At 34.5% G+C, this 72089-nt stretch overlaps 1 protein-coding gene across 1 annotated transcript; it reads left to right on the top strand.

The window, feature by feature from the left end:
- The first annotated feature begins 4232 nt into the window (after positions 1-4232).
- PPP1R3A (protein phosphatase 1 regulatory subunit 3A) lies at positions 4233-42994 on the top strand. Its single transcript, XM_036864115.1, has 4 exons — positions 4233-5044; positions 34726-34784; positions 34881-35005; positions 36922-42994. Exons 1-4 carry the CDS (start codon positions 4257-4259, stop codon positions 39301-39303), a joined length of 3354 nt encoding a protein of 1117 aa, XP_036720010.1. The 5' UTR covers positions 4233-4256; the 3' UTR covers positions 39304-42994.
- Positions 42995-72089: the final 29095 nt, after the last annotated feature.

Raw genomic sequence — 72089 nt, forward strand, 5'->3', positions numbered from 1 at the left:
CACGAGAGAGCTGAGTTCAAGTCCCAGCTCTGTTATCAAATGATGGGGTCCTTCATTGCTCTGGATTTCAGTTTCCTTATGTGAAAATGAAGGGACTAGACTAGATGATTGCTAAATGCCTTAAAGTTCTGATACTCTGAAACTCAACTAAATTTTTATGTCATTTTTTTGGTAAAAGTGTCTTATAGCCTCTGTATAAAAAAAAGCATGTGGTACTTGAGGTATGATAGCTACATCTCTTTCGAACTAGAACCTAAGTCCTGGACCCTATGGGGATCATGCCTTGTAACCAGTCTGTATACCAGAATCACTTGCGGGGCATCATCAGCCTGGAAGCTCACATTCAGTAGACCTGATAGTGCACCTGAGCCTGTGGAGTCTGAACATCTCACTCAGTGATTTTTACTATGTATCTCTTGTTAAGAATCACTGTTCCAGGTTCTCTTTTGACAAAATTTTCTTGAGTTTAGGTTGCAGACAAAGACATGCTAACAAGGGAAACAAATGCAACGTTATAGTTAATCTCAAAAATATCATTTCTTTCTTAGTCATCCATGGATAAGCTCAATATTTCTTATGTGGCTTCCACTGGATCAGAGCTTAAAGATCTTAGATATTTGAACATTTTTGCTAGGATAATAAAAGATCAGGTAATAGAAACTCAGTTGGCATTGAGATGGAATATGTATGAAGAAAGAGCAACACATACATATGCTTAAATATAGCACATAAGCACATAAAGATAAGTAAATACAAAATCTTAATCTCCAATATCTTTTGTTTGCTCTTCCAAACCCACTCACCACTTTTTTCACCCTTTTCCACCCTGCTCTCTGCTCTGGGAGACTGACCTGAATGAACTGTAATAGAACCCATAGCCTCTGGCCAATGGGTAGCCCAGGCAGGATAGTGTAGGAAAGGAGAAGAGTGAATTCAGTGTATTTTTGCCCATGGATCACTCCTGGCAAGGTCATCTTCAGCTGGCTGTGTCCCTTGACCAAAGATCACTGATCCCCTTCAGGCCGGTATATAGTTTATGGCACTCTGTGCTTTCAAGTTTTGATGATTGCCCCCTTTCCTCTTCCCTTGAGGAATGTAACAGCTCTGATGCGATTGGCACCAGTTTACTGCACTAACCCTTGTGGCTTTTCTGCATTTACACGTTATAAATAGACCCTTGTAAATAAGCCCTCCTGGGATTATCTTATTTTGAGCATGACATCTACTTCTTATTTACAGGGATCCTGATTGAAAGAGCCTTTTATGTTAAAGGTAACGTTGAGAATGTTTGATTAATACAAAGGAAGTGGAATGTGTGGAAACTTGAGCTGCCGTTTGGTAAATGAACAAATAAATAAATTTTTAAAAAAGTCATAACTCTGATAAAACCGGTATACCTAAGGTATTGAGGAAGAGTGTGGTAAAAGTCACGTTAAAATTGAGGTAGTAGTGAGTATGAGAAAATGAGATATTGGTCTGATCTATGATATGGAAAAAAAGCAAGGAGATGTGAATTTTAACTGATACAAACACCAAGTCACAAGGCTGAAATTGGTAGTTTCTTTACATGCCCCAGAGACACTCGATCTGTGCTACTGCATTCATCTGGGGGCAGCTCATTAACAGAATAATATAGGCAAGCTGGAAGGAGTTCACAGAGGAGTAACAAAACGATAAGAAGTGCCAAAGGACTGACATGTGAGAAGAGACTGAAAAGATGAAATCACTCTTCTTTAGCTAAGTGGTGACTAAGGCGGAACATGTCAACCGTCTACAATTACGCAAAGGTTATACACTCCAAAAGATAGGCAGTGATTATTACAAATCAAGGGAGTATTGCTCTGTGGGAAGAGAAATTAAGAACAGGAAAGTTAAGCTCAAATACAGGACCATTTTCTAATGTAGAGCTATTTTATGTCTTGTAAAGCTAAATGTTATATACTATATAGCCTTTAAAAAAAGACAAAAATGAAGCAAATTATAAACCATTACTTAATATTGTATAGGTAGATTCTCTATGTCTGTCTGTCTATCTATCTATCTGATCTATCGGTGTATCTTAAAATCAACCTTTCACAAACATACATAGAAATAAAAATAATGATTGCTTCTATTACTATAAGTTTTGTGCTAAACATTTTAGCAAGCATCTCATTTAATTGTTAACATTGCATTTTAGCAATCAGGGAAACTTAGGGTAAGAAAATTTGAGCAACGTTCTGAAGGTCACCCAGCTAGTAAGTGTCACAGCCAGTGTACAAACCAAGGGGTCTTTATCTCCATGTCTCTGCTTATAATCCCTGGATGTACTACTTTAGTACATTATTATATCTGCAAATTTTCATTATTCTATTGTTTATATGACTGTATGGATTATTTACAAATTCTATGGAGTATTTTGTTGTGAATTTCCTTGACTAGCTAATGACATATTTTAGGTACCTTGGAATATGGCTACTCATGGCTCATGGTCATTACATTTGCAAGGGATAGTCATTTCCACAGCCATTTTCCATTCTTGAACAATCCATGTGGTCATCACCCATTCTAGCTATGTGGTAAAGCCTAAATAATTTTATTCCCTTATCCTAGACACTATTTTTAATTTCAAAAATAATTTCTTGATCCACTATTGTATGCAATTCAAATTATTCAGTAAGTTATAATGTATTTATAAAGCTGTAATTTTAAAGAAATTATGCTATTGAGTTCTCTTTTTAAAAAAAATAATCACCTCTCATACTTATTAATTTGAGTTGAAGATATATTGAAAGAAAACCTTTCTCATGGCTAATATTTCAAACAGTACAGAGACCATAAACTGAAATGAATGAGTCCTTTTCCCTTAGAACCTTCAACCTCTGTGGTTAGAGATAACCACTGCTAATAGTTTCTTTTGTGTCTTTCCAGAAATTTTCTATGCACATATTTGTGCACACTTTCCTTTCTTCACTTAGCCATTTATTTTGGTTGCCTTTCCATATCAACACATAAAGTGGTACTTTATCCTTTGTAATGACTATAAAACATTCTATTGAATGGGTGTAACATTATTTGTCCATTTCCCTGTTGATGGATATTTAGATAGCTTCTAGAATTTTAAAAATAATCCAATCCTATTATGAACATATATCTATATTTATCTTTGCATACTTATCCCTACTGATAGGGCAAATGCATAGCTGGAGCATTTTCTGGGTCAAAGCATATGTATGTTTAAATTTTTTAAGGTTTTTCCCAATTGCCAATTCCAAAGTGGGTTTTACATTAATACAAAAAAATATGAGAGTCTAAACAGGCTGCTCACACTTTAAAACTCACATAGAACCCCAACATGTCATGGTGTTAACTTCTGCTCTGTGGGCATAAAATGGCAATTTGCCAAAGATGAACATTTTATTCTACATAAATATTTTACTCCTGGGCCAGGTTTACCATTGCCCACTTATATTTTCAAGTTAATAAAACATTACTTGTCTGTATTTTTCCATGGCTTAATTGAAAGAAACAATAATGTTTAAAATAACAGATTTGACTAATTATTTGTTCTAGTCCTTGGCTTAGGCTATTTCTTCCACCTGGAAAATCTACCTCATTCCAACCCTGCATGTATATATTCTACCTACCCTTCATGGTTTATTTCAAATGATACCTTCTCCATCTAAATCATGTTTCTTTCCTCAGAACTCCCAGCACCTCTATTTAACCCTTTAGAGTTCACGTTATATATAAGTCCATGATAAATGGTAGCTATCATTATTACTAGACACTGGATCTTTCCAGTTCTATAAATGTTCTCATTCTCTCCTGTCTTCCTTTGCCTGCTCCAATGGATGGATTTAGCTCAAACTACGTATTTAGTATTGTGATACTAATGTTATTGTCTTTTAAAATAAATGGTTCAAGTTTTCATTTTTAATATCAACTGGTTAAAATAATATTTTTATTCTAAAGTTTCAGATTGTTGAACCCAGCAGAAAATGATTTAAGATGTCTCTTTGGAACTCATAAACATATTCAACTTTAAAAACTGAGAGTTGAACCTGAAACATGCTGGTGAGAGTAACAAGGATGCTATCATATTAAAGGCCTTTGGAGGCAAGCGAGCATAGTTTACACGCCATCGGACCTATTTATAGAGCTGACTCCTTTCTGCAATGTCAACTGTAACCTTATACTTATTTTAAGCCTCAGTGTCTCAAGTATCAGCCTCTACTAGTTGTACAGTTCTCTCTTATTTGATATCAGAGAGCCCAATGGAGCCTTCTGAAGAACCTAGTCAGATTAGCAAAGATAACCATTTAGAAGTTCCTAATTTATCTGATTCTCTTTCTGAAGATGAAGAAGTTAAAGCTACCTTCAGACCTGGTTTTTCCCCTCAACCTAGCAGACGAGGTTCTGATTCATCTGAAGACATTTACCTGGACACTCCACCTTCAGGTGCAAGAAGAGTTTCATTTGCTGACAACTTTGGGTTCAATCTTGTGTCTGTTAAAGAATTTGATTCCTGGGAATTTCCGAGTGGTTCAACTGATTTTGACTTAATGAAGGACATTTTCCACACAGAAGAATATGTTTTATCTCCACTATTTGACTTGCCTTCTTCAAAAGAAGACCTTATGCAACAACTTCAAGTACAGAAAGCGATACTGGAATCAACTGAGTATCTTCCTGGATCTACAAGTGTGAAGGGCATTATTCGAGTTTTGAATATTTCTTTTGAGAAGTTAGTATATGTGAGAATGTCCTTAGATGACTGGCAGACATATTATGACATATTAGCAGAATATGTCCCAAATTCATGTGATGGTGAAACTGACCAATTCTCCTTTAAGATTTCATTGGTTCCCCCTTATCAAAAAGATGGCAGTAAAGTTGAGTTTTGTATACGTTATGAAACTTCTGTTGGTACATTTTGGTCAAATAATAATGGCACAAATTATATACTGGTTTGTCAAAAGAAAGAACAAGAGCTGGAGCCTGGAAAACTACAGGAAGAAGTTCCTAACAGACAAATAAAAGGCTGCTTAAAGGTAAAATCAAGGTGAGGATATATCTTACATTCCTTACTTTTTTATAATCTTAAGGTTATTTAAGGTCATTATTTCACTGGTTGTAAGAAATAGCCATTCTGTTTAAAAATATATTTTTGTTATGTATAAAACAATGGTGCTAGGCTTTAATAAGGTCAGTGCTATTCAAATAAAAGCACTGTGTTATCTCTCCTCCAAATGTAAGGAAAATATGGGTATAGTGTAACAGATGGCAGGGGGACTGCAATGTGTATATTGCCTACCTAGCGAGTTATAAATTGCTTAAATTCAAACCACGGAATCTAGATTCTTAACATATAAAACTATTTATTTTGTCATTTAATGTATATTTATTTTCAGTGGTTTTCAAATACTTTTGCCGTACTTCAAAACATTTCTGATTAACATAAAACTGTATTTCCATATGTATCTAGTGCTCAGAAATTCATAGACTTCCCCTCAAAGCTGTAACGAACTTCTTAACGACTGATTGAGTCATACAGGGATGTTTGGAGTGATACATATTAAGTTAAATCGGAAGAGCTATGACTTTAATTATAAGCTAAGAGAAAGACAGAAGTGTATGAGTGATGCATGAATTACACATAAAAATTTATAATTATAACCAAATGTAACATTATAGAACACAAAGTAGTATAATTTAGTAAAAGTAAATGGAGCAGAATAAAAAAATGACCCAAATAGAAATAAGGATATTAGCTTTATAGATTAGAGATTTGGGATATGACCCCTCATTAGTAACCTTGCTCTCCTGTTAATGTAAAAAATAAAGAAAACTGAGGATTCAATTCTCTCTCTTGTAGAGTTGGCTAATTTCCATGACAGTAGGTGAGTAGATAAAACATCCAAGAGGAGACGGATGTCTCCTGCTCCTCGGAGTGTCCCAAGGGAAAAATCCACATTGCTCTACCAGCCACAGGCAAATGTTTGATTATCCTCTGGATGGTCCACCATAACTGTCACTAGACCCAAGGATTCTAGTAACTGCACCAGAAATAGTGTAAGATGATGAAAAGGGAACTGTATTAAGAATCAAGACACCCAGATTCTAAGTGGAATTAAATAAAAACATAAAGAATTACATTGGGAAGTTTTTAACCTCTTATGCTTTAATGCCTTGATCTCATACGGCAATAAATAATAACTACTAAATGTGTTATTCTAATGCATTAACGAACTAAATATAATGTAGGTGAAGCAATTCAATCATATAAAATATTTCTGTTTTCATTATCCTTTAAAGTCATCTGAAAGATTGGTTTATCTGACTTTGTGAGATATGCTACATTTCTTAGTCCAAACAAAAGTTTCTCAGGTTTTAACTGATGCTATTGAGAGATAATATAATCATAATCTCTACGTGCTAAAGTAATAGTTTATTATTTTATGAAATTACTCAGCAACATGTTAGCTATATAGATAAAATAAGTTCTTTTAATAAACTAATTTATATACATAAATATACACATATTAAATACTTTACAAATAAGATCATCATCTGTGAATATCTAATATACATGCTGCAAGTTGCCCTATATATTAGAGAAAAGTGAAACTTAAAAAAGGCATAGCCTTATTGTCAAAGACCTCATAAAAGAAGCAGCGTTTAACTCTGGATTTTTCTGCAAGTTAAGAAAAGCAGCTTTAAAATTACAAGCATTACATGCTGAACTATGGTAAAGATAGAGGATTCCTTTGAGAGAGCAAACTTGACTTGATAGCAAGAACAAAAAAGGATAACTGCTAGGCCTAATCTATCCCAGTCATGATATTATTGAAACTTCTCCTAGTCTAAGATATGTATAACTGGATATATATCAATACCCACATTTGTATTCAGAACAGTAACCATTGGATTCATAGCCGACACCATTCAAGTTTTAATATTGCTTTGGGGAAAAACTTGAGAAGAGCTAAACCACAAAATGGTCTAAAGGCCTGTAAAGTTTCCTAATGAGTTATAAAAATGGAAAAAATCTCTCTCCTTCAAAACCACAAATACATTTTCTGTACTTCTATAACTTAAAAATGACCAACATAATTCAAACCACATTTTGAAAAAAAGCATTTGCCTCTGGAGGAGGCCTTTTGTGCTGAATTTCAGTCCAACATGAATTTTTACATCTGATTTATATACCACTCAAAATGGAGTGTATAAAGGAAATCCTGACAGATCCTTAGAACAGCATGTGCCATAACAGAATATTTATACAGCTTTTCCATGATATAATTTATATGCAATGGGGTTTCAAATATTCCTAAAACTCACACAAGAGAGCATTATCAAATTTCTAAATGAATATTGCAGTTGGATTTCATTGTGAAGAATTTGGTTAGGGAAAAACAGCACACCTTATTAGTGTTCTTTTACAAAATGTGTACTTGGCTAAAGCAAAAATGGACTAATACTTATTTGATCAAAAAAGTTATAGCTTCTAAAATATCTTCCTCCCTTCAAAAGTTACAGAATCTAAATGGGTCTGTTTTGAGCATTTCCACACTTCCTATGTAACTTAATTTGGAGGTCATTTCTTTGAGAAGATAAATGCAGAAGAGAAATGTATGTGAATTTTTACTTCATACATGCAAGTAGATTAATAATAGTATGTAACAAAAGTCAGAGTTAAACTGAAAATAAGTCTGTCTTAATGTAGAGAGTAACAACTAACTTGAATTCCTCTTGATACCAAAGTTAATTTGCTATCAGGGTCTCAGAAATTGTATCTTCTAAAAGTGTCAATAATCCCTTCTAATAAGTACAGAATGAATTGTGGGAACACATTGAGTGAGGTAGGATTTCTGTTATGTTTTCTCTATGGAGATTTTTTTCAGGTCAGAGTTTGCAAACCTCCACATCGATGTGGTTGTCTGTTTTCTTTGATTCTTATTAATCTATCCACTTTGGACAGAATGAAATATCTAGAGGGAGAGGGAAACAGAGTTTGTAACTCATAGGCATATGACTGAGAGTGACCCAAAGGTATTTAATTGCACTGAAAGGCATGCATCATGAAATACTTGGTAAGTGTCACCACATATGTGGCACTGGTGTATGTGTTAGCAAACAAACTAAGCAGATTTCTGATCTACATCTCAGGGGCATTATTTCAAAATAAATGACCAAAAGAATTAAATGACATTGATATAAATAATATTAAATGTACATAGATAAATAAACTAAAAATAGCATGCATAAGTAGTATAACTTCAAAGTTAAAATTTGGGGCTTCAGAGTTAAACATATCTGGGTGTGAGTCCAAGCTGCACCACATGCTAGCTGTGTGACCTTATGCAAGTTAAACTTGGTACCCCTTCTGTTAATTGTGAATAACAATAGTACTATCTCATAGACATTGTTAGAGATTTCCTTAAAATAATACATTCAAGTTTCGGCATAGTGTCTGGAACATAGTAAGTTATCAGTAAATAATAACTCCTGTAAAAAGACAAGGCTAACTCTAGCTTTAGGTGGATCTGAAAAACCCTAGAAAAGCCCAAACTGCCCAAAAGTTCCTTTCCTCTTTCCTTTCACGGGTTCTAAATTTTTAGCTTTAGAGAGCCATTTCTTTGTCTTTTGCAGGATTTTAATCAACAAGGGAAACTCATTGAATTCTAAATTTTCTTGAGATGTAGTCACCTGATATCTAGAACATCTTAAAGTTGGAAGAGATCTTAATGACTATTAAAATTTCCATGTTTAATAGATGAAAAAATGGAGGACCAGATCAAAAGGGTTAAAAAAGGCATTGATTATGGCATTCAACAGACACACATATTAATCCGAGTTAATATACACTTAACTATGTGGCCATGGACATACTACTTTACGTCTCAAAGCCTCAGTTTATTCATCTGTAAATAGGGGTAATAGTGCCTGCCCAATGTTGTGATGATTAGGCTAAAATAAAATGAGATTATATTTTTAAAACTTCTAGTAAAGTGTTGGGCACATATAAAGTAGTCATTAAAACCCAAATATAATTGCCGTCATTATTATCAAATTGTGTTCAGCTAACTAATTTCTTGGTTCTTGGACTTGTGTTTTTTCTCCTGACATCATAGTCTTCCTTGTTCAGGTTTCAAAATTCATTCCACAGGTGTTTATTAAGGGCCTGTGTGTTAGGTACTGTGTTGTTAGGCATAAGGCTGGAAACATGACCCCGTGAAGACCAGAGGCCCAGAGGGAACAGGCCTCACAGGAACTGAGAGCAGAGGGGGTGGGGGGGAAAGAACACCAAAACAAAGCTCAGATTCTTTAGGTATACCAGGCAAGCCATGGATGAAAAAGAACTACTTACATTTCAGGTTTTCTCGGATCTGTGATCTATAACTGATCTTGTGTTCTGGACAGCGGACTGACCTTTTCAGAATCTCTTTTTTCCTCCCAACAGCTGCTAAATGTTTCTAACCATTGGGTACACAGACTGACTTCATATGGTTTTGTATTTTGTTAAGTGAAACCAATTTATTATTTTAAGTAATGAAATGGCATGATATAGGTGTTGGATAGTATTTATAACTTGGCCAAGTGAATGCAAATAAATTCCCGAAAGATTTCAATGCCAAAGGAAAAAAACTGATCAGTCTTCAATTTTTGTCCTTGAGGAACAGAACCAGGTACATTCAAAAATGGGAAAGAGAGAGATACTTTCTAAAGCATGACTTTAAGATTAGAGAGAGTTTATCTTTCAGGGTGGGAAAATCATTAAAATGAAGCCAAGAAAAGCACTGGAAAATGGTGCCTAAGATATGGTCATGTTGCATGTTCCAGTCAGAGCTTTAGGATTGTGAGACTTCCTTAATTTACACTTACAGTATAACCTGGGTTCCTGGAAGTAGTGCAAAGAAGTGTCAATAGCCCCATGAGGCCTTTAGGACTTAATGTATTCCATAACTAACCTGTTTTGAGTGCACGCTAATTGTGGAAGCCAGGTCTGTTTAAGGGAGGGACCTCTGGCAGGGCCATATGGAAACCCAGAACACAGCTGCACAGGACCCGTCAGGAGGACTGTTTGGAAGCTGCCAGCTGGTTGACAGCAAGGAACCAACTAGTTTAGAGTTTCCTTGGAGATCTACCAGGGCTTTGTGGCTTCCTGGTCTTGTGGGAAATCCATACCCCTATAAGCCTAGACTTTCCCTAGAGTAGTTTCGAATCTTTTCTGAGAGACGAGGAAGAAGCGGGTCTCACCACTCAGGGTTTCTCTCAAGCCCTAGCTGAAGGGAATCACTATGGATGCCAGGCCTCAATGGATCCTCTGGGATCTCTACGAGCCTAACTTCCCACCTGAAGCTCATCTGCAGCCTGTAAAAATGGAACAGGGCCCAAGAACTCTGAGCCAATAAAGCTCCAGGCAAAAGATGATTGTGAAGTGGGACACAAGATTTTCACCTTCTTCCAGTTCTGCTCACTGTGACTCTTGTCCTTGTTCCAAGGGTTTACCCCAGCACCCCAACAGCAACAGTAGAAGAGAAGTAACCTCAGGGGCAGTCACCTGAGGTGGGCCTGATTGTCCACTGCGTTGTCAGACTTAAAAGATCATAAATATATAAGTGTGTGTGTGTGTGTGTTTATACATGTATGCACACATTTATATAATACACACATGCATGAAAATTCCTTTCCTTAAATGCAGACCTCTAGGCTGGCAGGGACTATCTCTGTCTTACACCCAATTAAGGTCAGCTGCACAAATGGGCTTTGAGTTTGGATTGAGACAGTGGAAATGGATAATTTTAGAGCAGGGAGCACTATGGGGTACAAGGCAGATTTGAATACAGAGTTTTGGTAGGGGCTCCACAGAAGCAGGAGGACCCTGGGGGTCTGGAGTGTGTGTGTGTATTTGGGAGGGAAGGAGGATTCCAAAAACAACAAGGTATATTGGAAACAGCATGGGCTTTAAAGTAGGGCAGATTTGGGCTTTCATTCTAACTAATTAGTAGCTGTATGAACTTGGATAAATTACGCTTTGTATCCATTTTATTCAGGTATAAAATAGGGATAATAATCTCCACTTGGAAGAGTTGCTATGACAAATACATTAGCTAACATATATAAACATCTATCCCAGTTGCTGACACTTTGTAGATACTCAAAATAGCATTGGTGATAAATTCCATATTTTAAAATCTTGTACATGGCTAGTCCTATGCCCAAGATTAATGGAGAGATGATTTTTCCCCTCAGTATCATTCCTGCTGCCTGGATCCAGGTTAGTATAAATACATAGTTTCAAAATTATGGGTTCAATAAGCTTTTGGGCACTAACCAGGGAAGCTAATATTTTATGGCATTGCTACTATGGGGAAAAATGATTCCCAAATTCCAGCAACTTCTGGGTTACAAAAGAATTTTGGAACATTGACTGGATTTTTTAGGTATTTTTTTATAGAAGTACAACATGTTTTTTCTTAAGGTAGTTCTTCTTAAGATGGTTCTTTTGGACTAAAAAACTGAGTTGGCTATACAGAGTTTCACCTTATCATCCCTGTATACATATGAATAGAAAATGAAATTGAATTTTTTTATTATATCTTTATTGGAGTATAACTGCTTTACAATGTTGTGTTAGTTTCTGCTGTACAACAAAGTGAATCAGCTGTAAGTATACATATATCCCCATATCCCCTCCCTCTTGAGCCTCCCTCCCACCCTCCATATCCCACCCCTCTAGGTCGTCACCAAGCATTGAGCTGATCTCCCTGTGCTATGCAGCAACTTCCCACTAGCCATCCATTTTACATTTGGTAGTGCATGTATGTCAATGCTACGCTCTTACTTCGTCTCAGCTTCCTCTTCCCCTTCTGTGTCCTCAAGTCTGTTCTCTACGTCTGTGTCTTTATTCCTGCCCTGCCACTAGGTTCATCAGTACTGTTTTTTATAGATTCCATATATGTGTGTTAGCATATGGTATTTGTTTTTCTCTTTCTGACTTCACTCTGTATGACAGACTCTAGGTCCATCTACCTCATTACAAATAACTCAGTTAATGAAACTGAATTTGATATATTTTTTTCCTCTAAGAAGATATATTATACACCATTGAATTTTGGTCATTTCTCTGCTTTGAAAGCATTTTCTGTACCCCACCACTACATAAAAAGAAAAAGCTCCTCAGGGCATAACTCTCAAATCTTTTCAGGTTTTTATTCTGCTTCTCTAATAGCTTTACTTGGGTAACTGGCATGGTAGTGTTATTATCTATTATATAAATAATAACTGGTTTTGAAACCTCAGTCATACTATCCTGCTGTTTAAAGATTTTATGACAAATAGAAATAGATTGCCAAATTGGACTGTTATACAGCATTGTTTAGTGACAGAGACCAACTGTACATTAAACAAACCTGTTTTAGGAAATTTTACTGTTCCCTCCCCCTCTAGTTATTCTGAAAATGGTCTGTCTGTGTTGTACATCAGTCTTATTCAAGTCACAACTATAAATGGGATTCTAACATCGTAAGACAATGATTGTCCTGGGTGTGGTTGTGGATTTGAATTTCATTCACCCCTTTTGAAGTTTGCAGTAGAAAAAAAGATCAAAATATCCCGCAAATTTAAATCTGTAAAGCATGCCAAATTGTAGATGCTTTTCCTAATTATGTGAAACAGATTTTATAGCCCATTTAACACTGATGGTACTCTGCTTGTTTTACAGAATTAAACCATGATACAAAGCTAACCTATTGACTCTAAAGCTGTGATAAAAACCCTAAGCTGATTTTCATTCTTAAAAATTACTGTGGATGTATTCACACAATTACAAATTACATAGAACTGCTCAGGTAACTTTCAGCTTCATAAGCCACATATGATATAAAGCTGAGTATTTTCACATTTTACTAATATCTCCTCCTGAGGATTAATGTTTATAAATAATTTTATAATAATATATTGTTACAACTTAAATCTCTTGAGTATTTGCCAATGGAAAAATCTCACCGAATTTTAAAATCACATTCAGGTACAAGCAGAAAAAAATATGATCTTCATATATAATCTTGAGTAAGTGTATAAGACTACTGTGCTTAGTGTAAATAAAGTGATAATCATTTTTTTCCAATGCTAATACAGCACTTGATTCCTGAACAGTCTTCCTTGAATTGTATTGTAGGAGAGACCATTCTAATTCTATCCTTTGCTTTCAGGCAGAATTATTCTGAAAACTACCCAAGCCAAATGCTTATAATATTCTCTTTTTAAACATCTCCTGGGAAGATTGTGTTCTTTAGTAAAGTATTCTATCAGGAAATTCTATGTTTTTCATGTAGCCATTCGTGTTCTATATCTTTAATCTTGTCATTTGTTTACTCTGATTCTCAACCGAATTAAATGTTGGAGTTCCTATCCTTATACTTTAAAATTAAAGTATTTAATTTCTATTTTCCATGTCAAATAAGCTCAACAACTTTAGATTTCCCCCCTGAGTTCCTAATGATTAAACTAATAAACTAGTTTGTAGTATTTCAAGCAAAAGTCAGAGAAGAAAAAAATCATCACCAACCAGTGAATGATAGCACTGTTACAAGGACCGTGCACTGCGGGAACCAAGGTATCGGGGCAGCTGGATAGGTTAATAGGCTAGCTAAGAAGCTTTCCCAATCCTGCCCTCTTTAGCTCTGAGTCCTGAGTATTGGACTCCTGTGGGAGTCAGAGAAGAGAAAGAGGCTTTATTTTACTAAATCACAAAATTAAAAGTACTTCAGAAGATCATGTCATTTATTTCTCAATCCTACCTAAAAAGATAGCTGTATTAGAACTGTTGAAACTCTCAGACAAATAATGAATAATTTTGAATAATGACCACACCCTTTTCTAGAAATCTGATTTTTAATACAATTTCATTCAATAATATAATTTTGTAAGTACATTGAAAAAAGAAATTTTGAATAGATTTGTAAAAACCAAATGTAACATTGACCAGCTGAAATTTAAACTGTTGTAAGTGTACCTTTTTGTAGAAAGGTTAATACTGTGTTCACAAGCAGAAGTCATTTGAATATATGTTAAAATTATTGATTCTGTTTATATGTGTATATGTGTGTGTACAATTCTGACTAAAAGGTATTGTTCGAAGCAATGAATATGTACAGAGGACTGGTACAGTCAATCCAGTTGATAATTTATTTAGTAAATTGAACATAGGGAGCAGTATAAGTAATTTTGCCCACCTACATTCAAGTTATCCTTGATGCATTGCTTTTTTGTGTGGAAAGCACACATGCATATGTGTATATGAGCTTTTCACTTTTCACAAAGATAGTTCATAATTTTCTAGTATTTTATACTGTTTGTATTAGTAATATCTCATTCAAAGTTACCTTTGGCAAACCAAGTTAAGCTTTAGACAATGGCAGTTATATGAACATTCAAGGCATTGGTTTACAAATCTCATAAAACTCATGTAGTTCACCAGGGCTACTCCTACTGTCGATTTATCCATGTTATGGAACTTGCTTTTGCCCTTACATAGATTTACTATACTGCCTTAAAATTACCAGCGCTTCCGGCAATATTTTCCCATGGAGTAGCTACTCCTATGATGCAAAATGAAACAACTTTCCTTAAATGAAAGGGTTGCTGTTTGCCATGTGTGCATCTGATGCAATTTATAGGCAAAGAAATTAACATTCAGTGAAACTTACTGTTTATCAGATATTTTTATTTGGAAGAAGAGGACTTTTGTCATATGTCCCTCTATATCTGTTTAGCCGGAATTCTTCCAATGGTGGCCTTTCAAATGGTGGCCTTTTCCTGCACTTTTAAAAACTTTAATGTGTGTGCCATCTTCTCAGCTGGACTGCAAGATCCTTGAGGTCAGCAGTGGTATATTAGTTTAAGCATTATTCCCCACTGTGACTAACAAAGGGTTTTGTGTGGAAAAGCTCTGAAAAAATATTGATTAAACCTGATAACCGTAGAGCCTGGTAAAATCCTAAAGTATCCATTCTGAGTACTTAAAGAATGAATTATGCTTTTTATAATTTTAATGATGAGTGCTTTTATTGTTTTCACAATCTTTAAAAATCAGGGTCCTACTGGTCATCTCTATCTGGATATCCATGTGGCAAATTAATTCCCTTACGTCCCAAACCAAAGTTACATTTCCCCTTCAATCCTAATCCTTCTTCCTCTATCCTATACTTTGTTTAAAGTCATAGTCATCATTTCAGTCATGCAAATAAGAAACATCAACATAAGAACTGATTTCTCTTTTGCCAACTCCTATTAATTCTACACTCATATTCGATTCCATTGCCACAAAAGTAATGATTGTTCATTTGATTAAAAATAAACATTGTTTTTGGGGCTTCCCTGCTGGTGCAGTGGTTAAGAATCCACCTGCCAATGCAGGGGACATGGGTTCGAGCCCTGGTCCAGGAAGATCCCACATGCCACAGAGCAACTGAGCCCGTGCGCCACAACTACTGAGCCCGCATGCCACAACTACTGAAGCTCGCGTGCCTACAGCCCATGTCCCGTAATAAGAGAAGCCACCACAATGAGAAGACCATGCACCGCAACTAAGAGTAGCCCCCGCTCACCGCAACTAGAGAAAGCCCGCACGTAGCAACGAAGACCCAATGCAGCCAAAAATAAATAAATTTATTTAAAAAAACACATTATTTTAAAAATAAAGAACAGAGTATACAAAAACCATATTTACACATTATAAAAACAACAGCTAAGAGGGAAATTTATTTCTTCAATAACCACATTTGTTGTCTAAATTGACTCAAAATTAAATATAGAATTGAACATATTAACCATATTAACATCTTGTAGTCAGTCTAAATTTACTTTCAGTTACCAGGGTATCAAAGAAAGATCAAATTGAGAAATAAGTTAATATAGTCTACTATAGGACACTTTATTTAGTCTTTCCTTCTTTCCTGTCTTCTAAAGAGCTGATTCATTGAGTCAGTACAACGTTACTATTCTGTAATGTCACGTAATCTTAACATCCCAAATAAAAGAAATACTCATTGGTCAGCTTTTGGCTTCCTTCATATCACAATCCAGACCAGTGGGACAAGAGAAAAATCCAACAGGCTGAATTATAAAAGACCAAAGGCAGATATTGTATGTCCACTGATCAGAACTGAGTCATTCATTCTTTCTCTTTGCCAGGGCCAGGACCTGGGCCAATACTCATGTTAGTTCTGCTGCTGCTGCTTGTGGCACTCACTGATTCTGACACCTGTGGATTCTGGGTCTGGCTGTTGTTCTGTCTGCTTTTCTTTACCTTAATGATTAATGACTTCCTTTGACTTGGCCTTTTGCCTCTACCAGATTCCTCCCCTGTTCCTAAACCTAAACACCTAAACCACGTCCTCTGTCTTGAGATTGCAGATTCTTGGTCTTTGCTTATATGAAACCATAAAACAAAAACAATTAAAGAGAAATAATGCAGTACATGTAAATGTTTAACCTTAAAACCTACAAAAAGGTAGTATGATGAATCTGCTACATTCTGTTGAGTACTTTTTAAAAAAAATATTTATTTATTTAGCTGTGCTTGGTCTTAGTTGTGGCATGTGGGATCTAGTTCCCTGACCAGGGATTGAACCTGGGCCCCCTGCATTGGGAGCACAGAGTCCTAGCCACTGCAGGGAAGTCCCTATTGAGTACTTTTTTAAAAAATTACTTTGATATAATTTTAGATTTTAAAAAAATTTATAGGAATAATATGAAGACTTCCCATATTCTTGTATATAAATGTTTTAAAACTATATGAGGAGTCCAGTTACATTGATTCTTATAGGCAAAAGCTTTTACCTTTGAAAAACATAAGCAATGTGACTTTCTAGTTTGTAGCTAATTGCTGATTTTTGCAGACTATAAACTACAATTAAAATGTTTTGTGAAAATATTAACAAACTCAGATGGAAATAGTACTGTTATTATATTATAATATTTAAATTTTAAAATTATATTATTTTTCTTTTTATGATATAAGAATTGGGAAACAAATATATGTTTTTAGGAAATTAGCATAAATAATTACATATTTTATATGGCAAAATAATAATATACCTCATGGATAATGACACATCAATTAACTCTTACATCATTACCCTCAACTATCATCTCATAGTTTTCATTAAGAGTTTTACTATAATTTTCCTAATATCCTAAAGAGCTTTATTGTATAAAACCTGAAGTTTCCACCCAAAGTATAAATGTATTATTGAGGTAGGTAATGCATGGCATTTGTAAATAGTTACGTTTCACTTTCTCGGAAGAAGTGTTTTAATGAAACTTGCTGAAAATTAAAGTTTTATCATTTACATTTTTTGTTGTCCAATTAACTTTTAGTATACAAATATGGATGGGTTCCTACTGAAAATGGCATTTGTGAGACTGAGTTAAACAGTATCTGGGGAAAGCTTAGCTATTGACTGAGCATTCTGGAGGGGTATTCTTATTAGTACAACAGAATACTCTTGTCTGTGACTAATTGTAAATTCTGAGGCAATTAATTTTTTTGAAAACCCTCAAAATTATGTTGGTGTGATTATAAGAGTCTTTCTTTTCTGTGTTATTCTTCAATTCCTGGGGAATTCCTTGACCACTTATGGTAATTTTGGACCAGTTTGCTTTCATTCTTTTAATTTTTATCTGAGCATCTGTAACATTTATTAGAACTTGTCTACAAAACCAGGTGGGACTCTCATCTTGTGCATGGACTGTAGTCCATCGACAACTTTAAATTTATGATATTTTACTACTTTAACAAGTTAGCTGTTCTTTTGTTTAGAAATTTCTAATTATATAAACTTAAGGAATACATACTTTAAATGCCTCTATTATTATTTCTTCAGTGATATAAAATTATCTCCCACTAGATCACTTTTTTACATTGTAGTCAACAGGCCAGTCCCATTTACATGAGAAGAAATTTAGGCAAAAGGGATTTATTTGATCAAGACCAGGAAATATATAAGAGGAAAAGCTCTTTTTGTGATTTAAGGTCTCTAATTCCCTGCGGCTTTGAACCATAGTGCCCCAATCAGCCAATTAACCAAAAAGAAATTACGGAGTCCTTAATTTATGTAGGATTCTTCTAGTTAGCTTCTATTTTCAAGCATTAATTTGATAAATGGATAATATTTATGCACATGAGAAGTTAGTTATCAACAAAAATGGAACGACACAGACTTAGAGGAGAGCATAGGAGGTGCAGAGCAACAGGCTTTAGAGAAATGATTTACTGCAGGTGGACCTGATCAGAAACAGCATCACAGAGGAATTGAACTTGATCTGGAAATGGTAAAACTTGGGTAGGTGGAGAAGAGTTATGAGACTGTTTACACAGAATAAAAAATACTTGTGGACATGGCAGCAAAAAAGATAAGTCGGAGGTTTTGTTAGTCAATTTGACTGCCTGGAATGGAAAGAATTGTGAGAATCAAACTTGAAGAAAAAGGTTGAAAAAGAATTGCACAGTCTTGCTAGACCAAGGATTTTGAACTTTAGTTCCTATGCTCAAGGATAAAGTATTATTTTACTTATATCAATCCAGAAAGCGTATGCAGAATAGAGTGAAAAGTATGAACAAGGTCACTGTCCATAAAAAGGGATATTGGTTTTCTATGTTCATAACTGTTTTTTACTTACTGGTTCTGTATGTTAGAATGTTTAAAACATAGGTTTTATCCTTTTCTCATTATCAATATTAACTGAATTCTGCTATAGGTCATCTTTAACGTAAATAAACACATATATATATTATGGCACTAATTTTTAGGTATTTCTATACTATTTTATGGGTGATTTATTTTACTACTCTGGCGACACTTAGGGGAAATTTATTTCTATAATTGTTTTTCGCCCAAATCCTTCCTCAAAATCTAAGGTTTACATTTTAATTTAGTGAAAAATATTAGTCCAGGCATCTCAGTCTTTATCCTCTTGGATGGATACATGGAAATTACACTAGTATATTTTTTTCTATAGTACCAATGACCTCAAGATTAAGAGGGTATGAATCTTGGTTCACATGAAAAAAAAAATCAAAATATTAGTAGCAAAGTTCTTACTATGCTTTTCAGCTTGTGTATTAAAAGAAAGTAAAAAAAAGATCGATGACTAGAAGAAATGAATACAGGATAATAAACATAAAGAATAAGTAAGTTATTTTAGAAGATGACATATGCAATTGAGAATATAAAAAACAGAGCAGCATAAGAAGAATAAGGAATAAAGATTACTTCATTGAGAAGATGACAATTGATCAGAGACTTGAAGAAAGTCAGTCATGAAGAAATCTGGGAGAAGAGAGTTCCATTCAGAACAAAGCAACCAGTGCAAATATTCTAAGAAAGTTCAAGTGATGGATCTCCCCTTCTGTTTACATTAGGTTCTCGTGCTCCTTAGGTCGCCTCTACATTCTTGGGCTTATTTCCCACAGGACCCATCACTACCCACAGGGTCTCTGAGAGAAAGGGGCAGTGTAGCAAAGGTACAGATGAAAATATGTCATCAGCAGTTTGCCTTTGACTCTAAAGTCTTTTAGGGTCCCTTTCTGCTTTCTCTGGCTGCCCAAATCCCTATATCCAATCTTTTAGATTCATCTTTGCAATTGAAGGACTGAGTTGCAATTTTGTCTTGGTGAAGGTGCAGTTGTGTTACAGTTACTCTAATCAAAGAAGAAATTCCACATTTGAGTTATCTTAAAAAGCACTGAATAATTCTATCTATTATTATTTTATTTCAAAATTTTTCGATTATCCTGACAACAGACTATGAGTATTGTAGATACTGGATAAGTTTATGTAAATTGATACCTGTAAGAAGAAAATATTTTTCATAAATTAACACTGTATACATATAATAAATCAAGCAAACCACCGTAAAATGATTTGCAAAGATAGCAAGTGTAATCTTGCAAGTGCCTTTACTTATGTAGCAAATGAGGAAAAAAGAAGACCAGAATATAAGCAGTTTTGATCTTTTTATATGAAACATTATTTTACATATTATAAACTCCAAACACATTAAACTATCAGCATTATCCACAACTTACATTTAAGCCATTACATTGCATGTTCTGCTTTTTTAATAACTGTCACCTCATCTCTATCATTTTCATCTCAAGACTAATTGTCTCTTTTATGGGATCTAACCAACTAGTGTCCTTGGCAATACACTTTACGGTGCTTGCATTTACAATAATTGTTTGGGCAATTTGCCATAGTACAACTGGAAAACATTTTACCATCCCAGGTCTAAATCTTAACAAACACGATCAGTGTTAGGGTAGAAAAGATTAATGTCTCTTACCCTAAACAGCATCTAGATTTCCTTTCAGTTAAAAGAATCAGTAAATTTAAATTCACTGATGTATGGACTGGTAATCCCCATGATGAATAAAAATTAATTGTTTAATAGACCTAACAGTAGCAGAAGTAAAATCCCTATAAAATTTACATTATTGCTAACCTGCTTGATTATGTATACCCTCTCCTCCCACCCCATAGAAAAACTTAAGAGCAGAGTATTTTCACTGAAGGATTTATTTTCCCACTAACCACACTTTGATATAGTAAAAGCCAGTGTAGAATAGTAGTGTAAACCAGTGTTTCTTAAACTTGGGTGCGCATAGGAAGGGGAAAAATAGGCACCCACGCCTAGATCCTCCTATAAGACCCCAATTTCATTGGGTGGGGGCAGGTTGCAGGCACTGGTATTTTTAAAAAGCTACCCAGCTGATTCTGATATGCACCAGGGTTGAGAATGATATAAACAAAAGACTAAACACATGTGTTTTGAGTTGTAACTTTTTTTGTAATTTGAAAATCAGTTAGTCTCAGTATCCACCAAAAGAATAATGCTATTAAACAAAGAAAAATTAGCAAATAAAATAATGCTTTTGCAAATATGGCCTGAGGGATTTTTAAGCATTAATAGAAACATTTAGTACTGTGGGAATTAAGATACAAAAGATAAGCTTTTTAAATAAGGCATCTATTACAGAAATTTTGCCCCATCATTTGTGATGACTTGGGGAAGGCGAAAAAGGCACTTTAAATAGCATGGTAAAGTTAATTTCCATTTAGAATGAAGTAAACTTTCAGAAAGTATTTACTTTTCTTTTTGAAAAGTATATATTTTACAGTTCAGAAAAATCAAACTTTTAAATATGATTTGTAAGCATATTAAAGGATATGATCTTCTTTCAGTCTGCTCTTTTTACAAGCCCATGTATATACACAGTTGCTACTGCCTTCCCTGAGTTTGACTTATGGATATTACAGTTGACCCTGTATGGATCCTGTATGGACCCTGTTATGGATCTTATTACAATGGGGATATCAGGGGTGCTGACCCTCTTTGTAGTTGAAAATCTGAGTATAACTTATAGTTGGTCCTCCATATACTCAGTTCCTCTGTATCCATGGTTCTGCATCGTCAGATTTAACCAACTGCAGACCACGTAGTACTGTAGTATTTACTATTGAAAAAAAACTGCATATAAGTGGACCCACGCAGTTCAAACCTGTGTTTTTCAAGAGTCGACTGTATTTTCTTCTATAGCACTCCATGCTTCCCCAATCATGAAATGTATAGCTGTGATTTTATACTGCTAGTTTTCATTTATCATTCTTTAAACTGTAAGCTCTATGAAGTTAGAGTTGGTTCAATCTCAGCTTGTGCTAGTAGTTTAACGTTTAGCATGATGCCTAGCACAGATTAACTACTTGCTGAATGAATACACATTAAATTTTGTCCAACATTATTCTGACTTAGCATGATGTCCAGTAGAAGGACTGAATCCTTTTAAAGCCACTTGATAGCTGTATTCTTCAGAATGTTGACTGTAAAGTCTTGTGCTGCCTTGTTAAAAGTGTGGCAGAGATCCCCATCTTTGGCAACATAACTGCATCCCTTCAGGATTCAGCCCTTGCATTTGACTCCTTCAGCAATCCCAGCCTGTGGCCCAACTTCTTCAGTCACCTGTTCCTTGCCTTTTAGTTCATACTGGTTCTCAACTTGTCCTTCCCAAGCACCATATTGCTCTTCTATTAATCTCTAACCATAGTCCGTCTTAGTGAGACCTTCACACTTCATCTTCTTAGGTTTGCTGGCAATGAATTTTGCTTTACTTAATCAGGGATCCAAAAGCCTTCAACTGGGAGAGCCATCTTGGCACTGATGAGCTCCTCCTGCCTATTCCATCTCTTCCAGTGAAAGGCACCAACCAGAGGAGTAAGGTGGTGTTTGTACTGTAAGCTTCTTAAATCAGTTGGACTTCTTTTCTTGACTCTATAGGTTCATTTGCATCATCCCTGAATCTGCTTACATCTACTCCAGTCTAGAACTTGGCTAGGACCAATAACTGGTGGACATTTTCTAGCATTGAAATTAACATGAGCAAGAATATGAAATGTAGTTGGTTGCATGTGATAACTACACTAATAAAGATTATTTATGTTAAAAATAATATTGCCTCTTATTTAAAGAGTTTTAATCAAATAGATTCTATGAAGGATCTCTGCAAGTTAGCAAAGATCTTAAAGCTAATTTAAAAATTCTATTACTTGGACATCATCCAAATTAAGAACTCCTGCACCCAAAGACACAGTCAAGACAGTGAAAATGGGAGAAAACATTTACAAATATATCTAATAAGTGACTTATCCAGAAGAACTCTTACAACTCAATAATAAAAAGACAGCCTAATTTTAAAATGAGCAAAGGATTTAAATAGATATTTCTCCAGAGAAGATATATTAATGACAAATAAGCACATGAAAAAGTATTCAATATCATCAGTTACTATGAAAATGCTAATCAAAACCACAATGAGATGTCACTTCACGCCCACTATAATGACAACAATCAATAAAACAGATAATAACAAGTGTCGGTGAGGATGTGGAGAAACAAATTATAGAATTATCATAAACCAGCAATTTCACTTCTAGGTATCTACCCAGGGGAAATGAAAACATATGTCCATGCAAACACTGGTATGTAAATGTTCATAGAAGCACTGTCCACAAGAGCCAAAAGGTGGAAACAACTCAAATACCCATCAGCTGGAAAATGAGTAAAGTGAGTGTATCTATACAATGGAACACTATTCATCAATAAAAATGAAACATTGATACATCCTACAACACTGATGAACCTCAGAAACATTTTCCTCCATGAAAGAGGCCAGACACAAAGAACACATATTGTATGATTCTCCTTATATGAAATATCTAGAATAGGCAAATATCTCAAAACAGAAAGAAGATTAGTGGTTGCCTAGGACTGGGTATGGGAGTAAAGAGTGACTCTAACAGGCTTATTCTTTTGGGGGTGCTGGAAATGTTCTAAAATTAGATTTGGTGATAATTGCACAACTCTGTAAATATATTAAATATAATAAATGTCACTGAATTGAACACTTAAAATGGGTGAATTTTGTGGTATGTAAATGATACCTCAGTAAAGCTGTTAACTTAAAAAATTATATTACTAATTTTGTATGGGGATACTAATATTTTATGATAAACAGATATAGATTTCTATAGACAGACTGCAGAATTTAGGGTTTATCAGTTTAGAAATAAGGGTCTGTTTCTCCTGAAATTTAGTAGAGAAATAGTAGTAAAAGATTGTATTGTATTTTAGATGAGGCTAGAATAAAATGGCAAGAAAATGAATATAGGTTGCATACATAGTCCCAGATGAAAAATTATATTTCCCATACCTGGTATGTGTATAAGCTTTGAAAGATACTTGAGTACCTTTCTATGAATTCTGTAGATAATTCTGCTGCAGGAATAAGGACTATAAGTTTGATCCCCTTCTTCAGAGTATGTTAATTCAAGGACTGAACAACTTTCACTCCATAACATTTTTCTTATTGTTTCAACAGGGAATGTGGATATCAATTTTATCTTTTTGCAAAGTGCAAAGTGTTGATGTAATAATAGCTAATGTTTATTGATTGCTTGCTGTATGCCAGACACTGAGCAGTTTAAATCCATTTCCTCATTTAATGTGTTACATTGGTACGAACACTTACTCTTCTTAGTTTAATTGCACTTTTCTTTCTTGTGTCCTCTTTCATGGCCTTTCTCTGCTCTCTTTTTCTTTTTTCTATTCCACTACTCTTTCCCTACCTACCTTCAGAGCAAATTATTCAACTGCTGGTTACACTATTCATGTTTCAGAGTCTCATTTTTTAAAAACAAGTGCTTCGTTCACATTGTTCTGCCTTTAGCCAAAAACCAATTTGACATTGCAGAAAAATATCAGATCAGATTTTGTGCTGAATTTTGACTGATTTAGTCAAAATGTTCAAGTGGTTTGTATATATAAACCTGCCTTAAATCAAAGAAATGTGGGCTGAAGGGGAGGAGGTCTTTGAATATGAAGTGGTAGATTCCACAGGAGTGCAGAATCTTTTGTGAAGAAATCCGCAAGAGGACAGAAAGAAAATACTAATTCACAAAAGGTGTGGGTGAAGGGCTGGCAAAGAAAACCTGTAACACAAGATGTGGACATTTGTGAGTATGCCTCAGTGCATTGCATTAATAATTTGCATATTAAGAAGTCACGAGTGTTCACGTTAATGAATCCCTAACTAGTCTCTGACACAATAGAATGAGTGTCCCTGGAGGAGTCATTATGGCCTATCATGTCAATGATCCGCATATTAATGACTCTCTTACAGGCTCATCAACAGGTAGCCTAATAGGCTTCCATTGAGTTCTTTTTCATTTGCTTTTTAAATGTATCCTCTCCTCCCTTCCTTTTGTAATCTTATTGTGAAGATTTGACAAAAAGGTGCATTAAGATGATTTTAATGTGTGACGTAAGTTCACAAAAGCATTAAATTTAGAAATAATGCGTTAAGACTTCCTGAGTCTGCCTAGAAAACTTTTCAAATGCAGTTAAATACAAATCCAGTTTGATAATAGGGTTCTTATTTGGAATTTAACACAAACCATCCAACCTAATTTACCATATTTCTCTTTTCCCTGATATATCAATTTATGCTGTGATTAGCATAAGTAGAGTAGCTACTTTAAAAATGTTTGTGAAACTGAATTTCTTGAAAATGGAAATGAATTCCAATGGATTTCATATGATAGAGGTTATTAAACACTTATTAAAACTAAAAAGCAGTAGCTGATAATATAAAAAAAAATTAAATATAAAAGAATTTTAAATTTAGAGAAAATACAAGACGTTTATTAATTGCATAGCCATAAATAAAAGGTCCTAGGATTTTAAAAAATGATTTCATAACTTTTAAATTTAACATTTAATTAAAAGCAATAACAGGAAGGCAGTACTTTAACATTTCTAACTTGATTTGGCATGCCCTGACTTTTGTTGGCCCTATTATTATATTTAAGATATTTGGTGATTTTTCTTACGAACATAAAACCTACCATCTCCTATATGAAATACTGAAGAACTGTTTTACCAATATTTTACTGAATTATACATCATTTCACCTGATTTACTCTCCAGATAAAGGGAAGAGTATTGATACACGCTTGAAATTCTCTGTCAAGAGCCAGGAATAGGAGAAAAGCTGGGGAAAGAGTTGGAGAAGTTTGGCACTTTGTTCCCCACTAAAGAAAAAACAAAACGAACAACCCCATGTAAACTTTACTACCTTGGGGAACAATAGCGGGCACAGATGCTCAGGGGAGTGGCTGCCACCCTCAGCTGGGCAACAGATCCTTTTGAGAAGTGTCACTTCCAAATGATTTGATTTCAGTCTGGAAGTCTCATGCTCCTTTGTTTTCCTTCTCGCCCCTAGCCCTTCCAAATACAACCTTTCCACACATACACTGGGAATATCAATTTACATTTTAAATTACCTTTTCTTAAAACAATTTTCAAAACAATATTTAATACAAATTCTGTAGAGCTTGGATGTCAAATCTCAGTATTTAACAGACCAAATATCTTAGGTGATACTTATATGTAGATTTCACAGAGCAAACATGTTTAATACGGATTTCCTTAATTGCATTAGTTAGCTCATAGTCATGATTTTGTGATAATGACTTTTTACACAAACACAAACAAATCAATATCTTTATGAAGGAAATAATGCCTGAAAATTAGTATCCTTAGGAAAAAATAGATATTAACAATACTCTGATAATTTTCAAAAGATGGATGCTGTATAAAGTTCTTAGAAATCACTTTGTAGGGCAATTGTGGAGAATCAGAATGTCAGAATTCTGAAGTAGTAAGAGTCTCAGCCAGACAATGACTAATTTTTCTGTTACCCACATGCTCCACTGGTAACAATTACTTCCATTAAGAACTCAGGTAAAATAAGGACTTTAGACCAATAAAGTTAAGAATTTTTTTCTGATATCTGTCTGATGTATATTCTTTAGTTTTTCCAGTATCCATCACTTAAAAACATTTACATTTCTCTCTTGGTAGAATATAATTGGCAGATTGTGGCAGAGAAGTCCCTTGGGCCAGGTTTACCTATAACTCTTCTTCCACTGAAAATTCATGGATTCTGCTGGTAATTACATCTCTCCCAAAGCAACCTACAATTTTTGTTGTTGTTGTTCACATGTGAACCTCCAAGGTTTGACTTAATTAAGCACTAGATTCTCGCAATTTAGTACTCCTTTAGAAGACACTCTAAGGAGATCCCATCTCTACAAAATTGCACATGATGCCTAGATTCAATCACAGAATTAAATCCAAATAATTTTTTCTCCCTGATTTCTGTGGGGTGGGTGAGCAAGAAAAAATAGCACCCACTGATTTAACATGACAAAGCAGATTTGAAAACAGCAATCCTTGGCAGAAGACAAAGAGTTAGGAAATGAAGCAACTTTGGAAAAGAAACTTACCAAAGAATTCTTCAACAAGGTTATGCTTTTTAGTTGCTTCTTTCTCTGCTATTGAAATTTCCTGCATCAAGAAGGCATCGTACCATCGTTTTCAATATATTTTCAAGATCAAGCACTGAGGCAATAGGCAATGTTCTAATTTAGTAAAAGAAATAGAGAAGATTTTTAGGAACATAGCAATTCAGGTTTGTGGAAAACAGGAAAGTGACTTGATAAAACCATCTGGTCACTAATGTGGTGATATGTTCTTAGTTACTTGAATACTTGAGCAGTTCACTAGACTTTACTCAAGGGGCTGTGGTTTGCCGTGGTTTATGCTTACATTTTAAAAGTAATAAATTAGCTTATATCATATGTATTATCCAACATGTTCGTTTATCCCAATCATTTGTAGATATTGATAATGTTCCACTATTTGAAAAGTTTTACCTGGACATAGTAAAATAATTTGGGAATAAATCATTGTATAATCTGCATTATAAATAATGTAAGTCTAGCTCACAAACTGTGTGGGTAGGATTTCTGTAGGTATTAAATTTGAAATGCTAACCATAAGATTCAATTGAGAATTTATCTTTGTATTGCAAAGTTAATGGTTATTTCTATTGATCCTACTAGCATTTATATCTTTTGAAAACAAATTTAAGAAATTTCCAAATTACATTTCAAAATTATATTTATGGAATACTATTAGCTACATAAATATGGAACTCCTAAAACTGGAAAGCATGTTATTTAATGTCAAAATTGAGAAAGGCTAATTGTTTCCATTTTGAGCAATAAAGGGGTTGAGAAATAAAGGGGTAGTGGCTGCCTGGTTGTATAGAGAAGGATCACGGGGCTCAATCTGGTCTCAGCTAGGAAGTCCCTTGACCTGTTACCAGTGCTTGCCATGGGTGCGAGAGAAGGAGGCCAGCATGAGAGTATTGTATTTGATATCCCTAATCTAATCTAGAGCTTTCACTTTGAAGATGAGGAATCCCACAAAAACCATGTTCTTTACCATATTAGTTATTAGTCTCCAGATTCGGCATCTAAAGGAAATAGAAGCCATTTAAAATTTTTGGTGTTTTTTCTTTGAGATTATTTCTTGCTTCTTTCAATCCCCATTATTAATGCAGAACTGTCTTCATTTTGTTTTCCTCTGTGGAATTATCATCAAGGAACTGAATTTTAATTCATCTTTTCATCCTAAATTCCTTCTTGCATTATGCCTTTAAACTTTTTCCTGAGACACTTCTGTTCACAATTAGACATTTATTGCTCTAATTGTCTCTCTTTTGATCAAATATTTCTCTTCTGTTCTGGTTTTATTCCTGATCAAAAGAAGACTATCGGTACTGTAACACCAAAGGAATAGATACTAAGCCCCAGTAGTTGGTTAATGTATTATGAACTTTACCTCTCATTAAGTACAAGTTTCTGCTTTCCTCACTCCTCCAATTCATGGCTATAAAATGTCAGAATACTAGAAAGTCAATTTTTAGAGAAATATCACCATAAAATTATGAAAATAAACAGTACACAATATGTAATTATTTATTCCAGGAAAACCTTTTCAGTATTTCTGTAAGTATCCACTTATCAATGCCAATCCTGATATATTCTTCTTAAGTGTCTTTAAAAAAATTTCAAGTGAGGTACATAATGTTTCTAACTTAAAATCTCTCCATTCATTTAGGGAGAGTGGGTAGAGAAAATCAAATGAGAGCACAAACTTCGAACAAAGAAGGCACACTTACGTCTTCTTGAAGAGTTCAATATTGACTTTTTAGCTGTTTATCAGAGTGAGAGTTGATGCCTAAGAATTCCAAGTTGGTTTTCTTTAGGCATTGCTGAGTACTTTCAAGCACAGTGTTAAAGAGACACAAATGCAACATTCATGACTCATTTTGGAAATGATCCTTTTTTTATGCCAACTTTTTGATTCCTCTTGGAACAGAGTTACATTTCTGCTGCCTACAACCTAATCCTGACATTTACCCTGACCGGTTGGGTAATTCCATCACTTCAGACTTAGACTGGGTGGAACAGGTTTTACTCATATTTTAAGAGACATATGGGCTTTTAGCACAATAGCATTACAGAAACTCAGGAAAAATGTTATTATTACTTATACTAAAACTACTACATTTTGAGAGTGTTAAAATTAACCATAACTGCAAAAGAATAAGTGCCACATACCCAGAAACTGCAGGAATATTAACAGGGTGACTAAATTCTGACAGTGAATAAATCAATTGGCTAATAGCAGAAAGTGTGAATTAGCATTCCCATGCACACTGTATTTGTATTTTAAATAAAAAGTTACTTTCACTGATGATCTAGTGATCTTTCTTTGGAGGGTGGTCCTCTGATAGTAAGAGTATACTTTAGAAAGACTAAGCGAGTATGTCATCATGGGCTGCAAATTTTACTCTTGAAAGTAACTTCTGGAAAAAAAAGTAACTTGTGAATTAAAGATATGAGAGAATGGAGTAAACTTTAAAAAATATACATAATTCCAAGTAAAAGGAGAAGCACGGGAATCGGGTACTGTGGCAGTATAGAACTAATGATCAGTGTGGTATTTACTACATGTCACTAATAATAATGGTAATAACAGTAGTGATAATACATTTATTAAATACTTCCGCATATTGAGAATTATGATAAATAATTGCCCTGTGTAAGGACTAGGCAATATTTTGGAGAAAAACGAGATACAGAGAGGTTAAGTATCTTGTTGGAGGTTGCATGGCCAGTAAGTGACTTAGTAAGGTAAATAACAGGAAAGACTGTGATTTGAATCCAGGTCTTTCTGCTCTTTTTCGCTATGAATTGACTAGAATAAAAGCCAGGAAACTAGGCATAACTTGTTGATGCACTGTCCAGGCACACGTACCAGAGATTAGAGAAAAAGGCTGAAAGGTGTCTACATGGGCACCTGAGAAGCAGATTACCCAGTGTGCAAGACATCAGAAATCAGTCAGCAGACTAATTCAAGACCTTACCGACTTAACAGTGCAGGAGCCCCTGTTAACCACCAGACTTAACTCTCCCTTGCTTAGGTCTTGGAAAGAGCAATACTTGACTTCTAAATCTCATGAACACAGCCAAGGTCAGGCAGAAAGAAGGCATTTTTAAAATCTACATTCAGGGAATTGATCAACAAATCGCATTGATGCTACATCAAAAGTTTAACTCAAATTGGATTCCTTTTCTCTTTCCTCATTGCCATCACCTTTAACAGTCATAATTTGTGCCTGAAATATTGAAGGAGCCTCCTGACTTGTCTTCCTGCTTCACTATGGCTCATCCCATCCAGGATCTCCTAAGATAGATCCTTAAATGTACTTCCAGAGATTGGTCCCTAAATGTAAATCTGATGGTGTCTCTCTCCCATTTAACTCCTCCACTCCCCTCCCCAGAAACCGGAGCACTGGTTTAAAAGTACAGAAAAAATTCAGTCCCACATTTCCTGGCATGTTAAGCCATTTAAACCTGGCTCAAACCAACCCCAGTTCTATTCCTTGGCATTCTTTCCTCAAAACACAGTCCAAACCCTCTGAACATCTCATTGTTCCTGGATGGTTCTCTTCTTTTTGTGCTTTCTTACCTGTACTTCTTTGACCACTTCTTATTCTCTCTGCCTGAAATGACCTTACCATTTTTCTCTATTTGAGGAACTCCTACTTTCCCTAAAACCTAATTAGAATGTCACTTCCTATGTGAAAAATTCCCTGATTCTTCCAACTGAGTGCTCTCATTTCTGTTTTTTTTTCTCTAGAGAATATCATATCCCATTATTTATTATAATATTTATCACATTATAATAATTGCCTGTTGATGTGTCTATTTCCATCATTACATTATAGCTTCCTTGAGGTAAGAGGCTACATATATATTATTCATCTTTGATTTCCCAGTGTTTATTAGAACTTATGGCATATAGTGGATATTCAAAATATCTATTAGAAGAATGAATGACCCCTCTTATGATTAAATAATACTAGTGACTATATTATATGATTTAAGGTGCACTAGAAATGAACTATCCCTCTACAAACTACATACCTTTTTGATCTTTCAATTTCTAAATTTATATTAGAAGGTTTTAAAATTTTTGTTTAGCTATTTAAACCCATAATTAAAAGCATTGTTTTTAACTTTGGAGTGGGAGGTAAACATTACAAGACACACAAAAATATGCACGTTTTAATTTATTAGAATCTTTTATGAAAATAAATTTTAATGAGGAAAGAAAAGAAGAATAATGTTATGATAATTTTGACAAGAGGTGGACAGAAGGGAAGAGTAGAAAGGACACTGTGCATTTATTCAGCAGCATTTATTATGCCACTATTATGTGTCAGGTAATGTATTAGCCACTGGGAATACAGATCAATAAGAAACTCCCCTGCTCCAAAAGGACTCAGGGAATATAAAGGGGAGACTAGAAATATTCACTAACATATTTCACTTATACCACAATTGTATATAGTTGTGGGTCCTATCTTCATCAACCATCAAGTTCTTTGCCTTTTTCCTCAAATTTTTTGAAGTGGTTTTAATTAAATGTAATTGGTCATATAACAGACACTTTGGATTTTGGAGTGGGATTTTATCTATAAACATCCTGTAATTTTGGCCAGACAGCAACCCATTTGTCTTAATAAATTATCTAAAACTAGAATTTAACCATTTAGATACTTTAAATAATATAATAAACACCTGCAAAACTACCACTCAAAACAATCGACTTCTCACCATTTCCTTTGCTCATTCCTTTCCTCTGACTCACCCCACTTGATGTAACCATAATCTTGAAAATCAACCTTTCTTGTTATATTCTATGTATTATATTATATGTATTCCTTGATAAATATATTTAAATTATTTTAGTAGGTTTTAGCTCAATAAAAAAGAACCTCCTCTGATGTAATGTTTTAGCACTGTTCATTCAATATTATGTTGCTAAGATTTATCCATATTGTTGTATGTTTCTGTAGTTTATTAATTTTGAGTGCTTTATAATATTTCTTTTGTGGTATTCCAAGTTTTGTATCTACTCTTCTGTTGATAGGCATTTGGATTGGTTCAATTTATGCAATTGACAGCAATTTTTACCAATTAAATAAGTATAAAATAGCATCTCCTTGTGGTCTTGATTTGCATTTCTCTGTTTTCTAATAATGCTGACCATCCTTTATGTGCTTATGGACCATATGTATTTTCTCTTCTGTGAAATGTCTGCTCCTCTCCCCTGATTCTATTGAAATGTTTGTGCTTTCTTATTGATTTGTAGAAATTCTTTATATATTCTTGATATTTATTTTGTGTTGATTTTGTATAACATAAGCATCTTCTCCCAGTTTATTTATATTTTTCTATTATAAAGATGTCTTTCAATGAACAAAAATTTTGAATTTTAATAAAGCTAAACTGACAATCTTTTTTTATAGTCACTTTTTTTTTCTTATTTAAGAAAACATTTTCTACTCTGACGTCTGAAAGATATTTACATATTCTACTAAGAATTTCAAGGTTTTTGACATTTAAGACCTTAATCCATGTGGAATTGATTATCGAATATATGTTTTGCCTATTTCATCTTTTTTTCCATGAGGGTAGCCACTTTCCCCATCTCCATTTACTGAAAAGTCCCTTATTTCCCTGCTTGGTGACATGCTATATTTGTCATATACCAAAGTTCTAGATAAGTAGGGATCTGTTACTAAGCTCTCAATACTTGCCTGTCTCTGTACCAATATAACTGTCTTAATAACTATATCCTCATAAGAACTATTGAAACTAGGTAGAGCAGGTTCCTCTACCCTGCTATTTCTCAGTAGTCTAGCTATTTTCAGTCCTTTATTCTTCTCTTTAGAATTATATTTTCAAATTTTGTGAAAACCTGTTTTGAAATTTTGATTAGAATTGAATTGAATCTGTAGATCAAATTGGGAGATAATATCTTCACAATCTTCTTCCTATCTATGAACATGGTATATCTCTCAATAATTTCTAGGTCTTTAATATTTATTGACAAAATTTTATTCTTTTCCCTGTAGAAGTCTTACACATTTTCTATTCATTTTTTAATAGATATTTGATATAACATTTAAATTTCATCTATTTCAGGTTCTCTTTCTTGTATTTACCCCTGAATCTAAGATTTCCTTCCTATATTTCTGTATTTATATGTTTTTGTAAGAAGTCAATATAATAATACACGGTTTGACACCTAATTATTTGTCCTCAAAGTGAGCTAAAAGCAGGTTTCTTTCCTTTTGATGCAATCATTTAAAAAATTAAAGCATTTTAGAGAATTTAATAAGAAAAATGATTAATAGCATTTTGCTTAGGCAAAAACAAAAAGCTTTAAATGGTTACGATCTTTCCCTCTACAAATGAGATTTTCAGCATTGTTATGGGACTAAAGATAAAGAAGGGATAATTAAATGCTGTTCAATGGTTTATATATTTTTAAGAGTACATAGATTTTCTATGCACTCTATGAAAGAAAAATGTGTCAGCTTGCAGTTGGATTCCACAAAAATCGAATCTTTGCATAATTATAGGCCTCATTAAACAATATAGATTTATAGATTAAAGCAGTATCACTTATTGGAAATACAATATTTTTCTAATAAAATTATACTTAGGTAAAAACATTATTTTCATTTCTGGGCCCACTTCAAGGTACCAAATAGTTTTGGTAAATCTAAAATTAAGTATCATAAAATGTATACAAAGCTGAATTACTTCTTACATGGTCAAGATGGAAGAATTTGCAATTTTCTTGTGATTTGTTGAAACAAGATTAGCCTTCCGGGGATTTGAATCAACATTGTCCATGCAACGAAAACTGGTCTCTGTTACACAAATTTATCAGCCATTGTGAACTCTCTGTATTTCTTTTATTGCAGAAAAAAGTCATTGAGAAAAGTCACTAGGAGAAAATTCAGCTGAGACAGTACAAGAAAATGTGGAGACTGGGCCAATCATTTCTGATAGACTGACTTGTGACATAATTATACACAAAGTGAGCTTTTCACTAACTCTTTTCTTGCTGAGTGTCATGGACAAATCTAAATTCTTATAATTCCACAAATACACCTACAAACAGATTACATTTGAAAGAAAAAAGTATTTATCTTTCTCAATAAGCATGCAGAATATGAGAGAAAAGCTAGTATAACCTGAATTATTTTAAAGAAAGAAAATGTATGCTTCCATATGAATGATCTAAAGTCTTGGTTGTAAAATTGGCCTTTGGCAATACACACATGAAGTCTTTAAACTGGGTATAAATTTAGCTGCCTTTCACTTTCTAGTTTGTTTTTTTTTCTCCTTTTCTAGAGAGAGAGAGTTAATAATATGTCAGTTCAACTGGAAGAATTTTGAGTAAAATGGAACACAAAAAAATAATTGGAACGTTAGAAAGTAATTTCAGTGACCACAAATGGACTGTCAGTTCATAAAACTTCATCATTTAAAACAAGAGAAAAATGTTTTCACTTGCAAAGATTAAATTCATGAATGATGGAATAATCTACACTTACATATATTTTTCCTTTGGTTATGTGTTTTAATATGAGTAAAATAATTTTATTTAGAATTATGGAATTGTGTAAATAATTTTTACATTTTTCTACAACTAATATATATTATTGCATCATTCTAAGAGATCAATTTAATTTAAAAATATACAAAGTAATGCAAGAAAATGTGAAAGGTTATATAATATTTGTTTGGCTTGTAATTGGTTTGAATTTCCTCCTCTATAAAAATACTTAGAAATATAGTCCCAGAAAAAAAGTATAACATTTTGTTTTAAACTTAACAGTAAAGAAGAATCACTGGTAACATCAGATGAGAATAACTCTGAGAATTCAAAGATTACAGGTAATATTTCTTTAATTTTTAAACCGAATATATTTATTTTGTTAAAGCCTACAATTATAACAATCTTACATAGGTGCAATTATCTTAACTTTTCAGATACCTATATCCCAACAATTGTGTTTTCTCATGAGGACAAGGAAGACTTGGAAACCAGTAATCAGAATGTAAAAGATGTAAACACGGAACATGATGAACATAATGAAAAAGAATTAGATTTGATGGTAAGTGTTCTGGTTGCCTCGGTATTAGAGAAGATGAATCCATTTATGCTTCAAAGATGCTGCAATGCCTGCCTTTCAATAGCTTCAACTAATAAATAATTTGCAAATGTGAAAGCGCAGCCTATTCTGTCCTTGCATCTCTAGCTTGATCAACAAGGCACTTTGATTTCAGTATGTTGCTTCTGGTCTCTGCATTGGTAAATTAATGACATTCATTTCTTACCTATGTACCAGTGGCTCTGACTAATAGTTTGTGGGAATTACAGAAGAGGTAGTACTATCCTGATGTGCATTTCTAATCTTTGTGACAAGTGTACACTTATCATAAACTCATCTGTAAAATGAGAGGGCTGGACTAGATGATTGTTAGGGTTCTGTCCAGCTCTACAAGTCTGATTCTTGCATTTAGCAGCATTTTTTTTTTTTTACTTACTTCCATCTGTGAGAATCTCTAAGTTCTATATCATTGGAAAGTATTAAATTACCAAATGAGGATAAAATAGCCTGTGCCATATTTTTCAAACAGGAAACAAATTCAGAACTGTACAATTTAGTATTACATTTGTTATCATAAATTTCACACTTGGTGAACATTCAATCTATTTGGGATTTTTAGGGGGATGGTTTAGATAGCATTTTTATCACAAAGGAAGAAATAGGAGTAAATGAGTCACATAATGCAATTTATCCTTTACTGTATTTGGTTGGAGCTCATATCATTAGGATACATGGATTCATAATCATCTAAGATTAAAATGACATTTGCCTCTTCAAGTGTCAGTGCTGAAACAGAAAAGAAATGGAGCTCACCTCTTTCCCCACACATTCCACCCTTTCTATAGTGATATGGAAGCTGCATCACTAAAGTATGCAATTTACTTTGCTCCAACTTTAAGAAACTACAAAGTTGTCACCCATTGTGAGAATTCTCACCAGCTGAAAGTTAACATCGCCATCTTTTTCAAACCACAGAATATAATGAAAGGGCCCTGAAAAATCACATACTTCACCAATATACCTCATTACAATCAGCAGACTCAAATATAAAAGTTTGTTTAGAAGTTACTGAGATTGTACATCCAATAAATGAATAGGGAGCTGTAATTTAGATGCTAATTTGCTCCATGCTGATGTTAATGCATAAAACAATGAAGCTCTATAATAGATGGAAATACAACCAAATCTGTGGAACCCACAGGCATTGGCTTACAAGACAGCTGTGCAGTTGACAAGTAACATGAGCCTTATGTGAGAAGAAGGGGAAAATGTAAGATTTGCATATAATTATTGAGATCATGCAAATGTCAGTTATGAGGAAAAAAAAAAAAAACACAGGCATCTCACTGTTAAATCCTGACAGTTGGCATCACTGAAGAGCTCAAATACATTTGAGTACTAGTTGGCAGAGGGTCATTAAAACAGAATTTGCAGAGACATTAACTCCCTCACTTTTCTTTGAGTGACGTTTTGCTATTAATAGTTTGCAGAGGCTTTGCAGAAAACATATTAATAAGAGAAACTGCAATAGGCGCACCTACAGCAAGTGTAAATGCAGAAAGGGGCATCTAGGAAGCTGCTCTCTAATTGATTAGCATGGAGCTATCAATGTGTATATCCTAAGTGAGGAGAAAGTGCAATGACAAGCAAGAATAGTTGAATAATACAATGTGATATTTGGAAGCTAGGAAAGAGAGTGATTAATTTTGGCCCCTTTTCTTATTAATCTCATTCCCAAGTCATAGCCTACAAGTATCCCCCCAAAACATCCAGCTTCCACAATTTGTGCAAAATCCACAAATGAAATGAATCAAGGAAATATACCAGATAATTACTAGCCAAGTTAATGAAACCTATCTAATTTGCTTTGTATATTTAAAATCATTTGATCATTATTTTTTGTGTTTTTATCCCTTAAGATAAATCAACATTTAATAAGAAGTACTGCTTCCAGAGATGAAAAGAATACAGTCAATTTTCCAAATAAAGCTGAGGGGTTACAGAAGAAGCAAATCCATGATGAAGTATACACTGACTTGTTTAAAAGGCCTTTGTCTTCAAGTTCATCAGCAGAAAGATCCTTGAAGGGAGAGTTTTACCACAATGAAAAATCTTCCTCAGGAAATAAGTGTAGTTATCAACCTTCAGAGGAAATTACTTCAGATATGGGAGAAATCAAGCCATCATTGGGAAATACTAGTAGTGATGAATTAGTGCAAGTACATATTGGTAGCAAAGAAGTACTGGATAACAATGCTAATCCAGCCCAAGGGAGGGGCAGAGTGCAAATATCTTGTCCCTCTGCAGATCAACTAATGGCAGACAACCTTAATCAAAAATGTGAAGGAGAAGCTAAAAAAACTGAAGTAAAAGATTGGGAATGTTTAAGAAGTGATTTCCGTTCGGATTTCCATTCAGAAGAATCTATAGAAAAAGGATCTTCCAAGAAAGCTTATGGCAATGGTAAGAATGAGGAGGAGGAGCAAAGAATATGTTTAGGTGTTAATGAAAAACACAGCAAAAATTTTCAGTCAATCTTACATGACCAAGAAAGGAAGATGAGCCACTCTGAAATAAGTGTGGAAGGGATGGGAGCCAGTAACAGAGACCTAACTGCTCTGCCGAGTAAGGATACCCCAATTCATGACCAGTCAATCAGAGCAGATACATTTCATTCACCAAGGACAAATCTAAGCTGCGAGGAAGCTGCGTTAACAACCTCAGACCTTGATCTCTCGACTAGTGAAGGCACTATTTTAGGAGGGATGCCTGGTCAAGCTTGTTTACCAAGAAATAGAAATGTTTTGAGGAATGAGTATCTTTTCCAAGTTGAAGAAGAAAAATCAGCTTGGATTAATCCCGAAGATCAAAATAAGAACATCCAGCATAAACAAAGTTGGAATGTTCTGGAAAGTCAGGGAAGAGCAAGAGAGAGTAAGACAAATATAACAGAGCAGACCAAAGAACAAGCAGATTGTGGAGACGTGTGGGAAAAAAGAGATAATGCAAGGAGTTTGAAAGCTAATCCTACAGAAGAATTGTTTACCTGCCAAGAAACAGCGAGCTGTGAACTGTCTTCTCTAGCTGATCATGGTATTACTGAGAAAGCAGAAACAGGTACAGCTTATATAATTAAGACAACATCAGAAAGTACTCTAGAAAGCATGTCTGCTAGAGAAAAAGCAATAATTGCTAAGCTACCTCAAGAGACAGCAGGAAGTGACAGGCCCATCGAGGTAAAGGAAACAGCGTTTGATCCACATGAAGGGAGAAATGATGATTCACATGATACCCTTTGTCAACGAGAGACAGTAGGTGTAATCTATGACAATGATTTTGAAAAGGAATCACGTTTAGGTATTTGTAATGTACATGTAGATGAAATGGAGAAGGAAGAAACCATATCTATTTACAATCCTGGGAAGACACATGACAGGAAGATATGTGTCACTGGAAATACAACATCTGTAGAAGAATCCTCACAGGTCATTACAGACTATCAAAAAGCAGCCTCAAAACTAGATTTACATTTGGGAATGTTACCAACAGACAAAAAAATATTTCCAGAAAATAGAGATCATGGGCAGATCCAAGAATTATCACAGAAAACGAATATAGATGCCATTATTCATTCTGCTTTAAACTCAGACACTAATAGAGCTTCTCAGAATGGCTCTCACATTTCTAATCATCATGTTAAAACTTCAGTGCCATCTCATGAACAGGCCACTGCTATAGAGAATGCAATTACTACCATGACTCTCCAATCTATTTCTTCTAAATCAAAATATAATTGTAATCCAACAAGTGAAATCCAGGGTGCTGAGAATCACCATCATCCTGCGTCTACACCTGAAGAAGTTTCCAAAAGTTCAAGAATAGTGACATCAGGTAGTAGGAGGGAAAGATGTATAGGCCAGATTGTCCAACAAGGAGAATGCAGTGTGGAGAAATCTCTAGGGTCAACAATTTTAATCAGTGAAGCTTTTGAGAACATGAAAGAGGCAAGGAATGAAAAAGAAGGATTAATAAACTCTGGACAATCACTGTGCTCTTCAGGAGACAAGGAATCTGAGAGCCCTGCTTCTGACAGTCTCCCTGCCCAGGAAAGTCAAGCTCAAAGGGAATCTCTGCTTTCGAAATACACCAACTCTAAAATGCCTTATTTCCTTTTGTTCCTGATATTTCTTGTAACCATCTATCAGTATGACTTAATGACCGGCTTGGCATTCTACGTTTTTTCATTGTACTGGCTGTGCTGGGAAGGGGGAAGACAAAAAGAGTCTGTCAAAAAGAAGTAACCTCAGCACTATTATTATTCTCTCTTAAAAGATAAGCTATTTAGCCCCAAACATTTGGATTGGTGAAAGAGACTATTCGTTGTTCAAAGAGCCAGCGCAGTTTTTCTCTTGAAGGATCATTTAGAAAGGAATGCGTATGAAGTTTGCTCCTTCATATAAGTAATTATTCTATATAGGACCATTATGTTTGGATCATTAAATACCTATATGAATATGAGATCTGAAGCACGTCAAGTTGAAATTAGGTACAGCTGTTGCTCCTTAGCAGGCTATGAAGTTTCAATGCTTCTTCACTACTTAAAGTGCCATTTCTTGAATTCATTTTTGCAGTAAAGCTTCATTTTTTTTTTCCTGAGTGTATTTTTCCCTCTACTGTTTTTAAAAATAGATAAGACATGGACAATGGCAGAGGACTTTTTTTTTGGTCTTTTAATACTGACCATGAAATTTGCATTTACCACTGTATCATTTATCAGCACATTTTGATAAATGGAATCTTTCAACTTTGATTGCATATTTTTAAGAACAACACCCATGCATATTGAAATGTATAGATTTAACCTGAAGAAACACATTGTGTACTTGAATAACACTTAATACACATACACATGTTTTATATCCTGCATACCTACAAAGCCAGGGCATTCATAAGCCAAATTTGACAAAGACTGAAACAATCAAGAGATGATCTTTCAGTTCTACAAAATTTGGGGGATGGCCTGTCTTTAAGCAATATTTTTCTCTTTTAAAGGGAGACTGTAGAACACAGCTGAACAATTTTGACGTCAACTATTATTCAGAGTTGGAAATTTAAAAGTTCCAGAAGCATTGCTTCAGAATGAATTTGTACCTATAAAGCATAAAGCATTAAATGATAACAATAATTTAAAAAAGATTTCCTAATGAACTATTTTACTTGGTAGTATTTTTTGTCTTCAAACAAATTTTTAACTTTTCTCATTATAAAACAATAAATTATTCCCCAAGGTGCATTTAGAGAACAAACAACTAATCATTGGTGATATTTATTATATAGTTATCAGGTTGTTAAATGATAACTCAAATTTTAAGGAGACAAATAAGTAGATATGGAGATCTACTGAGAGAGAAATGAATATCCAGTAGAGCAGTGACTTCAGTTACTGTTATTATCTATGGCTAAGTATGTGAAATAATGGAACTAATCATTTTAGCCACATAGTGGTAATGCAAATAGGCTTATACAATTGATTTCAACAACTATTTATTGAATGACTAATATATGCAAAACCTTGTGCTCTGTTCTATGGCAGAGCACTTCCTTTGATACCCCGAATGGCTAGTCCTCAGGGAGGAGGCATCGATATGTATTTTGATGCTTTTGATTTGGCCAGAAATATGGGAGAAAGTCACACTGAGGGAGCCCACTTGGGTGATTTCTTTTTAACTGGAACTTCTTTTATGGAGAATATAACATTGATCTTCAGAGAGAAAAAGTAATCTGTTTATTAACCTGTAAAGGTAAATTCAATGACTAACACTTGTATATATCATCCTACACTCCTAAGAAACATGCATGCATGGGAAGACAACATGAGAATGAAGCATTTAAACTGACTTTCATGTGGTAGTAAATGATTTCCTTAATTTTCATTAGGTACACAACTATTTCCAAATCCCCTAATTGCATGCTTGTCTTAAGTCCCATTGAAATTGAATGCTTGACTTTAACTTTTTAGTTGAACAAATACAAACATCCTGAAGTAGAACTTAGGGCAAATATTTGATTGTTTGAGAGAGCATATTTTCATTAAATACAAGTGGGATACTGTAGGCTGTACCTAGAATATTATCTCTAAAATTGCTGTCTTGATAATTTTGTTGACAGGTCTAGATTACAACGAAGTTAGGGTTAGCATTTCTTCAGTTCCTAATGGCTTGGTTTTTGCATTCTACCTCTAAGAGTTTCAGTCAATATGCCATATCTTATTAATGCAAAGAACACTATATTACTTTATGAACACAGGTGCCCAAACTGTAATTGTTCCCTTATATATAAAAGAATGTAACTTTTTTTATCTCTTCTATTTGACTTTTGGTAACATTAACTTACTATACCTTCTCATGCATATTTGTAATATGACAATAGAAGTTTCAAAGGATTTAAAATACTCCATTGTGTACTTCTCTGCAGGCAAAGAAGAAATAATTGGTGATTTAACTGACTTTCCAAACATTACTTATGAAGAATTAGAAATAAAGTCATAAGAACTATGAAACTATTGCCAGGTGGAGAGGTAGATTTTTGCAACCTGTTTTGGTCACATCACTATGTTGAACAAGAAAAGTGGATCTCAGGAAGAACTGGCAGCCCCTGGTTAATAAAGATTTGACTGTGAATCATCATGACAAGGGTCAACTTTATAAGCATAGCTGCCTTCATCGTGTCCCCCCAAGTATTGGTTAAGGGCCAAAAGGGTGTGGCATGAGAATAAACAAAAAGAGTATATTGTACATCTGCTTCTATAGTGGGTAAGAAATGTGATGTAATAACCATCACCTTTTTATCTTGCTGGGCTTCTGACTATTAGAAACAAAGTTCTAAAAATTAATTGGCGAGTCAAGCAAGTGTAGGTAGTAAAATCAACTATCTCAGAAAATCACATCTGTGTAAGCCACCAATATCTCAATAGATTTTTCAATGTAAGAGTAAATAGGTCAATGAGATGACATTCACCTCTCAATATTCAAGAACATTGGCTTAATGCAATTGTGTTTCCCTGCTGAGTTCCAATATTTTGCTAGTGAATTTTTTCAAAGAATATATATATATTCTGCACCATTTTGTGAGAGAAACAGGATCATCTTTTATTTGTCATCTTAAACCAGTCTTCTGGTTAAATGGAAAACTTAAAAATATCCAGACCAAATTTGGGGAAATAAGTATTTTTCCCAAATAGCATTCATGATACTTTCTTAATAGTTTTTTTCAGTCATGAATATTATTTTATCTCACCAGACCTGTTGTCTTCTTTATTAGTCTCAATTTTTGCATATAAATTTTTGCAAAAAAGCAAACAAAGCAAAACAAAAAACTAGCAGGAAAACTAGTAAAGATGCAGGCAGGAAAGCTGTCATCCCCAGGGCCAGTTCATCTACTGATTTCTGATGTCATGATCTCTGACCTTTTAAAATTTCACTGAGTGAATACAGAAATTGAACGATGCAATAAAGATCGTGGTTTGTTAATTTAAGTCCTGTCTTAGCCAATTCCGTGGAACTGAGGAATAGGACTGACTCTGATCCTGCAACAAGGTATGAAAGGACTATGACAGGCCATGCTCCTCCAGCATCTCCACAGTTGTACTCCTACATAAAGAGAACAACTAAAAAAGTTACTTTTATTTATTGGATTAAATTAATTTGCTTAATTTTTTTCTACTTAATTTTTTTCTACTTAATTTTTTTTTACTTAATTTTTTTCTACTTTCAGAAATAATTCATAATAAAACTCATGGCAACATAAGTTACTTTTCATCTTTTAAAAATAGATTCAGTCATTAATACAATACATTTCCATAATTTTACCCAAACCTCTTTAAATAGCTAATCAAATTTTCACTAGACTTTCAGCCTAGCTTGAACATGTTTTACAAGAAATATTATTACAGTGTGTTAAAACCTTAATAAACAAACAACTCTTTAAAAAGTTCAGCATTTTTATTTTGTGTCATTTCTATATTTGTTAGATGCATACATACTACCTTCATTCGTCAAATATGAAGCAATGTAGTATGTGAAAATTTAGGGAAAAAATCCCTAAGTCTTTTCCTAATATATTCAGCTCTTTATATTCATAATAATAAAGTAAAGAGTATCATGGGTAAATCAATAGTGGATTACCAAGGAATCACTTTTATTTTTCTGAGATGATGCAAAGATCTGATTTTGCAGCATATTTCAATGCCTAATTAAGTTACTGGTCTTGGTTGGAATCAGTGCATCGTCCTTCTTATCACCCCGTCTGAACCACGCAGCCCTAATTCCCACTGCTCTTTGCTTCAAGTCCTCTGTCAGTCAAGCAAGTCACGCTGTCCCTAGAACATGCCATGCTCATCCGTTCATCTGTGACTGCTCGTGTATGCCCCTCTGTCTAGAAATGGCTTTCAGTTATCTTTCCTCCTCTCTTCCTACACAACTCTGTACATTTTTCTATGTACTGTTTTAGTCCCCATCCTTTTGAAGTCTCCTAATATTTCTGTTGGTGAGATCTCTCCGTTTTCAGGTCTCTTATGACACTAACCGTCTTGCATGCGCTAGGTATTTGACATTATACTAACTGGACCATCTGCTTGTTCAAGACAGGAACGTGGCTTCTTCCCTCCAGTCACCTCACAAGGTCTAGTTTATAGGAATCCTCAGTCAATACTTGTGGATAGAATTGAATTGCAGTGATGTCTCCTTCCTATCTTGTCCCTGAAACGTGGACAGGATACTTTGAGGTCTGATTTTAAAATGAATAAACTTAATCAAAGCAAAGCTGGAATGTTTTCATAAACTACGAAAGACAATGTAGAAAAAGACAAAGAGAATGTAGCTACAAGACAGAGTGATGCAGTGGATCTGGGATGTGGGAAAGAAAGAAAAAAATCCTTTCTCTCCATTCTTCTTAACAATTAAATTAGTTTTCTATATTTATTAATCCTTCCTAGCACAGGAAACATTCCCTTCATTCTATTTCATGGGAAATACTATGGAGATTATATATTAAAAGAATAATAACGCATAACTTAATTTGCTGGCTAATGTGAAAATTAAGAGAAAAAGGCATGTCTTCAGATAAAGAAGCTTAGTAGATTAACAACCAACAAACATCACAAGATATCAAGTGTAAGAAATTCAATCTTCCCAACTGCTGCCATGCCCTTTGAAAATGGCTGATCTCTGAATTTCACACCTGTTCTGCATGTCAACTTTTAGGATAAGCAAACAGAACAACTAGCAAAAATAGTAAGTGGATTTTTAAAAAGGAAACAATTGCCTGATTAGCATATGAGAGTACCTATATATACTGAAACACACACACATATACATGCACACGTACACACAAAGGCACACACATACATACATGTATTCCAAGATCTGATAAATGACAATATGGCAGTAAACAGTCTACTAATACTATGCATAGTGAATATATATAATATAATATATAAAGGGTTTATCCTTTCTTTGAAGAGATTCATTTTATCATATTTAGATATGAAATTAAAATGATAACACAAAGATACGCCTGTTTGGGGGGCAGAGTCTAAAGGAAAGCAGTATATGGCCTAGAAATGTAGTAGCATGCCATATAACAGCTTAAGACCATTAGCAATTAGTCTCTTAAGACTTAAAGAAAAGCCAGATACATGTCTAGTCTATTGTAGAATTCATCAGTATCATGCATCGGTTGAGCTGGTTCTGAGTGGAAACATTTAAAATTTCCTAAAGACACACTCTATAAAACATAATAGCAGAGAGAGAGTTTAAAAATCACTATACAAGGTTAGAAATTCTCTTTGTAAACACTTAAATAACCCATAACCTACTTTTAATAATTCTATGTAGGTTTTAACGTACAGTTTATAAAATTTTTTAGTGTGGGGTATTTATGAATATATCACACATGTAAATCATTTTTACACATACATTCTACAAATGATATTGATATTTTGTTACTATACATTAAGTGACTCTTCCCAGTTAATCCATAAATCTTTGGGAAAATTCAATTTTCATTATGCACATAAACTTTCCCCGTGTTTCTCAATTCTCAGTTCTGCCTAAGAAAGAGAATAAAGCTTAAAGAAAAGATAATTTATTTCCTACCTTCACAGATATGAGTGGGTATATTTTAAATACATTTCTACACTTTGAAAGTTGGAAAGGAAAATGAGATAAGAGATTATAAATGTCCTTCATATTTATTTCATAGTCTTTAATATTTGCGATCAGGAATATAGACTTTAATTTAAGTCAGTTGTCTTCTCCCATATGAATTCTTTGGCCTACATGATCTTACTCCCATGCTTAAATTAATATTTAAGTGCAACATGTTGATTTTTCATTATGTGAATAAGTAAGGAAACCAGTTGCAGCCTGAATCTTTGAGTATAACATCTACATCTGTATCTTTATTGATCTATGCATGTGAGGTTCAACCTTTAATAATAATAATAGTAGTTGTAATAATTATTATTATTATAATAACACAATAGCCAACTTTTGAGTGTTTACAATAATTGGGCACTGTTTTAAACTCTTTATGTGAAAAACTCATTTATGTTTTATGACTTCATGAGAGAAGTGTTATTACTTTCCCATTTTACAGATAGATGCACAAAGGCTGGTTTTCCCAAGGTCACATGCTAGTCTAGATTCAGACTCCACCAGTCTTTCCCCAGAGCTGATCCTCTTAAACATTGTACCATGTTGTTCCTTCAGTTCAGATATACTAAGTTATCTTACAAATTGCAGTTATATGTTAGCATGCTGCATGGTGCTATACTAATATATAAGTACATTACATACTATGAGATATGAGTATACCATATATCTTGCACAGATAATCCTATCTTTATTAATGCTCCTAAAAAAAGAAAGTTCCTAAAAGTATTCTGTTCTTTTCAATTTATTCAAATGATCTCAAAAAATATACTTTGACTTCCTTCCAGGACACAAACATTGCACTAGTCCCAAATCTTGCCTAGCTTGAGTATAGCGAAGGAGTTAGAGACCAGTAATTGCAATATCTTGTGACCAGTTCAACAATAGAAGTAAGATCTAAGCACAGAAGTGGCACAAAGAAAGGAATGTTTGGTCCTGTAAGCACTTTGCTTCTTATATTTCATAAATGTGCCATCTTTTTAACACAATAATTTTAGGTATCAAGGAAATCAGAATAAAACCCTCCAAATGCCTCATTACAACTGGTGTTTTACAAAATAATAACTACAATGAGAATACATCTTGATGTGACTGGTATAGTGTTTATGCCTGATGTCCCAGTGTAATTATTAATAGCACTCCTTTCACTTTCAAAAGTAAAATGATTTGGATGAAAAATGCTAAGGTCAGCCTAAAAGTCCAAGAAAATATCTTAGCCAGCAGGTGTATATCACTCTGTGTCACAAGAATAAAAGGGGAAACTTCCAGTGTGAATGCCATCTATAACCTACCCGCAGAATTCTTGTCCTTAGGGTTGTAGAATATAACTCAGATGTACCAGTCCCTGGTCAGCCTAAGTAAAGAAGAGCAACATTTTTGCAGATTCAGTATTGCAGAGGGCAATCATTTTTTAAAAAGTAGGGACATTTTGTAAAGAATGTGCTGGTCAAAATCCATTAGGAAGAAGTCATTTACATTACTGACACTGGATAACCATAACTTTGTGGAACCTGATACTATAGCCTATAGCCTATTCAGAGGGCACAGGACATGATACTTCCACCATCCAGGATAGTCAAAGTGGAACAAGATGGAAGAAACTTTAGCAAAAGTTGTGGAAGCCACTGTGTGTTACTCAAAATTATAATGGCGTTATGTTGCTGGAAGCTGTGTTATGAGTGTACATGCTGCTCATCATTTGTAAGAGAAACAAAAGTTTTTGGAAATTAAGCTACATATTACTGGCATTTAACAATCATGAGACAAGCTAGTAGTATTTCAGGAGCAAACATAAATTAAAATATAAACAAATGACCCAAGATATTCAATAAGAGACAAGGACATTTTAAGGCAGAACCAGTGTCACTCCATCTAGTTTTGGCCTTTGCAATAACCATCGCTTTTGGCCTCACTTCACACAGGTGTGCTGTGCTGACACTGTGAGTGACGATGGATCAGCGTTCCCTTCATTTCTGCTTAAGGGATATGTGCATTGGAGCCTTCTCCAGAGAACTACTACCATAATTTAAGACCACAAAATATGTTCATACTGAATGAATGGCAAAAGGCTAGCATAGTTGCCCTAAAAGCGTTGTGCCTCTGGTGACTTCAACCCAGCCTTACACTTTTACAGGGCGTAGAGGAACTATTTTTAAATAGTGGTCTTTATGTACTCTTTGTTCATTTTTAAAATGTCACTGGGGTCACTTTTATGTATCTATAAAGCTGTTCTATCACTGAAGGTGTAGATCTCATGATATTTTATAAAGTTGGATATTATCATTTTTAATTGTTAGGGACAAGGGAATTTTGATAATAGTCAATGTGCATTACTCAAAGCCCTTTGGTTGGAAATAACCAAAACCTTTCAAAGTAGTTTAAGCAAAACAAAACAAAACACACAGAAAAAAACATATCTTAAGGAAACAAGACCACTACCCCAGGGCTAGATGTGAAAACAGGCATCAGTAGGGACAGAAGCCGGGGCATGAAAAGCCATCAGAAATGGAATCTCTCCTGACTTTCCTGTTTTCCCATCTTTTTTTCCCTTTTCTGAGTCTTTATTTTATTTACTTTATTTTTCTGTTTTTTGCCAGTGGATTTTCTCTTTCAGCTTGCTCTTCAAGATGCATGGTCCCTAAAGTAGAATTTTCCAATGGTAATCTTGCATCCTGATTATGTATGTCCAAAGGTTAACTGCTTAGAGTTACCTGGATCTCAGTTCTAAACTCCTAGAAGAGAGAAATTTATTCAGTTGTTTGTTCTACATGCAATCCATTGTTTCCCAGTAACTGGAGGCACAGGGTGATAGAGGGACTCACTGTAAAGGAAATGTTTGTAGGTTCTCGAAGGGTAGGTGGGAATATGGAATTTGTAATGTGTATCTCTAACGTGCCAATTGTCATATATTTATGGATATATTTCTGCTTCTCTTTTTCCTCCTGTAGATCTACATGGCCCAAATTTCTATAGATTTATAGTAGATCTTGATATTAGGTGAGTCAAGTTCCTATAAATTTTTCTTTAAAACTCTGTAACTCTTGGCCCCTTGCTGTTCCATATGAATTGTAGGATCAGCTTACCAAGTTTCATGAAAAACTTGATTTTTAATGGAATTTTACTGAATGTGTACATTAATTTGAGGAGAATTGACATTTAAAAATATTGAGTCTTTCCACCCATGAGAATAGTATATTTCTTATTCATTTTTTGTTCCTTCAATTATGATTTATAACATTCTCCATGAATACACTGCATATTTACTATCAGATATACTCCTAAGTACCTCATGGATTTTGTTACTATTTTGAATGAATCACTTTTTCCTATTATTTTTTCTTTAGGGAAATTATTGATATTTTGTAACACTTGATTTTTATTTGTCACTTATTCAACTATTTTGCCAAAGTTTCTCATTAGTCCTACCAGTTATTAGTTTGATATTTTGGTCATTATGCCAATAATGTACAAGAACAATATTCATTTTTGTATGTTCTTTTATGCATCTTGCCAAATTCTATCATTACTACAACTAGTTGGTATTATTTTTAATTCACTTGCTTCTATTTTCTTTTTCTTGTCTTCTTGAGGTAAATGTGTCTTATTTATTTTTAATCCTTTCCCTTAAAAAAGTTCATATAATACTATAAAATAAACCAAATATTTTTAACTGCATTGAATTGATTTTGAGATAATTACCTATATCTCAAAAATATATGTGTGAATACATATATATAACATTTTAAACATTTTTATTCCCTTTTATTTCCTGTTTCCCTCTATAATTCCCACTGTAATTTAACACATGAGTTATTTAACAGGACATTTAATTTTTTGTGATCTTTAATAATTGGTACAAATTACATTAGACTGTTGTCATAGAATGTGGTTGACTGCCAATTATTCGAAATGTGATAATACTTCCTCTGTGATCTACTGCATTGTCAATGTAATTATTATTCTATGTACACATTCTTTTTGGGGGTACAGAGTTCTTTATATATTTATTAGGTCATGCTTCATAAGTTTGCTGTTCAAAACCATATTCTAAGTCCAGAGATAATCCCACGCACCTGTGGTCACCTACTCTACGACAAAGGAGGCAAGAATATACGATAGAGGAAAGACAGTCTCTTCAATAAGTGGTGCTGGGAAAACTAGACAGCTACATTTAGAAGAATGAAATTAGAACATTCTCTAACACTATACACAAAAATAAACTCAAAATGGATTATAGACCTAAATGTAAGACCAGATACTATAAAACTCTTAGAGGAAAACATAGGCAGAACACTCTATGACATAAATCACAGCAAGATCCTTTTTGACCCACCTCCTAGAGAAATGGAAATAAAAACAAAAATAAACAAATGGCACCTAACTAAAAGTAAAAGCTTTTGCACAGCAAAGGAAACCATAAACAGAATGAAAAGACAACCGACAGAATGGGAGAAAATATTTGCAAAAGAAGCGACCGACAAGGGATTAATCTCCAAAATATACAAACAGCTCATGCAGCTCAATAAGAAAAAAGCAAACAACCCAATCCAAAAATGGGCGGAAGACCTAAATAGACATTTCTCCAAAAAAGACATATAGATGGACAACAGGCACATGAAAAGCTACTCAACATCCCTAATTATTAGAGAAATGCAAATCAAAACTACAACAAGGTATCACCTCACATCAGTCAGAATGGCCATCATCAAAATATCTACAAACAATAAATGCTGGAGAGGGTGTGGAGAAAGAGAACCCTCCTGCACTGTTGGTGGGAATGTAAATTGGTACAGCCACTATGGAAAACAGTATGGAGTTTCCTCAAAAACCTAAAAATAGAGCTACCATATGATCCAACAACCCCACTCCTGGGCATATATCCAGAGAAAACCATAATTCGAAAAGATACATGTACCCCAATGTTCATTGTAGCATTATTTACAATAGCCAGGACATGGAAGCAAACTAAATGTCCATCGACAGAGGAATGGATAAAGAAGATGTGGTACATATATATGATGGAATATTACTCAGCCATAAAAAGAACGAAATAATGCCATTTGCAGCGACATGGATGAACCTAGAAATTGTCATACTGAGTGAAGTAAGTTAGACAGAGAGAGACAAATATCATATGATATTGCTTACATGTGGAATCTAAAAAAATACGTTCATTTAACCTATTTACAAAACAGAAATGGAGTCACAGATGTAGAAAACAAACTTATGGTTACCAAGGGGGAAAAGGGGGGGAGGAATAAATTGGGAGATTGGGATTGACATATACACACTACTATATATAAAATAGATAACTAATAAGAACCTACTTTATAGCACAGGGAATTCTACTCAATACTCTGTAACGATCTAAATGGGAATAGAATCTAAAAAAGAGTGGATATATGTATATGTATAACAGATTCACTTTGCTGTTCAGCAGAAACTAACACAACACTGTAAATCAACTATACTCCAATAAAAATTAATTAATAAAAAAACCTGTATTCTAACTAATATTTAGTGTGCTTTGACTACCATTACTTGAAATCTCCTAATATTATGAAAGTATCCATTTCTTCTTGTAATTGTGTCAGTTTTGCTTTAAATATTTAAGACTCTTAATCCTTAGTTGCAAATAAGCTCATTATTGTTACCATTTGTTAGTGAATTTATCCTTTATTATTGTACATGATATTCTTATTAATATTCACCTTAAATTATATGCCATCAGATATTAATATTGCTGCACTAGTTTTCTTATGATTAATATTGACATAACATAGCTTTCCTCATAACTTTATCGTATCTCTTGCCAGAAACTTATAGCTATATTTAAAAAAATTCAACCTATAATTTGTCCTTTAATAGAGGAGTTTGAGCCATTCATGATATTTCGATAAGCTAATACATTTGGACTTATTTTTACCATGTTATTTTGAGTTTCTATTTTACATTTTTCTCTCCTTGTTCTCTGTCCTTCATTCTTAATTTCTTGAATTATCTTTCCAATTTACTAGTTCTCTCTTCTACTTTGTCTAATATAGAATTATTTTTCATTTCAATAACCATGACTTTTATTTAAATATATAGAATTTGTTCTTTTTCATACCTAGCCATTTTTATTTTTTCTTCTTTAAAAAAATAATTCTGTACACCTGAAACTAACACAATATTGTAAATCAAGTATACTTCAATAAAAAAATAATTCCTTCCCATTTAAAAAATAAAAGTTATTCCTCCATTTATCACTTTGAGTATCTTAAATGTAGATATTTAAAATCTTTAGTGGAATATTCCATTAGTTTGAAGTGAATATGCCAATTCTTGATTTGGTTTTAGCTGTATTTGGTATTTGATTCCTTCACGTGTTTTAGAATTTTTGATTATAAATTCATTGTCTCTCTCCTTCTCTGAGTTTATTTCTCCCTGTCTCAACTCTGTTTGTCATTGTCTTCACCTGACTTCTTGATCCTCAAATGTGGAGCCTAATAATATTACCAGAAGTGGAGGCTTCTGTACTATGGGGAAAATAGGAATACTGCAAATTCTGTCAATTGCAAAGTCAGCCGGTTGTTTTGTGCTATTCTTAGTAGGGAGGATATGATATGTCTGTATTCTCCTCTGGCCTGGAGCTTGTTAAAGTTACATTTTAGGTTTTAGTTTGTGTTTATTCATGAAAAGGAGAGACCACTTCAATCCATGGTTTCAAATTGAACATGATTTCTGTACAGTAGAAACTAACACAACACTGTAAAGCAAATATACTCCAATAAAAATTAATTTAAAAAAAATAACATGCCTTGAGTCACATTGTCAAATGTTGTTTTTAGTTATTGTAATTTTGTATGTGTCATATCCTAGGAAATGGCAGGAGTGAGAAAAATTCAGCCCTGTGTATAAGCTAAAAAGAATGTTAAAGGGATATGAAGACATTAGGTGCACTGCCTGTCTCTGTTTCAATACTGTATATTTAGGATTACCTTATAGCCCAGTTTACTTCAGAGAAAGAATCTGTTTAGAAGGCTTAATTGATCAATGCCAATTTTAACAGTAGTAAGAGATAGTGGTTGAGTGTGTTGTCTCTTATTCTCTTTGACGGGTGCTAAGAGTATACTAAAATTAATAAGAATTTAGAATTAGATCAAAGATGATATGTGAAATTAATTTCTCAAATATTTATGATGTATCCATAAATCATACCACTACATGTCCTTTTATGGATTTCAAAATATGTAGAGCTTATATTTGAAAATCATTATGTTTGAAAGAGAAGGAAATGACCTATTATTAGAGGCTCTTAGACACTTGATAAAATGCTTGTTTCATTGTGATTCAAGGATTCTCTAGGGATTGAAAGGTATATGTCTGAATTACTGGTGGAATCAAACACCCTTTTGTCATGAAATCCAGGTACATGAATTTGAAGTAATTGAGATTATTTTTCTCGTATTCCTCACACTTGTAGCAGGGAAACTGAAAGTGGCCTGTGCAAGAGAAAACAATTTCATTGAGAAACCTGAGAGAAAACTCAGCTTTTGGATTTTTAGGCTTTATCTTTTCCACTTTCATTTTACATCCAACTCTCCTCTTTTTTCTTTCTATCTTTGCCACTATGAGTATTTTACAAGTCAGGATGATCTCAGACATTAAATATATATATGTGTATATGTATACACACATACATATATATACACACATACAATGTCACAAGATTTAGGACTGGGTCAAGGCAGATTTGTGTTTGCTATGGTGCAACTAAAGTATGATCTCACTAAAATATGAAATAATACCTAACATTATACAGATTATTCTCATTAAATAACTAGAGAAAAGAGATGAAAAATTATTTCAGTGCTAAAAGCCACATTAGCCAATGATTGACTTAGATTACTCTTATGTTTCAGTTTCAAAAGGCATCACCAAATTCGGCAACATCAAAATACTTCATTGCAACCTCACTGCTGATTATTTGTGCCACTCTCCTGAACCACATCATGGAGTATGGCTGGGCTAACAAGCTATCAAGTCCTGACAACTGTAAAATCCCTTTCATCTTATTCAGGGAAAATGCCTGGTATATATTTACTTTTCATTATAGGAAAATACATTTTTATGGATTACCTCATCAAAAACATGCCTTAATATTACCTAGAAAATTGAGTATGGTTCCTCAGATACCAAAACAATTCCTGCATGGGAAAAGATTGAATTAAACTGGGATTTTACTAGCGTATTGAGTAAACACTTCATCTTTGATATGTTAATACTACCCGGGTACCTTGAGAGATTTTTTTCCTTCCAATTTATAAATTAAAATTCTGCTGTAGTTGTGACCAAGTATAGAGTTTTGTATATTCCCACTCAGGTTTTTCAGAGTATCCTACCTACCACAAGAACAGTTTTTAGAATAACTTAGGCAAGTCAGTAGAAAGATTGAATTCAAAACACAAGAGTTTAGACAACCATGTTTTTTATCATGAGAAAAAGTTGATAACTCTATAGCAATTTCTTACATTATTGCAACTATAGTTGACCATAGCTATTTCCTGAAGTAACTTTATAGTCAGCTGCTATATAAGGTTACAAGTGTACAACTCTGTGAAAATAATAATCCTGGTGGCATTGGGAATGACTTCACAGAGGAGTTAGCTCACGGGCAGGTTCTTAAAGCTAGAATAGGATTTTGATAGGAGGTGAGAAAGTAAGAAGTGTTTTACCCAAGAGGGTTGAATTAATTTAACTCAACAAATACTTAGAACAAACTATAATAAATATAGTTAACTCCTAATCAGCACTGCTATGTGCTTGGTACTACTCTAAATATTTAACATGAATTATCTAATTTAATCTATTAAAAAACCCATGAGTTAGATGTTATCAATATTTTCATTTTATAGATAAATCCCTGAGGCACACAGAGATCACTCAGCCGTTAAGTGGTAGAATCAGGATTCAATCCCGAGCAGCTGACCCCAGAGCCCACATTGCTAAAAACAAGGATCAACTGCCTGCCTTCAAATTCTGACTTCATCTATAACACTTAGGTTAGTGCCTACCACCACTGGGTAAGTGCCTAATAAATGTTAACTATTTTCAATATGTTTATTGTTATTACTAATGAACTGCTCTGTCATTGCTACTTCTCTGTGGCTATGTGTAAGTTACCCAATGTATTGCAGATGATGCAAATATGCTAGATTTAAGGTGTCCGTCTTCAATGAACTTTCAGTTTTTCGGGAGCAATAGATATATACCCCAGAGGTATAATAGGCTAAATATGGGGGAGATTAATTTCAACAGGAAGAGATTAAGGAAGACCCCAGAGGTGGTTTTTGAGCTGAACATAGGATGGATATGCTTGCAGTTGAAGAGATAAGAGGGAAGGCTTACAGGGTGAAAGGACCATGTGCACAAAGGCACAATGTTCAGAATGTGTTTGGAGAATAGGTTAGCTTATATTTACTTTGTATAAGAGAGGGAAGAGCAGTGAGAGGAAAGGCAGGAAGGCAGCCTTAAGTTCATATCTCATGGAGCCTTGAAGAGGTCTTTAAACAAATCAGTGACAGTTCAAAGGCATTTTTGGAACACATTTGAGTAACAAGGCACAGAGTGGAGGAAAGGAGGGCAGGGCTATTACTATAGACATGAAAACCAATTCAGGTTTGCTGCCACCGTTTTCTTCCACCTTCATAATTCTAACAGCACACTCTATTATTAATTTTTTGTGTGTGCTGGACAAGTCACCTACTATTTTGGTCCTCTGTTTCCTCACTTACAGAATATGGGAGCTGAATTGATAAGTATATGATCATCAGCTTTGAGAAGTCATGGACTCTCTGTGGCTTGACTTTGTGCCTAAATATTTTCACATGTAATTTTTGTTCATGATGGCGGTCACAAATATGAATATCTTCCCTCTTTTAGTAAATACCTATTTTTATTTAATATTTCTATTCATTTAGCACATAATACTATATTATTATTATTTTTGCCTTATGTTCATTTCTTCTCAACTGTTAGTTCATTGAGAAAAAGACCATATTTTATACTTTTATATATGCTTTATGTTCCTTTACCAGTGAGGTGAAAAATTTACCAAATCCAGCTTTTAGAACAAATTTTATATGTGAAATTAAAAGGATAATTTATTTTACCATCACTGCTTATGTAAACTAAAAAATTGATATTAATTTGCATTGTGTGTATTTTTATATCTCATATCCAAAACCAGAAGGCATACTACAAAAAAGAGTGGATGAGGATATGTTTTCTTTTTCTCAAAATAAATATACAAATCCATAGAGTAAGAAACAATTATACAAAGATTACTTTTAAGATTATGAAAAGTCTAAATATATTATCTATTCCAAGTAAGGAGAAGTAACCTCAAGTTAAATGGCTTCTATTTGGGAACTTTTTCTATGATTTTTACAGTATGACCATATTTTCACATAGCTTTTTGGACTAGAGTAAGACATAATATCCCTTGATATTTGAAGCCTGAATGTCCCCTAGATACTTTAAGATGTTATAGCAAACAAAGTCCTGTTGGTCTGAGAAGCCGCTAGAAGTAAATCTTAAAACTAATTATGGTTCTCCTGCTGAGAGTTTCTTCAAGAGCCACTTTCCAATTTCTGTCAAACATTTGCAGTTCTAGTACAAATACATTTATTTTTTTTTCAGAATTAATTCACTTGCATTTCAACTTCAAGATAGTGTTTGCCTTTCATTGTGAAACAGAGAAAGGTTATGAAGAAATTTCCAAGGAATTAAAAAATTAACTCTTAAAATCCTATTTTAATTTTTCAAAAACCTAATAGGCCCAGTCCTAACCATAATAGTTACACAAATATCTGATAGATTTAGAATGGTCTCATTGCCAATCTGGGCTTTGAAGAAAACAAAATCAGGTTCATAAAAAATTCTCTGAACTGACTGTATTGCCAATCTAAACTTTAGTGGAAAATTACTAAACATCCTTTATTCTTTTGGTTACATTTATTATTTTTCCCCACAGAAGACAAACATAGCAGCAATGGATTCCCTGTACTGTTCTCTGACCAACACAGCTGAGATAGAATTGCCTGTGAATGACACATCTCCCCAGTCAGGGGTTGGGTGGAGACCTTCTACATGTAAGGTGTCTCTGGCTGACATCATTTTTATGTTCTAGAAAAGGAAGAAAATTGGACTTAGTTCAATTTGTCTCTAACGTCAGTATCTTAACATTTGGTCAAAGAGAAGAAGCAGAAGCAATAATAAGTCTAATTGGGCCATTTTCACCAACTAGAAACTTGTTATTCAAAAACCAACAGTTGAGGGCTTCCCTGATGGCGCAGTGGTTGAGAATCTGCCTGCCAATGCAGGGGACACGGGTTTGAGCCCTGGTCTGGGAAGATCCCACATGCCACGGAGCAACTGGGCCCGTGAGCCACAACTACTGAGCCTGCGCGTCTGGAGCCTGTGCTCCGCAACAAGAGAGGCCGCGATAGTGAGAGGCCCGTGCACCGCGATGAAGAGTGGCCCCCGCTTGCCACAACTAGAGAAAGCCCTCGCACAGAAACCAAGACCCAACACAGCCATAAATAAATAAATAAATAAATAAATAAATAAAAATTTAAAAATAAAATAAAAAATCAACATTTGATACTTAGGTAAATACCATATATATAAGAATTATATGAATACAAAAATTGACTTTGTGTTAGACTGTGAAATGCAAAGGTTTATTGTCACCATCTCAACTAAATAATTCATGGAAAGCATCTCTTGTGGTCTCTAATATATTAACTACCTGAATGAAATGAAGGCTACTATTTAGAATTTACTAACATATCCAGTAAAATGTGTAAAGTTAGTTCTATTACCTAGGTTTACATAATGCATTTTTCTTATGACAATCATACCTCTTATGACATTCAAAGATATATGTGTTTAATAAATTTTAAATGAATGACTCATTTTTTCTTGGTTCATTGTCATTTGACTGAACCCCACAATTATATCCAATAAGAACTAAGCTAAAAATGAAGTTTCTGTCAACTATTTTCCACTAGCAAACATAGTGACTCACCTTCCAAATAAAAGCATACCAACATGAAAGTTTCCCAAGGGTATATTCTAGGTCATAATCTTTATGTTAATGAATTCCTTACTGAATAGTAAATTGTAAGAATATATTACCTTATTCCTCTAACACATTACCTGTCAGCAGGTAATTACCCATCAAAACCTAAACAGAGAGGAAGATTGCCCTGTGACACCAGTGACCCCTACAGGTAAAATTAAGGAAAAAAAGTACACTGTAATTGGACAAAAGATACCACTGCATATCTGAATGTAGCTAGATAATGCCAAAGCATAACATTTATCAGTAACTCCCCATAAGACTTATTATTATTTTCTAATTGCCATTGGAGATTTTGTAAACTGTGGAATACACCAAGCATACCTTTTTGGATTTTATTAGCTATTATTGAACTCATTTACATTTTGCATATCACTATAGTTTCTAGAGAACCTTGTCCGGATAGGGCCTTTAAAAAGCTGTTTAGAGTTACTTGATTAAGGTTTTGGAAGAGATCACAAATGACCACCTGGTTTATCAGCATGCCTGATAATTAGTTTCAGTAACCAGCTAACTGGGTGCTTATGATACAAAGTATTGCATATGCAGTCTGAAGAATTCCCAGTGAGATAAATAATATTATTCACACGTTATAGAAAAAGATGGTTAAGTGGCAATAAGTTGCAAAGCTGGAAAACATCCCCGAAGTATCTGCTCCTGAGCATTATACTATAGGGACAGGGTGAAGGTCAGGTTTAGGAAAGGTCAAACAACTACTACGTATACTTCAATTCTCAACTTAATAGCATACATTCAATGGCCACTCATTTATTTAACATGTAGGGAACGCTTACTTAATATGTCATTATGGGCTGTGTCCTGAAGAGGTATGAAAAATAGCCAAAATTAAGCATGGGGGATTTTTTTAAAACAATAATCTATCATACTCATAGTTTAAATAAATTCAGTTTGATACTCTAACTGATGGTAATATAGAGAGTAGACACCAATTCAACCATTTCGTATATATAATTGAGTCATTATTTGTAGTACGTATATCAACATTAAAATTCCCCAGCAACCTATGAAAGGTATGAACAATTTTTATAGCTACACATTTTTTTCACCTGATTTCTTGTATTATTTTCAGAAAATATAAAGAGTTATCTTTTTTAAAAAATATGTGCTTTGGAGTTTACTATTAAGTATATTTTTCTCTTTTAGGTTCCCAATTACTTCATGTAAAATGTAATGCACACACAGAAGAATGATGATTTTTGTTACTTTTAGAATATAATGATGGAGGGATGTGGTCAAATATTGTTTTTAAAAGAGCTATCAATCAACTATAAAACTCCTAAAATCTTAATGTTGTTACTTAACCACATAACAAGAAATGAAAGCAGAACATTCAGTATCTTGGTATTTCTTTGACTTCTGTCACACAGTAGTAAGCAGATTGACAAAAACATAAACAGTATTAAAAATGCACCAGGGTTTCACAAGGAAACCAAGTATTATATATCTATTTATTTTTTCCACAAATATTTAATAAACACCTAATATATGCCAGCCAATGATTGAGAAACTGGGTGTATTGTGGTAAAAAAAACAGACGTATTCTCTATATTCACAGAGCTTACAGTCTAAAGGGGGAACTGATAATAACAGGTAAACAAATAGTAAAAGGTGTTAAGTGTTCTTAAGGAAGTAAACAGTGCAAAATGTTAGAGAATGACATGGCTGGAATCTATATACAAAGAGTAAGCCAGGAGGGCATCCGTGAAGAAGTGTTGCAATTTGAGCTGAGGCCTGTAAATAGAAGGAACAGCCCTGGAAGAACAGAGGGAACAGCGTGAGTGGAGGATCCAGTAAGGAAAAGAACTTGCTCTTGTTGAGCAACTAACTACAGGGTGGCTGGTGTGGCAGTATGGTGCGTGCTGGACCGCAGGACAAAAGAACTGAGTTAAGACCAGGCAGTATCTCATGAACCATGATGGGGAGTTTGAATCTCATTTTATGTGTAATGGGCTTCAGGTAGAGACTAACAGAACCTTGCCTTGCTGCTATGTAGTAATAATTCATGGATGGGGATGATTGGAATAGGGAGAGAAGAAAGAGGATAATACAGTAGACAAAAGCTAAATCTTATCATTAGAACAAATTATTTACTCAGGTTCCTGTAAATGGACCAGATCTAGGGATATTGTCTTAAAAATATCAGATTGCCATATTAATTCTAAAAGCAAAGGTTTGTATAGCTTGAATTGAATTCGATATTGGTTATACCAGGTAAACAAATGCATTGTCATATTATAATGGTTTTAAATGCTGAGTGTGTGCTCTACAATTAAGTAAAATAAAATTATATCCCTTTTAACTTTAAAAAAAGCAGAAAAATATTTTACCAGTCTTCTGAAAGACTAGTGGAGAAATAAATCTTCCAAAAGGTAAATTAAGGATGAATTTTTCCCTCTATAATAAACATAGCCCAAGCATAAAACAGTAATGAGTCAGTCTGTACATAATGCCAAACAACCACTCAAGTCAGTGAGGAAAAATTAGGGAAGCCACTTATTTAGCTTCAGGGAGAATTCAAAAGGGTGGGTTTTCTGCATTTAACACTTTATAAGAAGCAGTTGGCCTCATGTAACTATAACTACTTTGTTCAATTATATGTAAGATGGATAGAATGCTGCCAGTATAATGGGATTTCAGGGAGAACTGTATGAAAAGCTTCTTGCCCAGAGCCTGGCACATAGTAGGCATTTGGTTTATAACCAGAGTTACAGGCCCATCTAAAGAGAATCTGAATGACAGATAGAATTAGAGGTTATGGAAGCTCAGCTGATTCATTAATATTCCAATATAAAATAAAAATTTAAAAATATATATAAATAAAATTTAAAAATTTAAAAACCTACTTTGTATGATATTACTATAACTACCAGCTTACTTTTGGCTAATCTTTTCTGTTATATCTATTTATACCTTTTTATATTCAATCTTTGTGTCTTTATCTCTTTTAAACAGTACAGAATTAAGTTTGTGGGCTTCTTTTGTTTTGCTTTTTCATTGAAGTATAATTGTCATACAATGTTAAAAAAATTTTAGGTTATTTAAAAAATTCCAGCAAACAAATCATAAACTAAGAAACTCTGTGCTTCAAATATTCTACAATTTTTAAAATATAACAATGTGAGAAGAATGCTGTAATTAGATTGAGAAGGTAAGAGAGGTGGTGAAATTCAAACATAACTTCAAGTACTCTTACAATTTTGTTCCTTACTGTAATGTACTTCTCATCTAAATATATGATTCAAAATGTATCAGGTTTAGGAGGAAAATAATTGAGAATTGTATGGGTTAAACTGTGTCCTTCAAAAAGATATGTTGAAGTTCTAACCCCCTAGTAATTCAGAGTGTGAACTTACTTGGAAACAGGGTCTTTGCAGATGTAGGTAAGATGAGTTCATTCTGGAATAGAATGGGCCTTTAGTACAATATTACTGGTGTCCTTATAAGAAGTGGAGAACACAGAGACAGAGACACTTAGGGAGAAGATGGCCATGTGACAACAGAGATAGAGACTGGAGTAATATGTCTACAAGCCAAGGAATGCCAAGGCCCGCTGGCAAATATCAGCAGCTGGAATAGGCAAGGATGGATTCTCCCCTATAGATTTCAGGGGAAGGATGGCCCTGCTGGCACCTTGATTTCAGACTTCTAGTTTCCAGAACTGTAGGACAATAAATTTCATTTATTTTAAGCCACCCAGTTTGTGGTACTTTGTCACCGCTGCCCTAGGAAACTAACACAAGAGTAGAGCCACGCAGAGACCTAGCTGACTGTAACCTTCAATGTGCAGTTTTTTGCTCCATCAAACAAGATAAGCTAAAAACCACATGGAATGAGTGGGTACCAATACCATTTCATTCCTAACCTTGATTTTGGTCTGGCCAACAGCATGCCTTAGCAAAATCAAAACAAATCCCAGCAATAAAGCAAGGCAAACAAACACCCCTTCACACACACATTAATTGGATCTTCCCTGCTGAGTCATTTATGTCTCATTTAAGCGACAAATGTTTATCACTGCTAGACCTCCAGAGCCTCCCCAGCTGTAGAGAAATAAGGTCTATTCCATTGACTTCATGTATCTTTAACAAAGGTGCCATTGCAGTCGAACCCCAGAAATCTCTTTTATTGGTGATGATGTATGCAAGTAAAAGAGCACAATCTGATTTTTTTCAGACCCAGGTACATGAAATTGAGCTTACAGTGCTGCAAGTTAAGAGAACCTTGTTTTTAAGGCTGTAAACTGCTTATAACTTTGTGAATGTATTCATAAGCATGATATTAAAATAGCTTATCTGTGCCTAAAATCCTAGATTATAAAAATAGCATCTAGCTAAGAACTGGATTTTTTTAGTTGATACTCTGTCTTTCTGTGACCATTATAGTTTTCTGTGTCCTGTCTTTCCTGCACAGTCTTATTTGCCATCAGTCTTAATTCATTTTCACAAACAAATTAAGGCAGAGAGCCAGATGAGGTATGCAACTCTACTCTCTATCATCCACTTCCCTATGCTTCTGTCAGAATCAATAAATACTCATTCAAAGGAAGGGGGCTAAGCAACTCATTAATCCTCCTGCTCACTGCTTCCAAAATACGGGTGGCTTGTTAGGTGCCCCCTGAAATCCACAGTGCAAAGTGCAACTCTTGAGCCCTGTTAAAGAGCCGGCAATACAGGCGCAGAGTATGAGGAGAGGGACTTAGCAGTGATAATTAGACTGGTGCATGTGTGTTCTGTGATTTACCCACTCACAGCATTTTCCAAATAATACTTTTTTCTTCATAAAAGATATAGGATGTCTTTGTTTTCAAAGACTCTTCCAAGCCTGATGTCACCTCATTGTTTAAATCTGTCCTTGAACATAAACAACACCCTGGAAATTTCCAATTTTTTACAACACTTTTCAAAGCACATAAAAAGAAATTTCTTCAAACTTAACAGAGTGAATAGTGATTGCTGACTTGTTTGCAGTGAATACTGAAGGAGAGATGCTGTGTAGAAACTCCTTCAGCAATTCGTGTGAGGAATGTGGCTATCCAACACCACAGAAATTCACAGGTAATACTGGGGGTTAAAGGAAGCCAGACAAATAAGACTTTGAATGGATCTACATCCTTAGGTTTCTCTCTCTCCTTGACCTTAAAGTTAGAAGTGTGATATCTTGGGTTTACTCTTCTAATTCTTTTGTTGCCTCCAGTTTGGGGGATTTTATTGTTATTCCTCATGGATTTTCTAACTCTAAGAGAAGTGATGTGAAAAACAACATCAGTCTGAACTCAGTAACCTCTACTTTATTTTTTTTAGTTTGACTTGGCTAAAAGCCATTGTAGCTGCTGTTTATTATTTCAAAACACCATGAATACTTACTATGTGATTCACTTCCATGTAAATTTTTCTTTTAGAGATCTTTGACTTAGAGCAATGTATGCATTAGCAGGAAAATATCATATAATTATTTACTCAAAAAACAAGAGAGAGGAGGGTTGAAGAAGGCATATCCCAGGAGATTTAAGACTGACAGATTAGCAGCAGAAAACCTTTTGTCTGAAAAGTACGAAAATGATCATAAGAACTAAGAACAATATACCTCTCATCTTATCAAAACCAAAGAAGGTGTTTTACATGTGCAAAATGTCCAATTCTCTATTCTCAATACACAACTAACTTGGAAATTCACTGACTTGGAAAATAACCAAGTTGAAAATAAAACCTGCAATCATAAACACAATATTTTTATAGATTAAAAACAAACAACCATTGGATTTTTTTCAGAAGTAGGATTTTGCTGCTCCATACCTTTAAATATTTATTCTAGTATATTAATTTATTGGTAAAGTATAACAAGGTGATAGTTTACAGTCAGAGAATATAGAGCATCAAAATTTTAAAGATAGTGAAAATAATAGATGCCACCTTCTAATCATTTACAATATTCCAAGCCTAATGCTAAACTCTTTATTTAAAAATTTCCCTCTAATCCCCACGATAAGCCTATGGATTTAACAGTATCGTTTCCATTTAATAGATGAGGTTATCTTAGAATCAGCTAGCTTGCCCAAGATCACATAACTGAAAAGTGGTGGAATTGGGGGTCATATGCAGGTTCATCTACCCTAAAATAGGTTTTCTGTCTACTGTGCCCAAGTAGCTGTGCTGACCAGATGTTAGAGATGACAAGTCTTACCAATTCACTGGATTTTCCAAACTCAAAATGATCCCCCCTTCTTATTTCTCTCCCTTTCTTTTTTCCTCCCTCTCTCTCTCCCTCCCACTTTCTCTCTCTCCTCCCCCCCCCCTTCCTTCTTTCATTCCTTTCATTCAACTCCAAAAATGATTAGAAGGAACTTACAATGAAATACATGTATAACTGGACCACTGAAAGCTCCCCCAAAGATTATATGTCCATAAGTGTGTGCGATAACAAAGATTAAGAAATAGAACTCCTTTTAAAACACAATATTAACAGAGCAGTACTGTTTACTCATTCGACACAATATACTGAGCTGCTCCTATGTTCTAGGGATTGTGATGAGTCCTCGGAATGTGAATATGAATATATGCAGGCCTTCCCTTCATGCTGTGTCCTGTATTATAACAGTACACACAGAGTAATGTACGAAAGTGGTGGAAATAGAGGACCTAAGTAAAAGTGTTCAGGAGAATTAATAAGGTTCGACAGGAGAGTGAGCATTTCAATGGGTCATAAAGAATAAGGAAAGATTTTCCAGGAGAGAGACAAGAAACAGGTCTTCCTGGAAAAGGATTAGTGAAGGCTTAACCAGCTCTGAAGCTAAAACATGTGGTTATTGCCAGGGAAGTGGTAAGATGCAAGGTAAGATACACAATTGGAAAGTTTGTGGATTCCATGCTAAACAACTTGGATGTTTACTAAGCCTTGTATAATTCAGAAAATCAACATTGATACATGACTGTCATGTGATTTTCAGACTCCACCCAAGTTTTCTCAGGGTCTTGGTGATGCTCTTTACAGCAAACACATCCAGTTCGGAATCACACGTCGCAGTTATAGCCCTTTTGGTCATCTCCAGTCTGGAACAGTTCTTCAGTCTTTCCTTGACTTTAATGACTTTGACAATATTAAAGATTACAGGCCAGTTATTTTGTAACTGTTCCTTAATTTGGTGTCTGATGCTTCCTCATGATTTGTTTCAAGTTATGCATCTTTTGCAGGAACGTCACAGGAGAGGGGCTATGTTTTTCTCACTGCACCCTGTCAGATGGTGTGTAATTTTAATTTGTCCCATTAATGATGATGTTCACTTTGATCACTGGATTAAGATAGGGTCTTCCAGGATTCCTATCTGTGAAGTTCCTTTTCTACTTTTGTACATAATAAATATTTGCATGGGGAGGTAATTGGAAAGTGTGTATATATCCCATTCTTAACTAAAAGTTTTATTTACTTATTTAATTCAATGGGTTATAACCAGTTACTTTCATTATTTTGATGTTCGAGTGGTTCCAGAGTTGGCCAACGGAGCTCCTTTAAGCTTTCCCCTGTGTCCTTTTGACAACCCTCATCATTCTTTTATTTCTGTCACAAGTGGTTCTAAAGTCACCTTGTTTTTTCTCTAGCTCTTGAATCAGCCATTTCTCCAAGGAGCCCTGGTTCCTTATAATAAAGAGTGATATCTGGAAGTCAAGATCTGGGCACCAGGTGTGCTCATTGCTGTTGAAGTAGAGTGCAGTTGCTGCTCTCGTGCCCTCTCATTGGACATAGTTAGGGAATGTGCACACACACACACGTATGTGTGTATATATGTATATGTGTGTATACAAGCATACATAATGTGCCAAATTGTTATTTTGCAAGCTAGCTATAACAAGATCTCCCATCCCATATAATCCATATTTTCTTTTTACAATATAACGTTAATGCTCCTCCCATCCAGAAGTGAGAGCCACGCTTGTCTCCTATCTTGCACCAGTGGTTGCTATGGACTGAACTGTGTCCCCACAAATCCATATGTTGAAGCCCTAACCACCCAGTGTTATGGTATTTGAAATGGGGCTTTTAGGAGTTAGTTAGGTTTAAATGAGGTCATGAGAGTGAGGTCTCATGATGGGATTAGTGACCTTATTTAGAGAGCCACCAGAGAGGGTTCTCTCTGTCTCTCTCTCTCTCTTCCATGTGAGGACACAGTAAGAAGGCAGACCCCCCAATCATGCTGGCACCCTGATCTTGGTCTTCCAGCCTCCAAAGCTGTGAGAAAATAAATTTCTGTCATTTAAGATAACCCATCTTTGGTATTGTGCTATGGCATCCCAAGATGATTAATACTTGTGACGATAGCGTAAATGAGGCTATGAGACTTCCCAGTCTAGCACTTAAAAGATTATACAACTTCTTTCTGGTCCTCTTGGGATGCTTGCTCTTAGAATCCAGTCAGCATCCTGTGAAAAACCAGACAGCTACAAGGAAAGGACAGGTGTACATGCTCTAGTCAATAGCCTCAGTGGAGACCCCAGCTAACAGCCAGTATCAAACTCTAGCCTCTGGATGATTCTAGCTCCCAGCTGCCAAGTCATCCCCAGCTTTCAAGCTTCGCACCTGAGCTCCTGGGGATAAACTGTCCCAGGTCCTGGGACAGTTTATTTCCAAGTTCCTAATGCACATAAATCATGAGAAATAACATAATAATTGTAATGTTTTAAATCACTGCATTTGGGGGTAATTTGTGATGCATTAATACATAACCAGAACACGTACCTCCATTATAATGCAACACCACAGGGTTCATTCTAGTTGTCTCCCTTTCCTAATTTGTGGCCCACCCTTTCAAAAATTGGGGAACCTGACTCCCATTTTCCTTAATATCTTTAGTTGTTTGATCAATCCTCCTGTATGCAACCAATCTTTTATAAATTATATTGCCCCTTCTCTTATGTGGATCCTCTCCTGATTCTACTTGGATATTGCTACCCTGAGATGGATCTTCTTTCTTCCTCATGGGACTCAGACACTTGTTGCTAGACTGCCCCCCACCTCTGTGTGGATGCCTTACTCACCCTGCTTGGGCTCTGACTCTCTACTTTGGTCAACCCCTATGCACAGATGCCTGCCTTACTCTGTCTCATCCAATAGCATTATCATTGACTAGTTTAGGAAAGAGAAGGAAAGGAAGGAAAGGGAAGGGGAGGAAAAAGAAGAGCAATGAAAAGAAGGGTAAGACATGGAAGAGGAACCATGTGGCCAAAGTGAAAACTTTGGAAATTTTTACATAGATGACTGATAAGATCCAAAATTCATTTTAGAAATATCAGCAAGACTGTTTTCCAAAAGTTTACTGCTAATAATTTTTTTCTTAGGAAATGTTTATCTAATGATTGAATAGAGTAACTGATGGAAATAAAGATGATTGTAGAACAAATAACTAAAACTGTGGTCCCTAGGCCAGAAATTTGCTTCATAGGAAAGAAGTAGGAAATATATTTTTATTTGTTTGTTTGTCTCTATTTCTTTTGGTTTGCTTATTTTGTTCAAAGATACACACATGGGATCAAGTTCAAAATCAAAGAACATTTTGAACCTGCCCCCTACATAACACATACCACATTTCTACTTGTTTTCTTCTGCATCTATCTACATGTAAGGCCAAATTAACTAACGAAATACAATCAATTTCTCAGTATTAAGTTTACTGCTTCATAGTTTTACTACCTAACACAGTACCTGGCATATAGTAGGCATTAGATATAAGAAATTGAATGAATGAGACAATACGGTAATAAGGCTGTAGCTCAGCAATTCTTTAAAGTTCCACAAACGGGACTGACCTCAGAAATTCCATAAGGATACATTCCAGTGCATACTCAAGTCGTCCACATCAGAAGAAATAGTGGGAGACAGTCTAGTGATAATAACCAGAGCTGGGATCACTTTTAATGCTCTTAACTATTTCTAACATCTCTATTAATACACGGACCATTTCTTGATTTATCTTTTTGAAACATGTATTCAATTCCTGAGAAGATAGATGAGAGATTTGGCTGTTATATGACCTCAACACCTTGCCTCACCCATTCTCCTGTATAATTATTTTCGTTAAATGAGTGAAGAACATTTTCATAATTAAGCCTGCATCTATTGTACACTATGGAGCCAAGACTTTCAGTTTTATTTCTTTTCATTTATCATTTTACTTTTTGGTTTTCATGGTGTTGCTTCTTGCATTTCTTTTTTCCTACACTGTATGCCTTTGTCATATTTTTTTTTCAAACTCTCTGTCATATCAGAAATTCTATCATATGACCTTTCCCCCCAAGATGTCTTTCCATTTTTCCTGCTTCAGTCGGGACTAGTTGCTTTCCAGGTCTGTTGCTCCTGGGCTGCATCCACTTCTCCTGGTTCCTATGTCTCTCTCTTTCTTGATTTCTGGTGTCACTAAAGCTACTTCCTAATGTTAGATGTAAGAGAATTAAAATTTCTGAGCTCTTACATGTGTGAAAATTTCTAAAGGATAATGTTTACATAAAGTCTAAAGTAATTGCTAGGCCACTACATTCAAATATATGCGTAATAAAATAATTGCCTTCTCTTAGCTCCTTTTCCTTAACCAGTTTGACTGAATTATGGGCAAAATACTAGAGAAAAGATTATGATTACTTTTCAAGACCATAAAAATGACTTGGAATCTCATTTATTAATAATCTTGGGATTCAAATTTTAATTAATATTGAAGCTTTTATTGTATATTAGAATTCATTCTCTCTGGAAATGGTTTTTGTACCTATTATGCATAAATATACACTTGTATTATATACCTACAACTAATTTGCACTTAAAAATAGTTGCCTCTGACTCATCCTCTTGTTCCCGTTGGTTCCCTCCTCCCCAATACTGCTGCTGAGAGAATGAGTGTAGGAAAAATTTTGGAGCTTTTAAAGAACTATTTAGAAGGTAAGAAAGTCAAGGAACTTGAGAGCAGAATTAATTTAGAAGGCTAACCCTGGAACACCTGTATATGTGGTGATTCCCAAGTCATCTTACTATATTTCAAGTCACACTTTATTAAAGTTATGACACTCTACAGATGAAAATTTCATTTGGGTTAACATGAATTCTCCTTTAAAGATGTGATATGGCTTTTAGAGTTTAGTAAGTGGTGTCAGTTTTCCACACTTTAAAGAGAATTACCTCCCACCTTCACCGCCCTCGATGTTTCTCTAATATCTAGCTGAGGTCAGTAGCACTGGGGCAGAGAAAGTAAAGATAATTTTAGTGAATGGTTCAGCAGACTCAGGGCAATGCCAAGGCACCCAAAATGTGTATCAAGCTAATGTGACTCTGGCGTCAGTATCAGGAGGCAAAATTTGTCAGGTAAACCCACAATAAATAGAAGTGATTTTAATGGGGTAATTGATAGTTGAGGCAGCGGCTCCATCTCAATAGGATAACAGATAGTAGCTAGCGATAAACATGACCTAAACTGTCTGTGATAAGACTAAGACTTTTCCACACATTTCCAATGGCCTCCTATGACACTTAAAACCATACTCTTTCCCAGGACCTATTCGGCTCTACTGAATCAGGCATTTGTTTATTTCTTCAACTCCATCTCCTACTACCACCTTCTTCTCAGCTCACTAAATTTCAGCCACACTGGCATTCCAGCTATTCCTTGAACATGCTAAACTTGTTCTGCCTAGGTCTTTGCACTTGGTGTTCCCTCTGCCAGGAATGCCCAGCCCCAGATCACCTGGTGTCTTTTTCATGTCATTCATGGTCCAGCTCAGAGGTCACCTCCTTAGAAATGTCTTCCAACTTAAAATAGACACTCTCCATTTCTACCAGCCCTGCTTGCTGCATTCTCTATCTCTTCACTCTGTTTGTCTTCCTAGCACTTATCCCTTTTTGAAATTGTCTTATTTTAGTCTTGTTGCCTGACTCTGCCCTGAGTTTATATGTGCTTATGAGCAGGGACTTTGTCTGTTAACTTTTTGTCCCCAGTTCCTAAAACCAAGTCTGCCCTGTAGAAGGTATTCAATAAATGTATGCCAAAGGAATAACTAAATAAATGAGCTACAGAGATAATGGAGCACGAATTAAGACAGAACCTCAGTGGGCTAGTCTGAGAGGGTGGAAGGAGGCAGGGAGGGAAGAGCCATGATGTAGTAGACAGTGTGTTCAGGATGGAATAAAAGCTCAAATTTGCCATTCTGTGACATGGAAAAATTACTTACCCTTGCTGAATGTCAGTTTTCTCAGCTTTGAAATGATAATAACTATTGTATATGTCCAATTTAAAGATTCCATTAGGTGAAATGATGAATATATAAATGTGTATATAAAGAGAAGAGGCACAGAGAAGGTTCTCAATGTATAGTAGCCATTATTACTATCAATATTGGGACAAATGAATTTTTGAATGCTCATTGTGTTGACACTGAAGATGGGAAAGCTTAAGTACTCCCTATTCAATTTTCTTATTTTTCTAAAATATCCTTTTTTATAGGATTTATTATATGTTTATAAATAACAGTAACTTTAGTGTATTTTGCATATAAAATAAAATATTCATATAGTCTTGGTTTTCAGATGCAGCCAAATAATAAATTGGACCATAAAGTATGAATACTGTACCTAGCGATGAAATAGTTGTATACATGAATAGAAGAGACATAATGGTTGGTCATAAAATATGATTAACCTAGTTGAAACAAAAGGCCTCGGTACCTCACAAGTGGTGATCTCATTAGCGGGTTATAGGAGTTCCACATGAGTGAAGAAATCATGTATAATGGTTGCTCATTACACACCCTATTTATTCTTAGGGTGCCTTTTTTGAAGCTTGTTTTATTCTATTAAGTTTAAGCAAGAAGAGAGAAAAGTATGATATAAGAATATGCCAATTATATTTTAAAAGAATATTATTATTATAAGTTGGTTTGTATTAATCAAAAGAAACTTAACCCTTAATAATAAAATGAGTTTGGTGTGTATTCCATGTATGACCAAGCCATTTAACATTGCTTTCAAATCAAGACTTTTATGAAGCAGAACCTTTTGATGGGCTATTTCTGTTCCCTCTCTCCTTTGTATTATTACCAGTATTGCTTCTGTAGCCCCAGTTTCACCATCACTTCTGTGACTTTGGATAGTATAATTAACCATGTTGGGCCTCAGTTTCCACGCTTGTAATATAAGAAGGACATCAATGTGGCCCACCTCATAACTCAAAACATGACAATACTTGTGAATGCTGGAAGCACTTTAAATTACCACATGCAAACAATGTGCTATTACAGAGAACTTAGTGCAGTACCTTTTGTATAATGGGTGTTTAATAAATATTAACTGAATGGACAGAACCATTGTGATAACAAGATCAGCCTTGTTACACAGCGATTGGGAGAGTAGGACTCTGACTTACCTTTCTTACATGTATTTTATATCTGTAAGTGCCAGGTGATAAAGATAGGAAACCTACAAATGTTTACCTCATATTTTCCTCCATTAAAATATTTTGAGGATTAATATTTAGCTATCTTTCATCAATGCTGAGGGTTTTTTTGTACACAGTAGCAAATGCTTTAAATTTTTCTTTAATTGAAAATTTTGTATCTTTTAAACTGGTTGTTAATAGGATTTAGTAGTTTAGTAGATTTTTAAATGTATTATAATATTTTAACACACTATAATATCTGCTGAAAATGTTCATATTTGAATAAGATTTTGTATTTCACTGTTAGACAACAATATGGTGTTATCAGAATGCTATGTACTCAAATTGTTGAGTTAAATTTTTGAACCCTGTTAAAATAATCACAAGAATAATCTATGGTAGTTTATAACTCAAGGGCACAAGTAATAGACTAGGCTAATTAAATTAGTGATCAATTTTCTTTTAATTCAATGAAGTGGATTAATACAGCCTATCCATCTGATTAATTCAGGCCAAAATATTTTATTTTCTCAAAAACAAAATTTCAATCTGAACCATCCAGTTACCCCAAACCATTCCTTTAATTTGTCAGTGTGTTGCACTGGTCATTCCATCACTTACCTTTTCAACAAATTTTTGACTGTGTGACAGAAAATACATCAGGTTCAGGAGAGTAGAAACAGTTGAGTGGTCCTTATGCTGGAAGAGGTCACAGTCTTACAGGCAGTGCTAATGGAAAATAAAAAATTGTATCTAGTTAATATAGGCAAAAAGACTTTGAAGATTAATTTTCAAAATAAGTACCCAAACTCAAAATATCTTCTTTGGGTTGGGCTGTTAGCTTAGCTCTCCACACTGATATTTCAAGTGGCTTCATTTAATATAGCTGTTTTGTAAAGGCAATATAAGGTAAGATTTGAGAGCACAGACCCTGGAGCCAGACATGTGGGTTTGAATCCCAGGTCTAATACTTATGAACTGTGCGACCTTGATCTTATTACTTAACCTCCCTGTGTCTTAGTTTCCTCATCTGCAAAATGTGGATAATAAGACTACTCACCTCACAGGTTGCAAGGCTTAACAGCAAAGCACTTAGAACAGTGCCTGATAAAGTATAAGTTATAGAAGTGTTAACTATTACCAGCAGAAATAAAATATTTATTTAAATAAACCATGATCTGTGTAATTATAATATGATACATGATAACTGCATATATCATACAGATATCTATATACCTACACATACATATAGATGACAAATGAAGCAATGTTGTAATAGTAGTAAACTATAAGTTATATCTTAGATGAGGAATACACTGCTTATGT

The sequence above is a fragment of the Balaenoptera musculus genome, chromosome 9, assembly GCF_009873245.2.
Source record: "Balaenoptera musculus isolate JJ_BM4_2016_0621 chromosome 9, mBalMus1.pri.v3, whole genome shotgun sequence".
Taxonomy (NCBI): Eukaryota; Metazoa; Chordata; class Mammalia; order Artiodactyla; family Balaenopteridae; genus Balaenoptera; species Balaenoptera musculus.

Excerpts from the sequence above, each read along its gene's own strand:
- PPP1R3A (XM_036864115.1), top strand. The coding sequence starts at position 4,257 with ATGGAGCCTTCTGAAGAACCTAGTCAGATTAGCAAAGATAACCATTTA. Across the intron at positions 34,785-34,880 it reads TGAGAATTCAAAGATTACAG|ATACCTATATCCCAACAATT; the intron begins GTAATATTTCTT and ends TTAACTTTTCAG. Across the intron at positions 35,006-36,921 it reads AAAAAGAATTAGATTTGATG|ATAAATCAACATTTAATAAG; the intron begins GTAAGTGTTCTG and ends TTATCCCTTAAG.